Source organism: Sylvia atricapilla, chromosome 21 (genome assembly GCF_009819655.1).
Source record: "Sylvia atricapilla isolate bSylAtr1 chromosome 21, bSylAtr1.pri, whole genome shotgun sequence".
Classification (NCBI taxonomy): Eukaryota; Metazoa; Chordata; class Aves; order Passeriformes; family Sylviidae; genus Sylvia; species Sylvia atricapilla.
The window spans coordinates 4,899,121-4,960,068 of NC_089160.1; the positions used below are offsets into that span (position 1 = coordinate 4,899,121).

At 49.8% G+C, this 60,948-nt stretch overlaps 2 protein-coding genes across 2 annotated transcripts; both read right to left on the minus strand.

Moving 5' to 3' along the window:
• Positions 1–9,134: 9,134 nt before the first annotated feature.
• Positions 9,135–9,911, minus strand: LOC136370578 (melatonin receptor type 1C-like). The gene is made up of 2 exons (XM_066334066.1): positions 9,653–9,911; positions 9,135–9,262 (listed from the first exon to the last, which is right to left on the minus strand). The coding sequence occupies exons 1-2, from the start codon at positions 9,825–9,827 to the stop codon at positions 9,213–9,215; spliced, it is 225 nt and encodes a 74-aa protein (XP_066190163.1). The 5' UTR covers positions 9,828–9,911; the 3' UTR covers positions 9,135–9,212.
• A 24,118-nt stretch (positions 9,912–34,029) lies between these two features.
• HMGB3 (high mobility group box 3) lies at positions 34,030–40,323 on the minus strand. The gene is made up of 5 exons (XM_066334050.1): positions 40,227–40,323; positions 37,311–37,467; positions 36,664–36,803; positions 35,991–36,165; positions 34,030–35,533 (listed from the first exon to the last, which is right to left on the minus strand). The coding sequence occupies exons 2-5, from the start codon at positions 37,458–37,460 to the stop codon at positions 35,390–35,392; spliced, it is 609 nt and encodes a 202-aa protein (XP_066190147.1). The 5' UTR covers positions 37,461–37,467; positions 40,227–40,323; the 3' UTR covers positions 34,030–35,389.
• Positions 40,324–60,948: the final 20,625 nt, after the last annotated feature.

Sequence of the window (60,948 nt, forward strand, 5' to 3'; positions counted from 1 at the left end):
CTGCAGGTAGGGAATGACACAAAGCACAGCCCTTGTCCTCAGACAGCACGGGGCCAGGCTAATGACACAGGCCATTGTTCTCCCATTCTGTTTAAAAAAGCAGTGATTTGCGTGGATGTTGGCTTTGGAGTACGTGCTTGGCAATGCCAGCAGATAAACAGAGAGGGTTTCCACGGAATACCATTTCTGAAAGAAACACATGTCAGTTATTTTTGAAATATTAATAAATCCGGTAGTGAATATTTTGAACGTGGTATAATCCATTTTCCTAGAAACAGGCCAAGACAAACTGACAGCAGGACAAGGGAAGTGCCACCACGCTGCCATCCCTGTCCCACCGCTCCCTCAGGGACACGAGCAGGAGCCTCACACGCCTCCCTCCTCCATCAGTGTGCCTCAAAACCACAGCTCCCATCAGCTCTGCCCTCACCAGGCAAACCTGGAGCCTTCCTGCTGATGCCAACCCTGCTCTCCTATGAGCCAGGGGTGCTCCAGCAGCCCAGGGGAGCCCCAAAGCTGACAAATGCATTGGGAGGGCCAATGCAAGCCACTGGAAAGGGGTATTTTAGCAGCCTGCAGGTGGGACTGAGGGCCAAAGACCTGGCACAGTGAGGTTTGGATGGCTGCTGCCATTGAAACTGGCCTGCAGATGCAGGCAGGAGACAAGCAGGTGCATTGGGTGGGTGCAGAAGAATCAGTCCTGAGCACAAATCAGCATCTCTCAGTCCCCAGTAGTTCTACCCTAAAAGCAGAGCCCAAATCCATACCCAGGCACCAGGACTCCAGTCTTCTACTCCCTCTTCTCTACCTGCTGCTCACTCCACAGACCCTCCTATGCCACGTTTGTGTGCAAGTCCAGGCACAGCTCAAGCTGCAGTGATCACCTAAGGGAATAGGGTCTCACCCTGCAGCACATAGGACAGGAAGTTAGTTACTGTGCACGAGTCACTGGAGAATCCTGCACCACCTGCAAAACATCTCCTTTTCTTAAATTGCCCCTTCTGAATATCCTCAGAAGCAGGACAGAGCTAAAGCCACCAGAGGAGCCCTGTGCCCCCATCCTGGCTCATGCAGGGAGGCTGCTCCTTCCCTCCTGCCTGTCAGGCAGCATCCCCTGGGGCACCACAGGCCAGGGCTCCATTTCCTAATGCAGCCAAATGCAACTCTGCTGTGGATTTCACCCATCCCATTAAGATAAAATGTGATCTATTTTCTGCTGCAGTATCTGCAGAAATAAAGCTCACAGCTGAGATCTGAAGGCCAGACAACGGGCCAAGAGCAAGGTAAAATATGTTAAACTCCATTTAAGCTACAGCTCAGCGAGCCCACGGGAACTGCAGGCTGTGTGCCTGCTCAGCACCACAGGGCTGGGGTTTGCTCCTAGAAACCACCAGGAGCCACCTTCCCTCACTGCAAAACATGAATGTCTGAACAGGAGGGGCTGCCAGCTCTCCCCACCTTTTCTCAGGGTGGGGAAGAGGTGCAGCTCAGTCTGAGCATCCCACCACGGGCTGCTTTTGCTGTGCTTGCTCCTTCCCATCACCACTCCTGCTCGGATTCCCACCAGCCCATCAGCATTCCCACCTCTCCCCCTCCTCCCTCACCCTCTGGGTACACTCCTGCCCCAGGCCCAGAAGCATCATCCATGCCAAAGGACAAGCAGGGCTTCAGGGCAGGTGGGACTCTGGGCTGCTGCACCTCAGTCCCCTACAGCATTTGTCAACACCACATCTGAAGGTTTTTTCAACAAAGCAAGATCTGAGGTCTCTCCATAAAGCATCCAGGGGATGGTGAGACAGGGAGTCCCTGATCCTCATCCCAGCTCTCAGCAATGAGGAGAGTTAACCATGTGAAAGCTACACCACAGATGTAGATGTTCCTTCTACATCTTCCAGAAAAAGCAGTCCCATCAGACTGGGGCTGTTGCAGACATGACTGTCACAGGACCATGGCACAGCCTTCTCCTAAGGACTGTCCTGTCCTCCTGCACTCCTGCTCTCTGCTGTGCGACAGACTTGGGAGGGATTAAACATCCTGCACAGAGAGACAAAAGCAAACAAAATGCAAACAACAAAATGCAAACAAAATGAGAGAAAAAAAAAAAAAAAAAAGAGAAAAGCCTACAAAACCCATCTCTGAATTAATTTCCATCTTATTTACAGGCCATGGCATGACAGTTGTCTTTCTAAGCCTTTTAATTAATCACAGGGAACAGTTCCTTGGAGCACGTATGCCCACCTTCCCTCTTCCTGAAACACGTTCCAGCTCCTATTGAAGGACTGTCTGCGAGGTAATTAATTATTTACCATTATCTATGCCAGCACTTGGCTCTCCAGATCATTTAGGAACATCAAGTCCTTGGGCAGCAATTCTCTTCGGGGCTGAAAAGGAAAGAGCCTTTGCTAGAGAGACAGGGAGGGCACTGGGGCTTGGAGGGATTGAGAACAGGAACTCAGAGCTGTGCTGAACTCTCCTGTCCATAGGGTGGTCATCTGGGGAGGCAGGGTGTTATTTTACATGGTACAAGACACAAATCTTCCTAATAATGGGATTTTTGTTTCGACTAGTTTGTAGGGAACTGTCCAGAGACCTACATGTGTAACAGAACTTTTGTCAAACACTGCAGAGACAAATATTCCTCAGCTCAGAAACGCCAGAATTACTGTTTCTAGTGGAAACCTGATTCATTGCCGTACTGGTTTTGCACAGACTGGTTGTTGGTAGCAGGGGATCCATGGGAGACAGAGATCCACCAACAGGGGATTTGCCCAGGCTGGAAGAAGTGATGCCTGGATGCCCATGGGGCAGTTCACACTGCAGCAGCTGTGCTGGGGCTGCTGCCCCTGAGGGTGGACCAGGCTGGAGAAGGTCACAGAGAACTGTCCCCTGTGTGGGGACAGCCTCACAGGGCAGGGACCCCTCTCCCAGAGCAGCAGAAGAAAATCTTGGTGATGATCTGACCCAAACCCCTCTGCCCTGTCAGTGAGGAGAGAAGGAGGGGCTGCTGGGGAAAAGGTGTTTTAAGGGCTTATTTTACTTCTCATTATCCTCCTCTGACTCTGTTAGTAATAAATTCACTTTGCAACCATAAGTTGAGCCTGTTTTGTCCTTGAAGTGTTTCTCCCGCTGCTTATCTCACTCATTAAGTGTTCATTAATTTATTTTTTCTCTCTCTCTGCTGCCCAGCTGTAGCAGGGGAGGGTGAGCAAAAGACTCTCGTGGGTGCCTGGCATTGGGCCAGCATCAAACCACAACAATTCCTCTCCAATCACGTATTTATCACTTGACCACATACCATCTGGCTCCCAAACCACTGGTACACCTGAAGTGCACGCTGAGCACTGCTGACTTACTGAGTGACTAATGGATTTGTGGCTTCAAATCCCTTCCCCAGCCACACACCCATGACTTACAGTGTTGTGTTCAAGCCCTGCTCCAAACTGAGGTTTGGGAGTGGGAGGAGCAAAAATTTCTGCTGGGAGTTACACAGAGTTTTTCACAAAGGGGCTCCTGAGGTCCAGCGTTCCTAAAAATACTCACATCTACATAAAGACTTTTTTTCCCTAGAAAAAAAAAATATGCAAACCCAAATATTGGAAGCTTTGACCTCACAGAGTTGATGGGATGGAATCCCCTTGGGAACCCCAATGAAGCTGCATGAAGGACCAATTTAGAACTATTTCTGAAGCTAGTGTGCTACAAAGCAACTTAGGAGCTGCTCAATGCCTGAGTGAGCTGCTGCTTCCTCCAGAGCTCTGGGAGCACAGCATGGGAGCAGCACAGCATGAGGCCACAAATGCCACCACTTGGAGCAGGACAGTGGCTGACACAGCCCAGGAGGAGCCCAGAGCAGCACTGCTGGAAGTTGGGATGTGCCAGCACCTGGATGGGAATCCAGCCTGAGCCCTCACCTAGGCAGGAGCAGTGGAATGTGAAGGTGATGCCATCAGAGACCTCTTCAAATAGTTTCCCCATGGGGCTCAAACACAGCCTGAACAAATGCCTTGTTTCTGTGTCTCATTGTGCAAAACATCTTCCAGGAAAAGACAGGTCAAGACTGTTCTCCACTTCATGCTCCTATTACACTTTAAAGTTCACACTTCACCTTAATCCAAATTGATTTTCTCCCAGGTGTCATCCCACTGCCACTCCTGCTTCTCCCACCTCCTGCAGCCCCACTTCAGCCCCCACCTGCAGAGCCACAGGAGCAGGGGCTGCAGCAGAGGGACAGGTCCATCCCCTCCTGCTTTGCTGCTCCCAGAGCCCACCACACCCCACGAGAGACCATTTCCAACAACTCTGCAGCAGCCCTGGAGCCCACGTCCTCGCTGTGCTGAGCCCCAGCCCCAGCCAGGCTCCTCCAGAGCAGCACTAACCCTGCAGGCACCATTCCCATCCCTGGGGGCACACGAGGGGAGCACTGGCAGTCACCTGGGCATGGCAAACTCATCCCCCACCAGCTGCTGCACCAGTGACAACGCCAAAAGCAACCCCTGGCACGGATTGCCCCTCTCAAGAGCACAGACACTCGTCAGCAGCTCAGCCCTCTGCTGTCACCAGCCCTGCTCAAGGGGGTGCTGGGTGCCACCCTTTCACCTCAGAGCACCCAGAGGTGGGGAAGGGGAGACCCTGGAGTGCCAGCAACCTTCTCACTGTTTAACCACCACCCAGGGCCCCCCAGAAAGCCCAGCCACCTGCAGCAGGGCCCCCCTCATTTCAGAGAGCCTCGGTACATCAGCAGCACTGGTGGGAGTTTGCCGTAGACAAGTGAATCAGTGGAACAGATGAGCAGCTCCTGAAGCATCTACCCACAATGTACAGCAAGAAGAGGTGTCATTTCAGGCTTATGGCAGATGCTGGAGGGTTTGTGGTGCTAAAAAAAAAAAAATTTAAAAAATAAATCTCAACACCTACATATAATAGATAGCTTTCTAGGACAAGGAAATCCTGCAGTAGCTGGAAGAAAACCAATCACAGTTCCCAGCTACATTTGAGGACAGAACATGGTCCAAAACAACATCTCCTAAAGGTCACTTTCACAAAACTAGAAAGAAGCAGACACAAAAATAACTGAGAGAAAACAGCTAAATATAAGTAAGTGTGACAATGCTTATTGGAGGATGCTTAAAGATGCCTTAGCAGAGCCCTCTTTCCCACCAAGAAAAGCAACAGTACATCTAAAAAAAACCATTTGGTTTAAAATAGGAATTTTTTAAGACAAGAGCCAAATTTAAAAAAAAAAAAAAGGTAAAAATACCCAGAATTCCATTATAAAATTAGAGCAAATTTTATAGAATTTGACACATTTTATAAAGAAAGCTAAAGATATTAAAAAAAAACCCGCCTAGAGTCAATAGGTCTATCAGGGAAAAAAAGCAACAATCTCTCAATACATTAGGCTTGATGCTAAAAAAGCACAAAGTACCCTGATATAGAGGATGCAGAAAGTATAATCATTATCTTTGCAAATAAGGAAGACTTAAATCTCAGCCATAGCAAAATCCTCTCTGAGAAGTGAGTTGGGAGGATCCCCAACACCATCTGCAAACCATCCTTCACATCTGTAACCAGAAAACCTGGACTCAGAGCCTAAGGAGGAGCTCACCCAAATTCCTAACATTGACTTTAAAAAAAAAAAAACAACCAACAAACCAGAAGCACGTCCCAGGCCAGCCAGGAAGTTCCAGAGGTCTTGAAATAATAAATAAAAAGCCCTGCTCAAGCAAACAAAAACCTCAGCACGGTGCCAGCATTTCCAGAGGGCAAACGGCTGACCCAAGGAAGTGCAGGCTGAGCACCCTGCCCGTGCTCAGGGATTGGAAACACAACTCCTGTTCATCAACACGCTTTTCTGTCGGCAGGCCTTGTCAAATGGATCCAGTATTTCTCCTCGGAGTTTGCGTTTGGCTGACAAAGGTGAGCGTGTTGACATAACACAGACGGACTTGTGTGTGACGCCTCACTTTGGGGGGACAGTGCAAGAACAAAAATCCCTCCTGCTATGCAAACAGCCGTGTGGAGTGTACCTCCAGAGGATTAAAAGGTTGAGCCCAGTGACCTCGTTAGAGCTCTACCTGTGCTGCCTGCCCCTAGAGAGGTTTGGGATTGTCTAGCAGAGTGTCCATCCAGAGGATTAAAAAGTTGAGCCCTTGTTGGAGTTGTACCTGTGCTGCCTGCCCCTACAGAGGTTTCGGATCCCCAAGATGATGCTCTCAAGGGTGAAAAGGGCCTGTGAGGCAGCAGAAATTGCTCTCTGCACACAAAGCTCCGGGCAGCCCTGCTGGGAGACGTGGGTTTCCAGGGAATGTGTGTTTGGGCTCTGTGCCTGAGTTTGCAGCGAGTTCAGAAGAAGTAGAGAAGGGTATTGCCAGAGGCTCTGCCTAGGGAGCAGGCTAACTCATTGAAAAATATTGGCTGGTTTTAGAGCTGATTTTCACACTTGCAGAGTTGGCCAGAGCCAGAATGGAAAGCTGTAAACTCAGCCATGCCAGCAGCCTTGGCTGGTCCTGATCCTGCACGTGCCACATTATACACGGCTCACTACCATTGTTCCTTACTTGGGTCCTGATCTCAGCACTCTGAGCACCTCCCAGTAACAACACTGGACACATCAACTCACATTGTACCTCCCCAGGGGGAAAGAGAGGTGGTGTGATTCCTCCTGAAAGAGCAAGTTCTCCCCAACTCCCCCAGTGCAAAAGTAGGATGGTCGGGTTTGTCAAATTTCTCAGCTGCCAAAAAATTTCACCCCTCCCATAAAGATATAAAAACACCTTTCCTGTGAGAGGAGCAGGGTTAATTCCTCACACCCTTCCCCCTCAATCATGTCACTGCCCTGCACTGTGGACACACAGACCAAAGCCTTTTTCCTGAACCTCTCTGACCACACAGATATCTCCAAGTGTCCAGGCAGCTGGCTGTAGGAAAGTTTAACACCAGAAGTTCTCCAGCTGGATGAACAGTCAGCTGTGGATGTGAACTGTCTACCACAAAGGACACCCTGGGGCTTTCAGTGAATCCCAGCTTCCTCTATCCACGGGCACCACTCACCTCCTTGCCTTTGTTCAGTTCCAGGCAAATGCTGATGTGAGATGCTGCCCAACAGTCACACTCCTGTAGCTGTGGGCAGTGCTGGAGTGTCAAGTGCCAGGTTCTTCAGAAATGTCCAGGGGAATGGCCCAAAAACTCCATCCTCACAAGAGTCATCACCCATTACAGCTACTGAAGCAGTGCCAGTGACACATCCCAGCCTGAATCCAGCTTATCCTGACAACACAGTTTTAGCTCCAGCTGGGTGACCTCACGTGAGCTTGCTCCAGAAGCACAGGACTTGTCCTTCCAGGGTTTGGCAAGAGCTGACACAGCCATCACAGGTGCCCTTTTCAGTTATTGAACTGGCTTAGGGTATATTTGCACATGAGCAGATAAACTCTTTGTCCAAAGGACTTCAATCTGGCTGCTGGGCTCCAGATGAGCCCCTCATTCACGTGGCTGCTCACATGTCAGGAGGAGCCTGAACTGAGCTGAGATCCCTGACTTCTTGTCCTGCATCCAGGGAGGCTGACAGACTGCTTACCTCCCAGCACAGAGAGATGCAGTACTGCCTGGACACCCCAAGCACACACGATCTTTTCAGCAACACGAGGTGACCACACTTAGATGCAGGTTAGACATTTTACTGAGTCAGACCACCCCCACTGGCCTGACCACCTCACCCTCCTGCTGCTGAACCCCTTCGTGATTTAGCACAGGGATTCCCAGTTTAGCTGTCACTGAAGGGGGAACAGTGCTCAGGTGAACAAAACAAATGGGTCTTGGGACTTAGCACTGCTTCAAAGTCTGTCACACTGAGCTCCCCACTAGTCACCCTCAATTCTGTGTGCAACAAGAGCCACGTCCCCTCAAATCAGGAAGGTTAGCACTGTTTGCACTTGTCTTGACTTTATTTGTACACGCTGACATCTTGTACAGAGAGCAGACAACAGGCTACTGACAAGGACTAAGATCTGGAAAATATCTCCGTGATCACTTCAACACCAAGCTGTTCTTTTTCACTTTCACGGGAGCTTTAACTCAACTCACAGTGGAGGCAGTCTTAAAACATGAAATGCATTCAAGTGATCAATGATTTGAAAGGTTATAAAAGCAGTTAATAGCTTCAAATCTGCTTGCAGCCAGATGTAAACAGCTAGTTAACTTGGGGAGAAGGGTCAGGGGCTTCTTTTTCTTCCCCAGAACCATTGATGACAAGCTTGCAGCACCCACATTTTAAAGCAAAGCTGAAGAGAAGAGCAAATACCTTTTCCAAGTATACTGCAGTTGCTCATAAACCCAGTACAGCCTGTCTGTACTGTGGGTGCTATGGGCAGCATTTTATGTACCAGTTAAAAAGCAACTCACTCTTTGAGGTCACTGAATCCAGCTCCTGCCCAAGCCAATGGCCATTTCTGTGCTTTCTATCATTAATAAATCAATCAAATGTTAGAGGTACTGGAGGGAAATTGTCCCGTCAGCCTCATCCATCAGGTACTTTCACTGAACCCTCTTGAGTTACTGCTTATTTACAGAAGACTGAGAGAGACAGTGAGACATCTGCATCTCAAAATACTTCCAACTTGAACATCATAAACACCACAGATATTTCATTAAAGCCATTTTACAAGCTATAAAACTGAAGGTCATTTTATGTCTCTCTCTATAAAAGCAGACAGTGATGTAGTCCTCAGCAAAACATACTCTACAGTACAATTTAAGCAGTACTACACAGACTACTTGAAAGTCATTACAGAGCAACTTATATCCAGAATAAGTTCTCTGTTAATACTGTTACTCGTTACTATTTCTTTGCTAAAATAACAAGACTTTGAAGGAAAGAAATTTACACCCTCAAATAACACAGTCTTCTTAAAAATGCTGAATAGCATCAGTTTAACGATTTTCCTGGATGGATTCATCAGAGAGGTCCATACATCAGGCTACAAAAGCAGACTTCCAAATTACCCGCGATGATAAAACCATGTAAATTCTTCTCCGTGCTTTCAGCATAGCAGATTTACGATAAAAATACCGACAGGCTGGACCACGAAAGCAAGCGTACAGCGTTGTAATGGACTCGTCTGAAAAAGCCGAGCGGCTCCCGCTCAGCACCTGACGCGGCACTCGGGCTCGTCCTCACCTGCGCCTCTGCCCCGCTCCTCCCAGCGCGGCTCGGCTCAGGGGACGTGGGCTTTACCTGAGCTGGCTCCTCCGTCTGCAGCTGCCTCTGGGGGACAAAAGTTTCGAAAAGTCGGAGGACAGCAGCAGCAGCAGCAGCGGGACGGGCTGGGCAGAGAGCGAGCCGGCAGCCCGCTCAGCGGAGAGCGCGGGCACTGCTCCGGCACCGCGGAGCCCCGGCCGGGGCACACCGCACCCGGGGCTCCCCCCGGAGATGCCGCCCCCAGCCCGGCACCGCGCCTCTGCTCTGGCCGCTCCCCGCGGCTTCCAGCCCGGCCAGCGGTGGGACCGTGCGGGGCCGGGATGCGGTGCGGGGCCGGGATGCGGGGCCGGGATGCGGGGCCGGGATGCGGGGCCGGGATGCGGGGCCGGGATGCGGTGCGGGGCCGCTCCGCTCCGCCCGCCCCCCGCGCCCGCCCCGCGCCCGCCTGGCGCTCACCGGCGTTGCGGAGCTTCTTGTTCCGCAGCACTGACAGGATGACCAGCGCGTTGCCCAGCACGTCCACCACGATGGTGAAGATAAGCACGGCGGCCAAGCCGGTGGCCGCTCCCGCCGCCGGGCCCCCCTCCAGCCGGCAGCCCGGGCAGCTCCCGTTGCTCCCCGGCCGCTCCATGCGCGCCTCTGCCCGCCACCGCCGGGGCCCCTCCTCCTCCTCCCGCCCCGACGGCGGCTCTCACCGCCGGGCCCCGGCCCGTCCCGGGGCGAGCCCGCCGCCCCCCGCCCCGCCCTGCCCTGCCCTGCCCTGCCCTGCCCTCCCCGGCGGTGCCGCCGCCCTGCCCGGGGCGGAGCGGGCCCGGGGGGTGCCCGGTGCGCACCGGGGGCACCGAGCCGCTCTCCGGGCCGAGGGCGCCACCGCGCGGCGCCGCCGGGAACCGCGGGGAGGGAAACCCGCCTCGGAGCCGTCGGGCCCGCAGCCCCCGGGGCCACCGGCACCGGCACCGGGAGCGGGACTGGCACCGAGACTGGCACCGGGAGCGGGACTGGCACTGACACCGGGACTGACACTGACACCGGGACTGGCACCGAGACTGGCACCGAGACCGGGACTGGCACTGACACCGGGACTGGCACCGACACTGGGACCGAGACCGGGACTGGCACTGACACCGGGACCGGCACCGGGACCGGCACCGGGACCGGGACTGGCACTGACACCGGGACTGGCACTGACACCGGGACCGGCACCGGGACCGGCACCGGGACTGGGACTGGCACTGACATCGAGACTGGCACCGAGACCGGCACCGAGACCGGGACTGGCACTGACACTGGCACCGAGACCGGGACCGGCACCGAAACCGGGACAGGCACTGACACCGTGACCGGCACCGACACCGAGACCGAGACCGACACCGGCACCGAGACCGGGACCGGCACTGACACAGGGACCGAGACCGGGACCGCAGTAGCCCCGACACCTGGACTGGCACCCAAATCGGTACCGGGACCCGCACCGGCACTGACACTGGGACCGGCACTGGCACCGGCACCGGGACCGACACCGGCACCGGGACTGACAGCGGCACCCGCCCCCGTCCCGCCTCCGCTGCCCGGTCCCGCCCGGGGCACGGCAGGATTGCCAGGCGGAGTTTCGCCCCTCGAGTCGCCGAAGCCTTTGCTCCCCGCCGCCCCTCAGGGCACGCTCGTCCCCGCAGGGAGTTTTTCAGCTAATTACCAGCGAGGATAAGACCATTCGCTTTCGGTTTCGTACTTTTCACGCGGTGTAATGTGTGCACTGCAGAAGCGCCAGAAGTAACGTAAGCTCAGCGGGCCCCTTGCTCAGTGGCTTCTCAGCCGCAGGAAAGTCGCACTCAGCCGGGATTCCCAGCTCCATCAATCGGGATTCCCAGCTCCATCAATCGGGATTCCCAGCTCCATCAATCGGGATTCCCAGCTCCTTCAGTCGGGATACCCAGCTCCTTCAGTCGGGATACACAGCTCCATCAACCGGGATTCCCAGCTCCTTCAGTAGGGATATCCAGCTCCCTCAATTAGGTTACTCAGCTCTCTCCATCAGGATACACCCAGCTCCTCAGTCGGGATTCCCAGCTCTCCCAGTCAGGATTACCAGCTCCTTCAGTCGGGACACCCAGCTCCATCAATCGGGATTCCCAGGTCCTCAATCGGGATATACCCAGCTCCCCCAGTCGGGATATACCCAGCTCCCCCAGTCGGGATTCCCAGCTCCTGCAGCCCAGTCCCATGGCTGGGGGTTTCCCGGCACATTCTGTGCTTCATTCCACACCAGCACGAGCAAGAAGACACCAAACCAGTGGTCAGACTGTGGCTGCAATACCACAACCACAGGAGCTCTCAGCTTCTTTTAGAAAACAACATCGGAAAAGAGAAAATAGGGATACTATAGAACCAGTTTGAGCTGGAAAGGACGTTAAAGATCGTTCAGTTCCAGTTCCCTATGCCGTGCGCAGGGACACTTTCAGGAACACCAGGTTGCTCAGAGCCCCATCTAACGTGGCCTGGAGCATTTCAAACGATGGGACATCCACGGCTGCTCTGGGCAACCTGTGGCAGGGCCCTCATCAACCTCAACAGTCAAAAATTTCTTCCTTATTTCCAGCCTAAACCCACCCTCTGCCAGTTTAAAGCCATTCCCTCTTGTTCTATCTCTCCATGCCCTTGCCTAAAGTCCTTCTCCAGCTCTCCTGTGGCCCCTTTAGGGACTGGAAGGTGCTATGAGGTGTCCCTGAAAGTTTCTCTTCTCCAGGCTGAGCAGCCCCAGCTCTGTCAGCCTGTGGTCATAGCAGAGGTGCTCAGCATCAGACAGGACAGGACAGAGGGCAGGGGCATTCTGAGGCTGAACCACCTCCTCTGGCTTCTGCCCAAAGCCAGCCCCTCTGTGTGCGGGTCAAAGTGTCCAAGCAAATATTAAGGCTGTGTCACAACCCGTCATGGGGGTTTTACAGCTGCCTGGTCAGTAACAAAGCAAAAAAGCCAAGTCTTTGATGGCTCGTTCCCTGCCAGCAGAGGACAGGCAGCACCAAACAGGGTCTGCCCTGGCCTGGTGGCCTAGGGTCAGAGCCAGCCCTGCATCTGTGTTCAGAACCTTGATGAGCCAATCTGCTTTAAATGTCTTTTTACCTTTTCTCCATGACTGGAGAGCACTCAATTTTTTGGGGAAAAATAAGTTTTTAAAGAAAATTATCAAACCCCTGCATTCTCTAATTGTTAAATCTAGCATTTTGGCTTGATACACAGCTTCTTTTTGACACACTGCGCTGAATTCTGCAGAGTTTTGGAAGTATTTTCTGTGTGTAAACCAAATAATTTTGTTCATGGACTTTCAGCTGCTCTGTTCAGGACATACCTGCAGACAGGAGCAAGGTCAACTCTCATGGCCATTTCTTCTCAGCACCTTTCACTTTCACTCTGCTGTTCTCTGTTAGTTTTGCACCATTTATAAGATGCTCTCAGGTGTGTTTCAGCTGTGGAGAACTGGGATGTGACTTTCAAGGACCTGAACTTTACATACAAATGTCCTGGCAAGAGCACCAAAGCTACCCCAAAAATATTTTGGCTGCACATTAAAAAAAAAAAAACAACCCTTGCTCACACAGCAGTGTGAGGTACAGGGGGTGTAACATTTCATGGAATGAATGCAACTGGAAAAACAAAGTGCTTTTTTTATGGCCACTTTTTTTTTTTTTTTCTGGGTAATTTATACCTGCAAAAAGCAGTCTTTTTCCCCAGCCTGGAGTTACTGCCCTAGAAGGGAAAGTTTGCAGAGGTCTACCAGGCATGTGAGCATCTGCATAGCTGCAGCAACTAATCTTTCATAAGAAACTTAGAAGAAATTATGATAGATGTAGTGAGCAACAGTTTTCATCACTGGAGTGATTTAGATGAATGATCTTCAGGCTGTTTCCTCCTACCTTCCTGCTAAATGGACTCTTCACTGCTTCAATTAAGACAAGGCAAGCACTCTAGGAAGCATTGGTGAGGGGAAAAGAAAAATGAAAGTGGAGGTACCAATGAGACCTTTTTAATTACACTTTACCAGAACTGCTGACATAAGTCAAGCTGAAATAAGAGTATTTCCAATGTGATAGAAGAATTTAGGCTCATTTGGTTGTGCAAGGATCATGAATGTGATGGCAGGAGAAGGCACCTGAATTAGGGTCAGAATCCAGAACCCTTCAGTACCTGGGAGAGCAGGCACATGCAAACAGGAAGACCAAGTAGAATGTAATCAGTGCAAAATATTCAAACCCCATAAATGCAGAAAGCTGCTAACAGGGAGGCTGAGAGGGGCAGTGCCTGGCACCCTCCTGCCCTGCCCCTCACACCAGCCCAGGGCAGAGCATCTCTCATCCCCCACTCAGTGTGTCCAGCGGCACAAAACTCCCCCATTTCCCAACCCTACCTACCAGGGAACACAGCCCAGTAAGAGTTAATCCAGGTGTACTGTAATAAATGGAAGCTTACATAATTGAAAAATAGCTGAGGCATTAATCTTCCTCCTCGCTACCTCGAGTCCTCTTTAAAAAGATTATTTTGTCTTCAGAGACAGCTTTAATGCTACTTAATGAATCGCTTATAAATGAAGAATTTTCTTCCCTCCTATACAGGGACAGGCTGACTGCTACACTGATTGTCACAGAGACAATTAACTTTTGTCAAATATACAAAGATAATAGCTGTTCTCTACAAATACTACTGTACTGAATTTGGCGTGTTTAAGGCCAGTTTTTCTTGCTGTTTTGGCTAAGCATGCCTAGTGACAGTGACACACCCGTGCCATTCAGCCAGACCTGGGGAACTCATCGTGCTTACCAAAATGATTAGTGGTCCCCTGGGCACCCACTGGAACAGGGAGGTTAGCACTGGATCAGGAATACCAAGTTGGAAATTTCAGAGTTCCAGCGTGAGCTCATTCAGAGGTGTCTTGGTGTCCCACTTCAAAGGAGGGAGGAGACATGAAAAGAAAGGAGGGAGATACAAAAATCAGAGCCTCAACTTCCATGCTGCCTGTCTCAGTCGCAGGCAGGGTGCAGACAAGCAATCTTTGATCTGTAACTCCCTCCTTGCAAAAGCAGGCACCAGGAGCACAGGAATCACCAGGACCATGGGGCAGGTTAGTGATTTCCTCACTGAAAACGACTCCCAGTGAGCTGCAAGGGCAATTTTATTGTCACTCCTGACACCGAGGTCCCCAGGCAGTAACACTCAGTGGTCTCCCTTGCCTGTGTCCCACCAAACCCCTGCTCTGCTCCCCAGACCCACACACACAGGGCAAAGATGCTGAGTGAAGCTGAGCCCCTCTTCTCCCACCTCTCCAGCCCAGCCAATACTCCTATTTATTTCTAGCAGAAATGAAAGCTGTCATTTGTCAACTCGTGGGCATTTTGACTCAAGCAATGGCCTTTGGGACACACACATAAGCAGAAGCAGGGATGAGGCTGGTAAATCCTTTGCCACACGGACTGCTTCCACACTCTTCAGGCCCTGCAGGGCTGCTCCTGGTGATGGGCAGAGCAGGTTTCCTCCACCCCTGAGCAGCCTGGGTGAGAATTTGGAGGTCTCTGCTCTCTCCCGTATTTCTACCAGCAGCCTGCAGGTGTGGAATGCCACAAGGATGAAGTGCTCAGCCAGTGGAGAGCTTCAGCACGTGCCTCTCCAGCACAGTCTGGTTTTATTTGTTTAGAGAACTGCTATTGTATTTGTTTAAGATTCCTATTTAGAGCCCAGACAGTGGAAGTTGGTGCGGTCTAAGGCTTACTGAGCTGACAAATACTAAAATAAGTCATTTAATCCTGCCACACATCGTGACTATTAGCATAAAAATCAGGGCAAACACCTTCCCTGCCCCCTTTACCTCAATTCTGCCCTTAAATCCAGCATTTTTGGAAACAGCTCTCCCGGAGGCAGAGCTGTTTCCAAACCATTCCCTACAGGGGAATCACCACTATCCACCTGCAGTTCTCCAGCCAAACACAGACAGCAGTCTTTACTCTCTCCCAAACTTTCCTCTCATCCATTTGGGTTGTGCAGAGGCACCACAGCTGTGCTGTGCACGGAGCGAGAGCATCCCAGCCCTGGGAAAAACAGCACACTGGCTGCTCCAGCAATAAATAGCTGGATTCAGCAGCTTGCCCTGAGCTGCCATCGCAGAGCAGATCAGCAAACAAGCGGCTCTATTTACGCCCTGCTGCTTGCCCAGGAACTGCAGACAAACTAATAACCTTGTGTGCAGCCACTTCCCCTCTTTGTCCCCAGAGCAGCAGCCTGACAGCCACCCAGAACAGGCCTTGTTGTTAATCACTGCCTGCTCATTCAGCCCAACTGCTGAACGCTGCCATCCAAATAAAGACGGCAAAGAAGGGAAACTCCGTGTTCCTTTTGCACCCTGAATAATAAGTGACACCCTCAATGTTGCCTCGGGATGCAGCATCAAACAACTTCCTCTGCTCCAAGATGAGATTTGAAGAAGGATGACTTCGAGGCTGACTTGCCTTTTCAAATATCCCATTTTTTTTCCCCCCACCCCGTCTCAAAGTCGACGATGCAACATGAATGAGATCAGAATTAGCCTGGTTACAAACCAGCAAGGGCTGGGGGCTGACCTAGATTCACTCTGCCTCTCGGAGGGAAATGACTGCTAAAGTTCCAAACCTGTCGTAGGGGGCTGCAGCACATTTGGGTCAAAGTTGGTTGCAATCAAATCCTGCTCTCTGGAAAGGCTTTTACTGGCGAGATGATTCGTGTGGCAGCAGCTGAATTATGCATGGGATTTGTACAGTCTCTGCTGGCAAATAAATACGTGTGAAGAAACTCAGGCTTCTCCCTGCAGCATCATCAGAGCCTGGAGCCCAGCTCTGCAGCCCTGGGGACACGTGGGCTGGGGTTTGTGGTAGCTCTCACCACCAGCTACATCCCATGGCTGGAACCAGCCTTGCTGCAGGTCTGAAGGTGCCAGGACAGAATGTGGGAATTTTCAGACAATTTACTTAGTCCTACCCCCTCAAAAAAGCCAAATAAGAGAGCCTGCTCCCAGCAAAGACAGCCTGGGTGCTGTGCAGGCTGCTCAGGGAGGATGCTCAGATGACAATTGAGAGGAGTCTGCCCAGGTGACAATCACAGCTGAAGGAAAGATATGGAAATAGGCCAGCTGGTGGGGTTTGTTGGGGAAAAAAAAAAAAAAAAAACCTCGGGGAAGGATTTAATTGATATATTTAATAGCTAACATAACCTAAAGAATTAAGTGGTTTAGTATCCAAGTAAGAAACTCCTGCAAATCAAAGCCATGCAAAGAGACGAAAGCTTGTTCATGACACACCAGTCCCCCCACCCCATTTGTGTTCAGGATCTGCCTTTGACTCAAGCAGAAGAAGGGCCACTCATTCTCCTCACACTCCATGTGTGTGCTCAGGTGAGGCTGGGGCAGGTTTTCCCTTCCACAGAAACCTCTTGGGACAGCAGGAGAAAAAGAGGGAGAAAAAAGGGAGCACTTCATACCTCTCCTCATTGAGATTCCCCACCCAGTCCTTTTTCCGACCATTAGAAACCAAACCCAAACCCATTCCTGCTCCTTCCAGGTCTCCACCATTCCCCTTCCAGCCCATCCCTTTTGCCCCAGCAGGCTGTGCACACCAAAGCCTTGCTGTACTCTCACATCAGCACCCACAGGGATGCTGGCTGAGTTGCTCTCAGTTTTCCTAGTGCAGCTCTCACAGCATGTCTCACCTCACTTTCTCTCCCCTTACTCCCCTCCCCTCCAGCCTGCTCTTCATCCCAGTTAGAGATCTGCTGCAGGGATCAGGCCAAACTTTTGGAAACATCAGGGTGTTACCCAGTTCAGCACCACCTGTTTGTGGAGAAGGGCCCTAAGTTTATCCTCTGGCTGTGCAGGGGGAACAGTGTGAGATGGAAACTGCTGAGGTGCTCTGGGGACTCTCCCCTTCACATTCCCTGCCTCCCCAGGCCCCATTTGCATTTGAGGATGCGCACCCACCTGAAAAAGCTCTGCCCACACCACATCCAAGCTGCTTTTCCAGCTGAGGATGGCACAAGCCATTGCCACTGGCAGTTGATTTCCAGTGCTAAGGGTGAAATTCCCATGGTTGTCCTCTGCAAGGAGAGAAACAACGGTCTTAAGGAAGAAGACAAGGAGCTTTCCCTTTGCTGGAGCAGCTCCTCCTGCAGCCTGGATGGTGACTTGAGCAAACTTCAACTGCCCTTGCTATAGTGCAGTGGTGTAGGACAGACAGTGCCACACACGGTACTCCAAATATCAAGCTCTTAATTATGTCCCAAGCAGCACCTCTGTGCCTGCAGTAATGAGGGCTCAGCTACATCCAGGGCTGTTAGTGAGAGCCTGTTTTACTTCAGCCTCATTATGGGAAGCAGCCAGCTCAGATGAGGGAGATGTTTCCTCTCGTGAAGCAGATTGCCTTCCCCTGTCAGAGAATTACAGCAGAGAGTTCAGCAGCCCTGTAAATTGCTGGGTGAGAGCACAAACAGGAGGACATGAGAACCCATTACAGCCCTGGTGGCAGGCTGGCTTAAAAACACCTGATGGGAACGGGAAGGACAAGAGGAATAAAGGGCAGAGAGGGGCTGGTGGCTGGGACAGCAGTGCTGTGGAGCAGGGGGGATGTGTGGAACCCAGCTGGCTGAGGGGCAGCCACCCACAGTGGCAGCGTGGTGGGGGTTAACAGAGGGCCAGGGGACTCCACAACCAAAAGATTTTTCTCCAGTGAAGAGATTCACTCTCCTCAGGTTATCACTTGGGTACATATCAGCAGTGTGCAGCCCACAGATGGGAAACTCCATCTCTTTGAGATGGAAATGATTGTTTTCTCTTGCTGTACTCCCACTAAAAGCTCTGATTTCACTGGACAGTCCAGCATTCCCCAGAGGTGAGCAGCCAGGTCTCTGGGTGAGGAACACAAACCTTCACAGCAGCTCACACTGCAGCTGCTCTTACCTGAGGAAGCCCAGGGATGACTTCCATCACCAGCAGACTCTTGTCCTGCTGGGCTCCCATTCCAGAGGGTAGGATGAGAGAGTGTGTGTGGATTGTAAGCAATGGTCCTGAAGATGGTTTGTTCAGCCCTACAGACCTGGCTGTCTCCTCCTGGGCCTAATTCTCAGTCCCATTGTTGGACCCCTGGAGCCTGCCTTTACTCCTTCCTTTGGGCAGGGAGATGGCAATGTCCCCTCTGCCTATGGCCCAGCCCAGGGACAGGGACAATTCAGCAAAGGAGCAACTTTCCTGCAGCAAACAGCTGAGTGCCCATCTCACAGAAATCACTTTGCTCTGCCCTATAACACATCACTGCTCATGAACTTCTACTGGTCTCCAACCCACTGCCCATGGCCTGCTCTGATCTTCAGCTGCCCCTGTCAGGTCCACACCAACCCCCAGTGTGTGTGTGAAGTGTCACTCGTGTTTGCTCTGCCCTCCCACCTCTTCAACAGCTCCAGAAACCTCATCTGGGCATCTCAGCTCTGCACACTTACCCTCATCAGTGTTTTTGCAGGCTCTGCAGGAGGGCATTGATCCCTGCTCATGGAGCAGTCCTGCCTGAAGGAAAGTTATTGCATTTGCCTGGGTGGGCTTTGAAACTGGGCCTCTTTGTGCCCTGCAGATCCATTCTTCCCCTTCCCACTCCTGCCATCCCCACTGGGGTTACCCAGCCACCTCACCCCAGCCCCTTTGCTTTCCCTCTAGACCCTGCAGGCTGAGCTGCCTGTCATTTATTTCCTTGTATTTAATTCTGCTAACTCACAGGCACCAGAAATCTGCAGCTGGCAGCTCCAGGCTGCTTTCCAGCCTCTCCATCCAGACCTGCCAGCAGACGTTTTCAGTTTTGGTTCTCAGAGCTCCATTAAATCTGGTCTCAAAACAGTGCATGCACCAGCCCTCCAACTGTGCATGTTCAACTCCACAGCCTTAAAGCTGCTGCACACGAGCTGCAGACTCCTCCTGCTCCTCCAGAGAAGAGGCTGTCCCTCCAGTGTGTCTTTCTTTGGCAGAGTGGTATCCCTCAGACCTCCCCAGCACACTTTGGTGCCTGGTTTTTTCCCCTCCACCCCAACTGCAGGCTCACAAGCAAAGACAAAGCTCTCCTCAGACTTGGTGATGTTAAAACTCTTCTTTATCAGGAGCTCCACTTACCTCTGCAGCGGGGTGAAAACAGGGCGTGAATTTCTGCTGCTTTCCTGGAGAATTTCAGTGACACTGAGCTGTAGGAGCATCCATCCTCCTGCTGCCTTTCCCTCAGCTCCTCACTGCTGGTTGTGCTCTGCCCTTCCTGCAGGCATTGCTGGGCCCAGGTTTTATTCAGTCACGGGGAAGAAATGGGAGCTGTGCCTCAGACCCCACAGGAAATTCACTGAAAGTTGAACTAATAACTTAAGAGAAGAGAGATGGGAATAAAAAAAGGAAGGATTTTCATGTCTCACTTACCTAAAATCTGATTGAAGGAAGCAAATTTGGAGATGTTAAGTCAGTTAGAAGGTTTAACAGGGTTGAATACATTTAAAATGAAGCCCCCAGTAAATGGGATTACCTCTCTCAGTCAGAGAGAGGTGTGTGCATGTCCCTGCTCCCAGCAGGGACTCAGAGCTCTCCCCTGGCAGTGGCCACTCGAGCCTGGCATGCAGTGTGCACAAAAGAGCCTGAAGGGAAAGGCAAGGCTGCTGAAGGAGAGCTGGATGCAAATTAGATCTGTGATAGAGAGGGCTTGAAATTTAATATAAATTCAGCTACAGAAAAGGTTGCCAGAGATATTTAGGATTTCTATGTGTACATCACATATATATACACATACACACGCTCAGATATATTTATAGAGACCAACAAATCCTATCTGTGTTCAAAGTGGGCAAGATGTTGCTATAGTAATCTTAATTTCACATTCCTTACATTAAAAAGAAGATTGCAAGTTGTTTGGCACTCAGACTGTCTTTTTGTTATAACATGTGCTGCATTTAACCCAGTGGGACTCTGTTCTCTACCTCTTGAAACTATGGAAATAGAAATAACTCCTAACAATCATGTCATCATCATTACATGGCAGCCTTGGAATCAGTTTCCTTTAAAATAAGGGGGGAAAAAAACAAAAACAAAAGAGGCAGACAGATAAAGAAACAGCCTGTGCATGTTAGCACTGAATTTAGGCTTGGACATGAACCCAGGGAGGACAGGGAGCCACACTGGGAGCTGCAGGGGGAACAGGAGAGTCCTGGGTGGGAGGGGGGCAGAAGGAGAGCACCCGCTTCAGATTTCATGTGACACCAGCTGTGAATCAGAAGTGACCCCACCAAAGCCAGGACAGGCACCAAAGGGGGACCCAAAAGGGGAGAAAACCAAAAGTGAGGTACCTGTGCTGCAAACACACTGCAGAGAGCGATGAGATGGAAGCTTCCAGAAGATGAGATGGGATGGGAAGCTTCTCCAGAAGCTGGAGCTTCTTCAGATGCTGGTGTGGGACAAGGGGCTCTGTGCCCACACTGAGGGTCTCTGCCTGTGAGTGGGGAGCTAAAAACAAAACTCCAACACCTCTCCCAAACCAGCCTCCCTCCCTAAGAGCCCTGCAGGAGGGCAGAGGGCACCTGGCAGGAATGGGGCTGCACCCACAGCAGCCTGGGCAGCCTCAAGACCACCCCACAGCAGCTAACCCCTGCCTTGGACCCCTTCTGCAAGGGGCTGGGGGCTGCAGGGGGGCTCCAGCCTCCAAAATCTGGGGACCCAACTCTCCCAGGGAAGAGCACCAACAGCACTTTGTCTCCCTGGGTTGGCTGGAGCTTCAGCTGGTACCAGACGTGGGAAGTGTGAGGGTGGGGATCCATAGAGCCCATCCCGTGCTCTGCAGAGACAAGAGCTGACTTGGAACATCCCCATGTGACATCAGCTCCCCGGAGTGTTTGTTTTCTCCAGATTGATGGTGTTTACAGCTCCAGGCATCTTCTCAGTCATCTGTGATCTCTGGCCGTGAGTGGGTCTCTCTGGGACATTGAATGACAAGTGTTGCTACGGTGCCAAGGAGATGGGACTCTCAGCTGTCTGTGGCTGTGAAATCATGATTTATCTGGAGTTGGATTAAGTTATGTGTCTCTTTCCTGCCTGCCCTGGCAGTGGCTGCACACAGGTATGCTGTATTTCTTCCTCTAAACAGGAGAACTCAGGGCCATTTACCAGCAGCCAGAGGTCAGGAGGTGCCCAAATGGAAACTCCAGGACAGAGTTTGTCTGAGCATATTTGAGGGACGGAGCTGACAAGTGACAAATGGCCAGAGCTGAGTTTGCTCTATTTTGGCTCATGCCATTGCTTGGGAAAACACAGGAAGGGAAAACAGGTGAATTATTGTCACCTTCCGACTTAAACAAATGGAGGCTTCAAACAAAATTGCATTGCTTAGACGTTCCGAGGGGGAAATATTTACCTCGCGTGCAGAAATAAATGTTAGAGTTTATGAGTCACATAAACCGTGCTCATGCTGAAAATCCCTTCTGGATGAGAATGGGGATATTTCTCGTTGGGGTCTTGAGCCGTCCAATTTATTTGTGGATCAAAAGGATCAGTGAGGGCCTTTTTCTCCTGAAGATCTGGCAGTGGGGAAAGTTACTCCAGTGGGGGCTGGGTGCTCACCTGTTTCTCCCCATCCTGACTCACACAGGCACCTTTCCCCACCCAGACAGGTCCCTGCCAGGAGATGCTCTGGCTGCCTCTTTGCACTGAGGGGTTTTGGCTGCAATAACAGGTCTGCTCTGTCTTTTTAGTTGCTCCCCAAGGCCAGGGGATGGAGTGGGGCTTCTCCAAAACCCGAGCTGTTCACAGGCAAAGCCAGGCTGGGGAGGAACACGAGGAGCAGAGCAAGGTGGAGCACAGGAACCAGCAGGCAGGCAGGAGGAGAGTGTTCTCTCTCTCTCTCTCACACTTCTTGCAGCCCTGAGCACCACCTTGCCAGGACACAGGATGCCAAACACTGGCATCCACTCTTTTTCCCTCAGCATGTGAGAGGCACCAATTCATGGGATAATGGATGGGATAAAGAGGGCCAACCCCAGCCCATGGGTGCCCTATTCCCGAGCTGCTGGCACCACATCCCAGGGAGACAGAGAGCAGCAGGTCCTGGGAGAGGCAAAGGCAGGGAAAACTCATTCATATGCAAAGGGTTTAGGTCTTGGGGAGACTGGCAGTGAGCTCATGCAGCACAGAATGAGCCTGCCCAGAGTTCTCTGCCTTTTGGAAAAAAGACACTGCTACTGCTGGAGCCTCAGGCCTCGTGGAAAAACCACCATTTCCTTCATTGGTGATGATTTATTTGGGAAGAAGCCTCATTTTTCACTGATGGTATTAGAGGCACAGAATGGATTACGGCACGGAGTAACCCTGATAGCTGAGAAATTCAGTGTATGCAAATGTGAGCCTTAAACAGCTCTTTCTGCGAAAGGCTGCCTGCAGCTGGGATGTGCTGGGGACGTGGCACCAACGAACAGGCTGGTATTTAAAAGCACAAGGTGCAGCACAAGGTCCACTGACATTTACAGATGCAGCTGCTCCCTGTGAGCACAACTTGCACCTCTGCTCTGCAAACCCTGTGCCTGGTACACACACACACAGAGGCACCAAAAGACTGCTAAAAAAGCAAACTACCAAACCATCTGCAGCATCCACCAGCTCCCAAGGCTTCCCAAACTGTTCCCTTGTACCTCAGCTGCAGCCCAAGAGTGGCAGCACCAAGAGCTTGGGGCTGTTCCACCCTCTCCCACCTCCTCCAGCCCCTCAGAGCATTAGAGGGGAACAAGCTCAGGGGTGAGAAGGAATGAGGTGAAACTTGTGTTTTGCCTGGGCTGATGCTGCCCTTTGCCTGGGTCACCTGCATCCCCCCTTGGGATGTCCCTCGTGGACCCTCCAAGCAGCACAGGGCTGGGCAAGGATGCACAGGGATGCTGTGCAGTGTGTGGCAGCTGCCTGAAGATGGCAAGCCAGCACTGCAGTTTATAATACATGCAAATAACCCCGCTGGAGGAAGAAGGGGGCTCCCTACAAATAAGAGGGCGATATTTTCTTGGCAGCCCATGTAATGCCAGAGCAGAATTTTAATTGCGGTGTTTATCAAACAAATCTGAGCCTTTTTTTCCTTTTTTTTTTTTTTGTTTTTGTTTTTCCCCCTTCTTCTTTGTGAAATGCTGCCCGTCTTGCAGAATTTTGAGCAGCACTCCTGGTACTGCATCAGTCCTCAAGCCCAAATGCAAAGTCTGAGGAAGAAATTGCAATGCATCCTTTGGCACCAGGGAGCCATAGAGCTGGTGTGTGCATGCAATAATTTATCCTAAGCCTTCTAGTGGCATTTTATGTCTTTTTGCTGTAGTGCTATTACAGCTTTGATTACTCCATTTTTATGTTTGTCAGCACAGCATATGGGCAAGATAATTTGTATTCAAAGTATTAAACTGGTAATGTAAATTATTAAAGACCCAATTCATAAACGCATTACACACCATATGCAGATTTCTTCCCCTGAACTCCCCCCTTCTCCTCCTCCTCCCCATTTTGCAGACCTGGCTTCACTCAGCTGGAGCAGGAGCAGGGCCACTACCAGCTCCCACCCCATGGGCACCAGGTTCTTCAGGTGAAGTGTCAGGTGAAGACCCAGCCTCCTCTTCTTCTTCTTCTTCTTCTTCCTGCTGCCCCCTGCACAACTCATTCATCTGCACTCATTCATCCCCAGGCGCCTGTTGCTGTCAGCTCATCTCATTTTGGCACCTCCAAAGACAAGAGAAGAAGCTGTTTCTCATTTTGACTCCAAGCCCTGTGTGAGTGCCCTCCAAAGGGTGAAGGTGTCCCAGCAGAGCCATGGCAGGGAGGCACTGGAGTGGGCACGGGAGGAGCAGACCATCGCTGTGCCAGTCCCATCTCCAGTCCCACACCTGCAGGACTCTGCTCTGCTTTTGTGGCAGGGGCAGCAAGCACTCAGCCTCGTGGGCAACAGGTCACCTCAGCCCGTGGAATCCCAACAGGATTCCAGCAGCCACCCCGAGGGGGCTGGGGGCAGTGGAACCCACCAACCCTGCACGGAAATTCAGCTGTAACCCCTGGCACAACAGGCATCTCCTTTCAATAGCTGTTTACCAGACCATGCACAGCGCCATTGTGTGAGGCAGATGCCGTCTTCTGTTTTTCTCATTACCAAGATTTACTGTCTTATAAGCTTATTATTGACCCGGGCTTTAGGCTTCCTCCAGGGCTGAGGCCGAGGGGAAGGCAAACTCCCAGCCCTCCTGTTGGCAGGAGCATCTCCCCCTGAGCCCAGGGCACTGACACTCCTCCTCCAAACCTGCATTATTCCCCCACCTCACAGACAGCCCACGAGAGTATCGGGGTGTCCTGGCCCTTCCCTTGGGGGTCCCAAAGCCCCTCAGGCTCTCCCCATAGCACAGAGGACTTTCAGTGTTTTGTGCTGCCAGCACTTGTGAACATTTCCATGACAGTGGAGGAAGAATGGGGACTGAGATGCTTAACTGTATTTAGCAGTGTAAAATCAGGCAGGTCTCCTAACCTAGAGTGCCTCCCAGCGCACTTAAAAAAACCCTTATGGCCCTGCTTTTCAGGCAAAATACATGCCTCCTCCCACCCTGGGACAAAAATGAGTATTTTGAATCCAGCTTTTCCAGAGGTTTGGCTTCCAGGGTGCCCAGAGGTGACCACAGCAGTGTTGTTCCAGTTCTCCAGACCTCCATTTCCCCTGCCAAAAGGCGCTGCTGGCACAGACCAAGAGGGGCAGGATCCCTGGTACACCGACCCTGGCAAAGGAGCTGTTTTACCTGTGTGCCCACACTGCACCCAGAGAAATCACCCTCAGCAGCAGCTCCCTAAGCTTCTACCCAAAAAAACACATCCAGCAACATTTCAACCCAGCAGGACACAGAAGTACACAAAAAGTAAAAATGCTGCCAGTGCCTGGGACCCAGCTTTGCTCCCCCAAGCAAAACAAAAGCAGTTTTGCCAGAAAAAAAATGAGAAAAAAAAACCAGCAGAGCAGAAGTCGCCTGCCATTGGTGCTGTACCCAGAGCCTCGTGGGTCACATTAGTGTGTGTGTGTAGCTGACAGGTAAAACAAGAACATCCCCCACAAATGATGGATTTTGCAGGGGCTTTCACACAACCTGGCCACATACTGCTGAGTCAGAACTTTCATCTAGCTCACTCCTCAGTCCTGCTTTAATTCCCTGGGATGTCATGTCCAGCAGCGATGGCATGGCCAGAAACAGAGCATCACACTGCTCCCCTGAACAAAATCACACTGCTCCCCTGAACAAAATCACACTGCTCCCCTGAACAAAATCACACTGCTCCCCTGAACAAAATCACACTGCTCCCCTGAACAAAATCACACTGCTCCCCTGAACAAAATCACACTGCTCCCCTGAACAAAATCACACTGCTCCCCTGAACAGAAATCCTGCAGTGCTGCCTGGCTCGGTGTGAGGCTCCCCACCTGAGGCACACACAGTGCTGCTGGGAGCACTGTGAGGCTCCAGCTGTGTGCAGCCACGTTTGGGGACGTCACAGCTGGGGCCAAAATTTGAAGCTGCCAAGGCAGGGCATGCAGGAAAAAGGATGGAAACGTGAGCAGAGTGGTGGAGATGGAGGAGCAGAACGGGAGCACATGCAGAGAGGCTGGGGGAAAAAAAAAAATTACTTTTTGGGGGAAAAAACCCCAAAGCAAACTGCTATTCAGTTATTTCTGTTGACAACATATTTGTAATTCCTTCTCCAATATTGTTTTCGAAAAGGATTTTTCAACTTCACCATCCAGTGAAGAAGAGCCTGCTCCATCCACACTGATGACCAAACCACCACCCTCCTGCCTGCAGGGATGAAGGGTGGGAGTGAGAGAGGGATGGAGCAAGGGGAGCTGGCCCCGGGCAGAGGGAGAGAAGGATGGAACAAGGATTGAGAAGGATGGAGACAGTGCTCAGAGCTCCAGAGCAGACGCTGCTGGTGGCAGAGACAGCCCAGCACTGCAACAACGAGCTCAACCCCGGGACAACTGAGCTCTGCACATGGGAAAGGCTCAGAAACCCCGAGCTGGGGTTCCTCCTCCTCCTCCCCAATGCATTTGCTTTTCTCTTGGGCTCTGCAGAGCTGCGCCCGGCCGAAATCACGGGGAGAACTGTGCAAGCAAGAGCCTGAGCATCTGCTCTGTGTCACCAGCATGAAGTTTTCCCCCAAAAAATAACCAGTGCCATGAAATCAGAGGGGAGAAGGACAGCCAGGGGGAGAAGAGCTCTGCCGGCCAGGGTGGGCTCCTGCCCAGATGACACCAGCAATTGTTCTTTTGGAGCACGTCCACGGAGAGGCACCGTGACTGTGGCAGCGTGCTGTTCATTTTCTAACCTCTCTAACCCACACGGGGAAGGCACGGAGCCGGGCCGGCAGACGAGCTAAACAGCAGGCTTCCAGATGTCCACCCGCTCGCCCATCTCAGACTCCTAATCCCCGACTTTGTCTGAGCTCTAGCTCATTTCTGATGCGTTCAGATTATCCAGCGAGCATCACTGCTAGTGAACATCTGAATGCTTCCCCCTGCATCTCACATTTCACCTTGGAGGAGAAGCACTCCGCAGAGCCCCGGCTCTTCTTTAGCGAGCCAATTAGTGGCACACAAAAGCGGTGAATAGGACCAGGCAAAGCTCAATGGCCTGTAAAATCCCCAATATTTCCAGGCTGGCTTAGGCCAAATATGACTGTTTAGGAAAAAAAAAATAAATAACCACACAGTCACAAAAAAACCCCAAACCAAACACCCAAAAAACCCACCAAAAAACTCCAAAAAGCCAACCAAGAACTAAAAAAATAAAATCCTCCAAAAAACACCCAACACCAAAAAATCCCATGAATAAAAACAAACAAAACAAAACCACCAAAAAACCCAACAAAAACCAAACAAAACACAAACAAAAAACCACCAACCAAAAAACCCCAAAAAACCCCCAACTAATAACCAAAAAAATAAAACCTTCCAAAAAACACCCAACACCAAAAAAACCCAAAAAACCCAACGAATAACAAAAACCAACCCACAAAAACCCCAAAAAACCCAACCAAAACCAAACCAACAACAAAAAACCACAAACAAAAATAACCACCACCAAAAACCCCACACATACACACGAAAAGGGAAAAGCCTGGGATGAGTAAACCAGAGTGCTGGCTTTTCCAACCACATGAATAAAAAGAAAACCCAGCAAATCCGTGCGACACACAAGGCAGTTGGTGGATCATAAGGAAAAGTTTACAAACAGAGTGGCTGTAATTCCTTCTGTAACATTGGAGGACCCAAGTTTGCAAGGAACAAAAGGAAATGATTAACAGGGGAAATATGCATGGTACAAAAAGACTTTTTAGTCCAAAAAAGGATGTCCATATTTAGAAACACTTGATTCCTGTTGTCAGGGCCCTGCTTTTCCTGAATGTGTTTCTCTCCCCTGAAAGAAAGGAGCCACAAAGGGAGTTTGTGCACAGCCATGTCACATGCACTCAGGGCACCGCCGATTTTTCCTCCAGGATTAAGGGAAAAAAATCCAAAGGATTCCAGAGCAAGCAAATAAAACATTAAAAATAATCCTGTCCATATTTAGGAGAAGGTTTCTAGCAAAGCAGCAGCTCCTCGGGCAGGATCCCCTCTCCCACCATGGGCACCCTGAGCCCCTGTCAGGGTGGGCTGCCCCCTGAACCCTCCTTGGGGAGGTTGCCCATGGCAAGAGGGTGGTTGTCACTCCCCCGGGGCTGTGGGAATCCTGCTCCTGATCACAGGGATCTGCAGCTCTGCTCTGGGATGGGCTCTTGCTGCAGGGCTCTGCCACCTGCCCTGACAGCCCCACCAGCCAAGCGTGGGGTAAATGGACAAAGAGACCCTGCCAGAGCACCTCTGATGGGCAGGAATCTGATGTTTGGCAGGATGAGAACATATCTGGAGGTGCTTCCCACCTGCTCTTCCACTGACACCTTATCTCCCCCCACAGCAGCCCGTTTGTGTCCCTGCCAGGAGAAGATGTGCCCAGCACAGCCCAAGGAGTTTCACTGGCAAAAACCAGCGAAAAACCCCCACGAGAGACCCCAGCACAAACAGCAGCAAACATTTCTGACATCACCCCTTCCCTTCCATGGCCAGGCTCACTGCAGTGAAATACAGCACCATATGGTGAGACCCTGTGGGCTGCAGGCTGTCTGCTCTGGACCTGGAGCCCTGCATCTCCCTCCTGCTCCTGTGTCCCACCTCCATCACAACTGCTCAGCCCCACACGGGTCAGCTGGGAGAGCTCACTCCCAGCCAGCAGCAGCTCCTGCACATCCCCATAACCTCCATCCTCGTCCTGATGCTGCTGTGGGCACAAAAAAAATCCCAGGGGAATAGCAGCAGTGGGTGTCTGAGCTGGCACAGAGCAACAGCCCCATCACCTGACTGCTGGGAAAACACAGTCCAGGCTGCTCACAAAACTGAAATGCAAATCACATCACCTCAAGGAACACTTTGGGTCAGATGTGCCCACCACAGCTGCTGTGCTGCACTGAGAGGGATCAAGGCAGGGGACAGGAGAGGGTGGCTCAGCCACAGCTTCTCATGGGCAACCCGTGCCACTGCCTCACCACTTCTTCCTAACTGCTAAACCTACTCTCTTCAGTTTAAAATCAGTTCCTCCTTGTCCTGTCACTATCTGAGTGGAAAATGTCACTCTCCCTCTTTTTCATAAGCCCCCTTTAAGTAAAGTTAATGGAAAACCAAAGGGCTGAGCTTTACAATCTCCTCAGAGCACTGAAAGGGTCCATTTGTTCCCTTTTAGCAGAGATGCACAGGGAAGAGCAGAAAACAACCAAGGCCAAGTCCTTCTATTTTCAAAACCACTGAAAGAGTCACCAGCAAGGTTGAAAATATGTGGTCTAGTGGATGTTTTTTTCTGCTGGACAGCTCTGGCGGGAATCACCAACAAATGGAACACAAGTGACAGTCTAACACTAACCTCATCTAGGGAGGGTGGCCTGTGGCAGGGGGGTTTGAACAACATGATCTTTCCTACCTAAACAATTCAAAGGTTCTATGGTTCTCTTAGGTCAGCTTCTATTCCACTTTCAGACACTTTTCCTTTGAAGAAAGAGTTCTCTTCAAGAGTTTCGCTGACATCTTGATCTTTGAGCTTGGTCTGAAAAACCTCCCAGCAGCTTACAAAAATTAAATTAGTGTAGGAAGGAACAAATAAAGCAAGAGAAGACCCAGCATATTTCCTTGTGCTCTCCCTGCTACTGGGGAGAAATCCTGGCCAGGACCTACAGGTAGTAATGCCTTAAGCAACTGCAGAAGCCAAACCCAGGGAAAATCCCCAGTCTGAGCTTTAAAACGAAAGAGAACAAAACTCAGCCAACATATTTTGTAAGAAAATGGGAGACCAAATTGACCCTGCTTACAGCTTTCTCCAGCCTCTTTTACAGGACCATGTATTACTGCTGGCACAGCCAGGTAACACACAGTAAAAGAGCAATCACAGAGTCATTAGCAGCAGACAAGAGGCATTTGTCTCAAGCAATCCCTCAAAATCACTTCATCCTGCTACGGGTATTAATTTTCTAAACTAAATAAAGCAAATTTTAAGCTTCACAAAGAAGCAGTTAAAAACACTTACAAGCTATAAGCTCTTACAACAACAAAGCCAGGCCACGTTTGATTAATATTTTTTTAAAAAGAGCATTTTTCTGACATGAAATACCTGAGGGAGCTTTCCAAGTGGAAGGGCTGGGAAGAAAAAACAACTCCATCACTCAGAGCATCCTACCTGCCCTCTCCTCACACGGGTTTGGCTGCAGAGGAGTGTGACACCAGTGCAGAGGGGCTGCTCTGGCTCCTCAGGTGTCCCACAGGGAGCTCTGAGCCAGGAGGTGGCAGATGGAGGCAGAGCAGCCCCACTCTGCACTCACGGGCTCAAAAGTCAACCACAAGCACCATCAAAACAGCCAGCCCCACATCAAGGCTGGGCTGTGGTTTGCCTGGCTGCTGAATTCAGCACAGACATGACATCAACCCTGTCAGGGGACACAGTGACAGGACAGGCAGCCCTGTACCACAGCTAATGCATCTTCAGCTCAGCAAATGTCTGCTTTTCTGCATCCCAAAGGTCTCAGCCCCACCACAGCACCAGTCTGCTGCTCTCACAGTGTGCAGGGTCCCCACTCCAGGGGAAGTCACCTGCCACCTCTGCTCTAGCTCAGCACAAAGCCTCGGCTCAGCCGCTTCACTGTGTCTCTGTGAGGACACGCCACATCCAGGAGCACAGAAGGAGTTACTCACCACCCAGGATACAGAGCTGTCAGCTCCAGCGTGGTTCTGCTGCTTCCTCCTGCCTAATTTAGGGATCCAGGTGCAAGGAGGCCACTCAGGGAAGAGCTCTTAGCAGCAGACAACTCCAATCAAGAGCATCAGCACAGGCAAGGAGACATCCTCCCCACCCACACGTCGCTTTAGCAATAGAGATCAGATCTACTGGAAGGATGAGATGTTTGCAGAGTGCTTTAAACACAGGTGACCAAATGCTGCCCAGGCAGGGGCAGGCACAGAGCAGAGCCCAGCCTGGAGGAGTGGATGAAGACACTTCCCAGGGCACAAATGCCCCTGGCAGGGTGCTGGTTCTCCAGTCCCTTCCCCACTGCAAGCTGACACATTTAGAGAGCAACTGTTCACTTCCAGGGTCCCCAGCACTTTTTCCTTGCAGCACTGCTGTGATTTGCAATTCAGCTTATTGCATTCAAATGTGCTGCAGCCTTAGCCCTAGAAAGAAATAAACATGCCACTTGTCACAGTTCCTCCCATTCTCTTTTAGAGGAAAGGGAGCTTGGGTGAACATTCATAAGGGGAGTCTGGGGCTTGTCACAAAGCCCTGCCAGAAATGCAGCATCCTGCTGCTCAACCCCACTGGAAACATCCTATTTCCTCATTCAGGCTCCCCAAATCCTGCAGCAGAAGAGGGCTTGACTTGGGAGATGTTCCTCTGCTTGTGGAACAAGAGCCTGAGTGAGCCCGAGGAAAACATAAACTCGAGGTGGCTGCCAGAATAAAAAGCCATTCACCTGCCACCTGCTGAGCCAGGACCAACAGCACCTTGCTGCTGCTCCTGCAGGGTTTCAGAGGAGTGAGTAAAACCTCCCAAAAATGAGCTGTCCAAAGGGAGAAAGTGTGAGAGATGCTTTGACTGTGTATCCTCAGTCCTGTCCCCAAAGCAGACTCTCCCTATCCTAGGGAGAGATTAATTTGTACTAGGATTTTTAATTAATTTTATTAATAGAAAATTAACACACTCCTTCCCCACAGGTGTGTTGGGGCCCTGACACAGCAGGAGGAAACCATCCTGCAGTGTATTTTCTCTTGTGACTGCCACACTGATGGTGGGACTCCCCTGCTGCAACCCCTCCCTCCCAGTCTAAATGCTCAGATTTGGCTCACACAGAGTATTTACCCCATCTCACCTGAATTTGGGAATAGCCAGCCTACAGAGCAGTGGGTCTGCAGCCTCTGACTCTCTGGGTGCTGCTAAGGACTCCCAGGCTCATTTTCAGCAGAGGCAGGCTCTGCTCTGCACAGAGCAGCCTCCTTCACCCCTTTGCCCCCTAGAAACTGATTTCAGAGCAATGTGATGGTGCATTTTGGCACCAACTGTGCTCTCAGGAGTCTGGACAATCCTGAGGGCAAACTAAACATCAGTAACCACGGGAAATGACCTGCATGACATGGGTCAGTGCTGTCTCTGCCCCACATCACCAACAGACACTTTCTCTTGAGGAAAAGTTCTCAGACCTCTGACACCCATTTAGGCATCCAGAGGGACCAAAGCCCCCAGCAGTAAGAGGGTTTTAACAGCTGCAGAACCAACACCATCCCTGTTTCTTAGCTGAGCCCTGGTCCCTCAGCCCAGCTTCAGCAGGGACAGCAGCCTCCCCACCTCACATTTTGGAAACATAAGCAGCCTCACAGTCAGTTCTGTCAAACTCCTGCAAGGAAAAGTCTCTTCCTCCATCCCCTCCCTTTGCCCAGTCTATTTTAGCCTTACCCTTCTCTATGTATCATGGAGTTATTAAGAGACATATTTACTTTGCCCGGCTTGGGACTGAAGTTGAACTAGAAGTTTAGAGTTGTGCAGCAGCACAAAGCAGAAATGCCTTCTCTGGAACACCACAAGCATTTCAAAGCAGAGAAAAAGAGCATTTGGAGGGTGTTTTATGAAAATAATGGAGCTGGGTGAAATTAAGCAGTTCCCAATATTTGAGATGACATGTCAGAACACAAAACCGTGGAGGGGGAAATGATGTGTTATTTATATGCATTCACACTAGGGCATTTATCATCAAGAGCAGAGTATTCGGGGAAGAAACATCACCACTACACCTGCAACACCCAAATGTGAGTCCTTCCCATTTGAACAGCATCCCCAAGGAATGCCAGATTTTAGGGGTGTGCAGAGCAGCAAGAGGCAGTGCACTGTAAGGTCCAAGACCTTGATCAAGCTCTGCAACTTCAATTGATTTCCAATAGAATGAAGACAAAGAGGTGTCAGCTCCAGTCCTCATTTGCTGATACTATCAATAGGGGCTCAGCTCACTAGCAGTTAATTCAAAGCCAAGCTTGATTTGCACAACAGTGATCCACACTAAGTCCCATATGTGGTTAAGGAGAGATTTTGCCAACTAGACAATAGAAACAACATTAGAGCTCTTGAACTGATGCCATCACTTTTTTTTTTTCTGCTCCACCACTTCCCCAAATTTCCATGGGATCTCCAGCTGCCTACCCCCTTGCATCAGAAGACATGCAGAAAGGGTAGCAAATACAGAAGTACCTGTTTCTTTTCCAGATGCAGCTTTATTGAGGCTTTTAAAATGCAACTGCCCATAAAATAGGGGCAAATATCACTTTTTTTTTTTGTGCAATAAAGATACTAAAAATTACCATAATTAAGCAACTATAAAAGTCTGAGTGATTCAATTGTCCCTTTGCCTTAAAAACCCAAGTTGCTACATGTTGCTGTTTCAAGAAAGTTCTTTAGCTTGCTCCATTCCAAAATTTTTACTTTTTAGTCCACCTCTAGATCAGACTTTTGCCAAGCTGTTGTTGGTGAGGAGTTGTCATGGCTGTTGAGAAGACAGAGGAAGGCAGAAGTGCCACCCAATTAGGCAACTGAGTTGTTTTAACCACATTCTGAAGTTACTGCCTGTAAGCCTTGGGACCCCATTTATCCCCAACTTGGCTGAAAAGCAGAGGTGGCAGCCCACACCCCGAGTTTGCACCTGTGAGTTACTGTGTCTTCTGGAACCAGCTGAACACAAAAGCCCACAGCTTTGCCTTGCTATCAGTGCAAGCATCCTCACACCCTCATCTACTCTCCACCAAGCAAGCAGAGATTCCCAGAGCCAGCACAGGGAAGGAATTCAGGGGTAGCCTGGGGGTGCTGTGGGTTTCCCAGCTCATGGTGTTATTGCCATGGTCAGGAAAAACAAGGTTATAGTCACCAGTTAGAGACAAGGTGTTACCTTTCTCTTTCAAGGGCTGCAAAACATCCCCAGCTTGGATTTTGGAAAGCAAGCAAGGCTTTTTGCCACAGCCAGCTGCTGACCAGAGGGGAAAAGAGACCTGTTGCTCCCCCACCCCACCTCACAGCCCCAAATTCCTACTGAAACTTGTGTCATCAGAGAAAGGACACAGACCAAGTACCTGTGCCACACTCCTACTTTGGCAGAGTTAGACTGAGGCGCCTGGCTCCTGCCATGAAACAAGAGGCTAGAAAAAACCACAAGTCTGAAACAGTTTAACACAGGACAAAAAAGGCACATTTTAATATGTACAGCAATGCATTTGGGCTATAAATTTACCCAACACAACTGAAAAAAAAAATCCAAACTATGCTTTTATACTTATTCCATGGTGTCAGCCTCATTCCTAGCCACCTACCTTTCTCTGCATCTCTGAATGCTGCTATATACACACACAAACAAACAATTACGTCATGAATGTTCATTTAGGCTCCCAAGTTCAAGTAATAAAGTTCAAACTTGCATAGCATCTTATGCCACTCAGCCATAAACAGTTACGATTGCATATTAGCTGGAGCAGCCATCTCTTTCAATTCAGCCAGTTTTGGCTGGCCACCATTTTTTTTAATTTTTTTTTTTTTTTTTAATCCTTGAGTCAGAATGTTTCCTAAGTCACCAGCCCTGAGGGATGCCACAGACTTCAAAATGAACCTCTTGCTGTTGTTAAAGATCCTTTTAAACCAGAAAATTTAGAGTGTTGTCAAGAACAGTTTTAAAAATGTAATACTGTTTATTTTGCTTCAAAAACATTTCAGCATTCTAAACATACAAAAAAAACAGAACGTTGCAAATTTGTTTAAGTACAGAGTGTTTTTGAACTTCAGTTGCTGCACTGGCTCTTCACTTAGTTGACGATGAAGAGATGTCTACAGTTTTCAGTTTAAAAACTACCGCACTTAACTAAAAAAACCCATACACTTCTCATGCCAGCTGAACCCCCTTCCACAACTAAGAATGGCAGCAGAATGCTATTTCACTATATACAGAAAGACAACTTTAAGCTAAATGGACGCCCACTGTAGTGTAAATAGATCTACCCTCACAGTGCATGCTTTGGGCCATGGCACCCCGGGGAACGTACAGCCTTTCCAAGTAATCACTGCTCCTCTAAGGCATCATCACTCTAAGCATGTACCACAAGAAATCTGTCTAGTTTTTACAAACTATAGATATGTACAGTTTATAACCCAGGATTTTCTAGCCAATAACCATATAGTAACACCACCTTACAAATTAAAAAAATGCTTGAAACATTTTTAAATGCTTTGTTACACCAACAGCAAAGTGCACAGAGTTAGGAGAACACTAGAGCGCCTTTTCATTTTAAAAATGTTTGGAAATATGTACAACTTTGATACAGTTTCAGGGTGCTCACTACACCCATGGCCACTTCATGTAAACCAGTTACAATTTCTAGAGCACTTTTAGAAACTACAACGCGATCGGAATCCAATTTTTTTTTCTTTTAATTAAGCCTAATAAGGGCAAGAGACACCATCTCAAATAAGAGGTGCTTCATTTAAGGTGTTTCCCCTACTCTATGGTATTCACATGGAGACAAGTATTGTACAGTTTTATTCATCATCATCATCTTCATCCTCCTCTTCTTCATCCTCCTCCTCCTCTTCGTCTTCTTCCTCTACCTTTTTCCGAGCAGCTTTGGTTGCTGCTCCCTTTGCGCCATCAAACTTTCCTTTAGACTTGTAGTCTGCAACATCCTGCAAAGTCAAGGGGATGTCTTAATTTGCTCTAAGCAGCAAACACACACAGCATTTGTACAGCAGCAGCGGGCTTTAAGGTGAAAGGGACTGGCCTTCCCTGGCTGCACACCCTAAGGGGACACAGCAGACACCTAAGCACGCTCATGAATCACAGAGGTCTTGAACCCTGCTGTATTCATGGCTGTTTCTCTGAGGAGGAGAAGAGAACCCAGCCTCTCCAAGTTTCCTGAGAAGGGCACAAAGCTCCTGTAAGGGCACAGCAAACCCTCTGTGAAGCAGCAGGAGCAGCCCCTGCTGCACAGCACTGGGGAAAGCTCTCCCTCCTCGCTGAAATCTGCCTGTGATCTCTGTCCTGCTCTGCCCCAGCCTGTGTCACTGAGCTGGGCAGGTGTTACAAAAGCACATCAACAAAAGAGCTGGTACCAGAGGAGGCACAAGTGACAACTCTCCTTACCTTCTCGTACTTCTCCTTCAGCTTAGCTGCCTTGTTGTTGTAAGGCTGCTTTTCCCCATCACTGAGGTTGTTCCACATTTCGCCCAGTTTCTTCGCTACATCCCCAATGGAGATGCCAGGGTTTGTGGACTTGATCTTGGGGCGAAACTCTGAACAGAAGAGGAAGAAGCCAGACCTTGGGAAGAAACACCAGAGGACAGTCAGCATTTGAAACAGCACACCCATGGAGCACCCCTTCCTCCATCCCTCCCCCACAACACTCACACATGCACCACCACATGGCAACTTTTTTTTTTAAACTTACAAAATCAAACACAAGCTTAAACGTGTCCTGATTTTACTGAGGCCCAGACCCACAGCCTTCACTCCAAGCTCTTTTTAAATTAAGTGTTCTGTATCCCGTCACCCAACTTCATCTTAGATACACAAGTCTCACTGTGACTCACCACTTCAACCACTAAGAGTTTAAAAGTACCAAGTATTGACAATTTGTGTCAGTGCCCTCCACACTCCAGACCACAAGCTGCCCAGGAGGTTTACAAGGCAATATCACTACCAATCCTGCTGTAACAAAACTGTGTCCCCATCTACCTCCTCCCTGGAAACTCATGTTACATGCAGGGTGTAAGGTGAACCAAAACACTTTTGCATTTAATGCCTCAAAGGTACTTACGGTGGTCGTTTTGGGGCATTGGGGTCCTTCTTCTTCTTGCCACCCTTAGCTGGTCCATAGTCCTTCATTTCTCTATCATATCGTACCTTATCAGCCTTTGCCATTTCATCAAACTTAGCCTTTTCCTTGCTCGACATGGTCTAAAAAACACCAAAACATGAGACATCAGACTTGTGATTACTCAACTGTTCAATAGCTGGCAAACTTTGTGTAAACAAGCTGACACATATCAACTCGATACGGGAGTTTCAGGATTTGTTTGTTTTCTGACTGGACCACCTTGAGGACGAAGGTCCTGTGCGGGAAACCACAGTCACCACGGACACACTCAGCAACAGGGAAGCAACAGAAATGAGATAAGCACAGCCAGAGCCCTCCTTTGGACACACACCTGAGAGGAAGTAGCTGCTAAAGGGCATTGCTTGAAAGGCCAGACTCTAGCAGAAGTATCTAAATGGGCAGATACACAAGGCTAAAATGGTCAGTATTGCCACAGCTTCAGCAGCACCTAACCAACGGCCAGGACAGCTTGCCAAAAACAGCACACAGACCAAAACAGCACCGGCTCCCTTCGTGTTCAGACACACAGACCATCCTAGCAGATACTACAAGAAGTTATCCCTTCAGGAAGTCACAAATTAAGGTACCTTCCACCTCTCTGAGCACTTCTTGGAAAACTCTGCAAAGTTGACTGGAACCTCTGGGTTCTTTTTCTTATGTTCCTCACGGCACGTCTGCACAAAGAAGGCATAGGCAGACATCTTGCCCTTGGGCTTCTTCGGGTCACCTTTAGCCATCTTGACTCTGGAGGGACAGAGGAAAAAATATAAATGAATGATACACAGATGAATGCATACACCTATGTACATATACATACACAGTGTGCATATATTTATACACACACACCCCCTGACCATCTTCTGACCATATGTCCCATCAGTAACACACCTCTTTCTATCCCCTGACACCTCTTACCATCCCCAATACAGAGACTTCAATTATTCTCCCTTGATACTTGGGTTGCAGACAAGCCAAAAGAAACCAGTCACTGGATTTAAGTGTTACATTAATATGTATTTACATCATGTCCAAAGACTGGAGACAGCCTATTAAATATACATACTTCTGCCTATTAAGCATTATATATGAACTAATATAAAGTATCTGTTTTAGTTGGCTACCACACTGGGGCTGGAGTGGCATGCACAGCGCCAGACAGTAACTTATCCCTTCAGGAGTTGGAGAATACATGTTAGCAGCTGCTGCCCAGCTAAGAAGGCAGGATAAATTAGTTGCCTCGAAAAAGTGAAATGACCTTTTATATATAAAAAGGGCAAAAATAAAGGCTGACTTTAACCACAATAGGACCCGTGGAGCCCTGCGAGGTGAGTTGTGCTTGCTCTTGCTCCACCAAGTGACACATGTTTGAGGCATAGTGGTCAGTGCAAAGATGCAATCGGCAAGTTACCGAAACGATCGTGCTAACTTTCGGGCTGTTTCTTTTCCTGCTTCCGTATTAAATTTTCCCCGCTTAATAAAAAAAAAAAAAAAATCATAAAGCCCGCAACATTATTTTCTATTTACAGCTTCTAAGCCACTTAAAAATTTAATTTTTATTAACGCGACGTTAATATTTAATCGCAGCCCATTAACCCGCCAGGTGCAGCACAAGCGGCCGTGAGCCGCCCTGCCCGGTCCGGCCGCTGCCGGGACAGCGCTGCCTCCGCGGGGGCGGAAAACCCGCGGTCCCGGGGCCGGGGCGCGGAGCCGGCCCCGCTCCGAAGTTGGGGGCGAGCGGCCCGCGGCGGCCGGTGCTGCCCTGCCCGGCCCAGCCCAGCCCGGCCCGGCCCGGCTCCGCGCCCCTCCGCATCTGCGCCCCCCCAAGGTCACAGCGCCGGCCGCGCTCCGCGGCGCGGGCACCTGCGGCGGGGCCGGGGCCGGCGGGGGCAGCGGCGGCTCCGCCAGACGCCAATAATTCATCTTCCATTTTGTGAAACGCCTCCTGATGAAAGAAAGTGCCCCTGAAATGCGGCGGGGCGCCGGGCGGGGGGCGCCGGGGGGCCGGGCGGCGGCCGGGGGCGCGGGGCTCGGGGCCGGCCCCGGGCGGCCGGGGCGAGCGGCAGCGGGAGCGGCGGCCGCGCTCCGCGCCCAGGGCCGGCCCCGCTCGCTAAGATGGCTTCTCCCGGCGCCGCCGCCGCCGCCGCGCCGCCGAACAAAGCCGCGCTCCCCCTCCGCCGCGCTCGGCCCCCCGCGCCCGCCGCCCCCGGCCGCCGGCCCCGCCAAAACGCCGCCCCCGCCGCCAAAGGGGCTCCCCGCTGGCCCCCCGGCGGGCGGCGGGGGCGGCGGGGCCGGGGCGCGGGCGGGAGGCCCCCCCCCGGCCCCAGCCTAGCGCAGCGCTCTCTAACAAAGGCTCCCGTGCAGCCATTACCGCCGCCGCTACGCTCCTCCGCGCTGCCAGAAAAAGAGTGCGGGGAGCCCCGGGGCGGCCCCCCGGCGCCCGTCCGAGGACACGGGAAGGTGGGGGGAGAGGAGCCGGGGCGAAAGCGAAAGGTTTCAGCCCCCGGCGGGGCGCCGGGAAGGAGATTTTCCTCGCCGCGACCCCCCTCCCCATCCCTGTGCCGCTCGCACGTCTTTCTTCCCTTCGCCGGGGCTCTCCAGCGCCAGCCATATTAATGCCCACAGCACGGGCGGCGCGGCGCGGGGAAAAGGCGATGCGGGGCTCCGCCGCGGGCGCAGCCCCACCGGAGACACCTTCTCGGGCAGGGGAAGAGCGGCGGAGGCAGAAGCGAAGGGATCGGTGGAGTTTAGAGGCGGCGGCGGCGAGAAAAAAACTGCTTGGCCGGGACCGCCGGGCGCAGCGCGCAGGGTTTATCCCTGTCAGATGCTAAAGCGACAGCCATATTAATGCAGAATAAACAGCGGGCACGGCACTGCGCACGGCCGACAACTTTCCCACCGCCACCAGCCCCACCGAGCCCACCCTGAGAAGGGGGCACATAAAAGCCGAGGGCGCCGCGCGTTTTGCCGTGCGACATTAGGAGGCGGCAGAGAAAAATCCCTGCCCATGCGGGGGAGAAGAGGAGTTAGTCCCGGTGTAGTTGCTGCACCAGCCATATTACTCTCGGCGGCACGGGAGCCCAGCGCGGAGCTCCGGGGCTGCACCGGGGGCAGGTGGCCCCTCGGCGGCGGGGGGAGCTCCCGGCGGGGCAGGGCAGGAGGACGGGGCACAAACGCTGCGCCTCGCCCGCTGCCCACCGCCCCGCCAGCTGCGCACAGCATCTGCCCCGGCACCGCCGATCCCCGCGAGAGAGAGGGGGGAGAAACAAAGTTTTGGGTGAATTCCCCGATTTTTTTTTTTCCTAATTAAAAAAAAAAAAATCAAAATCAAAAACTCGGAGGAAGGAAGAAACGGAACACAACGTTTTAAAAAAAAAAAAAAAAAAAAAAAGGAAAAAAAAATTAAAAAGCATGCTGGGCCAGGCGGGGCACAGGGACGAAGGCGCGGGGGCAGGGCGGGGAGGGGGCAGCCGCCCCCCGAAAAGTTGCGGCGGGGCTGCACGTACCTGTATTGTTCGCGGTAGTGTGGACAGGAGCGGAGCGCAGGGCACGACGCGGGGCTCGGCGCGGCTCAGCCTCGCGTTGGCTGCCTACGAGAGCGGCCTGATTGGCTGCGGGGCTCTGCCGTTTAAAACAACCTCCTCGCCCGCTGATTGGCGCCGCGCCTCATGAATATTAAGCAGGGCCGCGCGGCGGTTGGCCGGCGCGGGTGAGGTCATTCATTCAAAAAGAGCGCCCGCCGGGGGGGACGCGGCGCCGCGCGGCCCGTGCGCGCCCCCGCCACGTGCGGCAGCGCGGGACCCCCGCCGCCCCTCGGGGACAGCCCGGCACCGAGCCCGCCGCCGATCCGGGCAGCCCCGCCGCGTTCCGGGAACCCCCGGCACGCAGTAGCCCCTTATTATTATTGCCGCTTTCTGCCCCAAAGCCCGTAAGGGGCGGTTCCAGTTGTAGCGCGTTTGTTTGCGGAGCCGGCTACTACCGCGCGTAGTGGAACCGAGCCCAAAATAAACTCTGCTGACAGTCCCGCCACACGACGGGGTGGAGAAGGAGCTGCGGAGCGAGAAACGGCGGGTTTGTGTGGGAAGGGACGGAGTTTTACCGCTCGTTCGTCAAATAAAGAATCCACTCGAGTTACTTACTAGTTTTTACACACTTCTACAATTTGTTTGGTACTAACTTTCCGGGATTTGCTTGCTACTAAAGAGGCTGGTTGCATGCAAGGAAATCTGTGAAGTGTGCCCTGCTGACTGAAACCAGCCCCAGTGTGGCTCTAGGGCTCCTTTGGCTCTCTGGGAAGAGCTGTTTCCTACAGGGCAGCTGCCAAATGGTTAAACTGGTATTCGTGGCTGACCACAATTGTTGGTTGGCTGGGAAGAAAGAGCTGTTATTTTTAAGGCTGGAGCGGTAGGACTCCGAAACCACGCCGTACTGTTACGGGCTGTTGGTAACTGCCGCCCCGTTACGATAGCCAGAAGAAACAGTTGCCTTCTTTAAGGAGCAGATAGGGAAAAGAAGCCTCCACCCTGGGCTGAGGCGCTGTCAGGCAGCAGGGTTTTCCAGATACTGCCCTGTGGAAAGGCTTGTGGCTGTAACAACATATGGTCACAGGTTGCCTTTGCCGAAAGAGATCAAAACCAACGCGACTGACGAGACGCAGAAGAGTGCCAACCTCCTGCTGACAGATCCGCTGGGAAGCACGCAGAATTTCACCCGGGATTTTAGCCAAGGTCCTGCCTGGATTTCCCCCTTAGGGTACATCTCAGGCAGTCTAGCGAACAGCCAATAATCCAGTTGTTGGCCCGTGTACATCACATGCTTATAGAGACCTTAAAGCCATGTCTTTGGGCTTTTCAAAGCAGATATGATAAAAACAGGCTTACTAGCCTCTTGCCCTATTTCTACCTTCTCAAACCGAAAGTATAAAACAAGGGGTTCGTTTATAAACATTAATGAGGTTACCTGAGGGACTGTATTCTGTAGCATCATCATAAAATAAGACAAGCACTACTACTGCAGGATAATCTCTTTGTAGCTGACAAACATCCCTTTCACCTATTTTTAGGGATACTTTCAAGTGTTCCAAACTAGTTGAATAATTAAGGCTTTTTTTTTTTTTTTTTCAGCTCTTGAGTTGCACTTTTTTTTTTTTTTTATTCTGGAGCACTTTCTTCCTCTAAAGCACAATGTCACCCTCCAGAGCACACCAAGCAGAGAGAGCATTACTAAGAGGATGGACAGGCTGTTCAGGAGCTGGCTTAGGGTTAGGAGAGGCACCTGGCATTGAACATGCTGTGCCATAGTCATCTCCAGAGCATCCCCTGAGTTCTCCTCAGCCAAAGGAAACATTCCCTAAGACTCTTGTTCTAGGAAGGCCAGGAAAGTTTTGACAGCTGGCCAAGGGGCAAAGGAGATATTTTGGTAGCTGAGAGACAGCTGGGTTTTATCCTAGCACTTGCAGCATGCTTTTGAAAGCAGAGCAGGGCTGAGCAGCAAATGGGTGAACATAACCCCCAGAGGGAAAGCTTCACCCCTAGAACTAGCAGTGCTGCAATTCTCCTGGAGTGCCCTCAGCCCCACACATTGCACCTGGTGTCTGGGCCTTTTCCTGCTGTGCACCAACAAAACAACCCAGAAAGTTGGCTGAGCAAATCCAACCCTTTACTGCAACCTCTTGCAGCCCATGCAGTCCCCCTTCCTCATGCAGCTCACCTGTCCTCTCCTGGCCGCTCTTGGACACAAGGCAACTCACTAACCCAGCAAGAAGTATACAAAGCCCAAAATTCTACCTCCTTTTGTGCTGGGTTAGTTTTCTGCTGGATTAATGGACTGAAGGAGTCTACCAAAGAGCCAGGTGACTCCCAGAGCCAAGGCAAAGACAGGAGTCTTTGAAGGATACAGCCAGCGGGGGAGACACTCCCAAGTGTGGGTTTGGTAAATTTTAGGGAGTTTGGGGGCTGTTATTATTATTTTTTTTTAATATTACATATTACCATGTATTTAACTATAGTCTCCTATTTTGGAGGGGCAGCTCAAATACACAGTACTTTGTCAAAGCAGTTCCCTACTGAGGGGCTTCTTGGACTCAGATTTGGCAGCATTTCTGGGAAAGCTATGCAAAGCTCCTCTGGTCTGTAGCACACACACTTGGATATGTGCTATTTCACCCCATCAGCCTTCATTTTTCAATGGTGATACCTGAATTTCCACTTTTTGTTATCTACCAGCTGATGCAGGTATCAGAAAGCCAAGAAAGTTTGCAGGGGCAAACAGCTGCAATGGGGTATTGAATACCAACACACCATCAGTCCATTTGCTCTCTGCCCACCTTTGGAATATGCTGAGCCCACGTCTGTGATGTTAAATCAGAAGCACCTATGCTGTTGTGCTCCTGACCATGGCACTGGGGAGCTTATTCAAGGCAAGGAGTACAGGAGCTCTCAAGAAATCTCAGAGGAAAGCTCTTTGCAGTCCTCCTGAGATAAAAAATAATTTCCTGAGGCCTCCTAGGCCACAGAATGCCATGGGTCACAGAAAAACAGAAGTGTCCCAAGAAGAAACAAGCTTGCTGTTCACAGGGTGAGGAAGTTCAGGAAAACATTTGTGAAAAATATTCAGCTCTCTCAGGTATGCAGCTTGGTTGCCATGAGATGTTGACTTCAAGCAACCTGGACATCCAACATCAGCACTCTAAAACACACCAAACCCTGGCAGAAACGTCACATCAGGGACATCTCCTCTGCCACCAGGGTTTAGCTGCAAGGTGCCTCCACTAGCCCCACTCACAGCACTTGGATGGTTCACAGACAGCTGAGCTCCCTCTCAGCAGCCCAGTGAAACTGTCCCAGCACATCATCAGAGCTATCAAACCATCCTGCCCTCAGCCAGTCATTCCGTTGTGGTCACTGAGCTGCAGCTCCAGCAGGATAATTACGGCTGCATTTGGCCCTCCCACGCCTATCTTCATTGCATCTCTTCGACACACTGGCAAGATTCTCTAGTGGGGCCTTGAGCTGAATGAAAAGGCTGATATAAATACATCCGTGGGGTTCTGCCAGCAATTAGGAGTAAGGATGGTGGGGAAATCCCTCCTAGGAACCTAACAAAGCCAGGAAACCTTTTTAAGCAGAACCAGCCTATCAGAGTGACAGAGTTGACATTTAAGGTTAGATGGACAATAGCGACATGAAAAGTGTTAAATGACCTGTTCATCTCACCAGCATATTCATTAGGCTAGTTAGGGGGCTGTTTCAAAAGCCTTCAGTGTGGACCTGGCTTCTCCCACCACTGACCTTCTGTGCTAACATGCAATGGAGATGAAGAGGCTCAATTAACCCTTCTCTAACTGGTGTAGTCAAAAGCTGATTGCAGAGGTTTCATTTACAAGTCCAAGGTGGGGTTTTTTAACTTTATTTTTAAACTAAGAGTTTAACTTTAGTAAAATGAGAAAGAATCCCTCTATATAAAACCCTCCTCGTCTTACAACACTTGGGATTTCCACACATGGATTTTCTGATGCCCACAGCCTGAGGCTGAATTCCAAGTCCTGTAACTATAATAAAATGTTTGTAATTGCTCGCTGGGATCTCAGCCAGTTAGAATATTTCCTCTTTAACCTATGAAACAAAAAGAATTATTTTAAATGCATGCTGAAAGTAGAAAATAAAATTAGCAATGGTGTTTAAGGAGCTTGGCAGCATGCAAGTTCAGAGAGACAGAGGTTAATCTGTTCCCAATTCAACTATGAGAAACCTTATGTTCCAACAATTAAAATATTAGTCTAAATGACCAGGTGACCCCCCAAATTCCCTAATGGGGTGGCACAGCCTGTTATCCCCTGTAGTCATATCCCATTAAGCTGATACCTCTGCAGGAGTAGGATACACTCTCAGTTGCACACACAAAATTAATTATTGTCAAATGCACTTCATGGGGACTGAGGTGAGAAATACAAGTTAAAATAATTGACAGTCATGCTAGGCAGCAGTTCAAAACCTCCTTGCAGTGTAACCACAGGCAAGATAAACAGAAACTCACAGTTACCTTCACAGGTGGGCTCCCCCCCTGTGTCTTGTCATATTGTCCACATTCCTCTTGGGGCTTTCCCCTTCCTTTTCTTTCTCCTCTCCCTGTTTTTGCTTCTCTTCACACCTTGGCCCTGGCTCTGTCCCAGCACATGCTGCCAGGATGCCCAGGGAGTGGAAGGCAGGCAATTTGCCCCTGCACACCTGCTCCACGAGATTTGCCACCGCAGTGCAGCACCTCCTACGCTTCCAGACTCCTGGAAATTGTGTGCCCCCTGCATGCTGCCTCCTCACATGCCTGGCTCGTCTCTCTTCCCTCATCTAACACATCCCTCCTGCCACAACACACTTTCTTCAGGCGTCTCCTTCCATGCTCAGCTACCACAGGGCCATCTGCTTTCATGGGTTTTCCTTTTAAAGATGCGCTATCCCAAACCTTGCAAACTCTAAGCGACCTGGCGTGAGAGCAATGAGCAGCACTCAGCTGCAAGAGGGGCCTTTCTGCTTCACATGCACAGAACTACACCAAAAAAAAAGAGAGTCATTTAATAAATTCAAAACAACAACAACAACCCCACCTCCAAAAAAAAAAAAAAAAAAAAAAAAAAAAAAAAAAAAAAAAAAAACAGCCCCCAAAACCACAACAACCCCCAAAAAAATCCAACCACAAAAAAGCCCCCCCATGTTTATCTACCTACCCCACCAGGACTAAATGTAGAATGACAGGACAACTGGAAACAATCTCTGCAAGTTTCCCACAGCCTGCAGACGAGGTGGAATCTAGATGCAATTTTAAAGGAGAAGATTGTAAGTGTTTCCCTTGCACTTTAATTGGCAAGTAATCAAGACCACATTCAATGCAACACAAGTTCTTGCAATCACGCTGTGACAGCAGACCAAGAAACTCTATTAAGGATCCAATGCAATTACAATCCAACAGCAGTCCAGCAAAGGGCTGGGTATAAAGGGAGGCATGACCCCACATTAGAAAGAAGTCGGTGATGATACAGCTGAGGTGTAGTTCAGACACCACGGATGTGACACTAAACGAAGCAATCAGAATGTCTGACACTGGGACAAGAAACTGGGTACTTATTTCACAGTCCTGAAACGTTGCTAGAAGGAGAGCTGCTTTCAGATCACTAAATAACTGCTCCCAAAGCCAGGAACACCTGCTCCCACCTCACAGCCAGCACCTGCATTCAGCAGAATCTGAACTCCAGTGTGCATCCTTTCCTCTCTGGCCATCCTGCCACTGCTCACACTTCAAACCAGGACCATGGCAGCACACAGCACACCGAGGAAATGATGCACCAAACCCACCCACTTTCAGATGAATGAAAGAGGAGAATGTTCTCCAGTGAGCATGATCTTGGTGCTACTCTATGTTACAGCACGTGTCTGAATGAAGCTTTGAGTCTGACCATGGTTTGTAACTTATGAAGACGGGCTGCCTGTCTCCAGTGTCACAAGGACTTCACAGTGACAAAATCCTTGGCTAGAGAGAAGGAAAGATGAGTTCTCTCCACAGGAACTGTGAACTCGTGCTTGGTCTCTTCCCCACCCAGTCAGGCTGCTGGACAATCAGCTGTGGGGTTGCTTTGCACAGTCCAGCTTCTCCAGCTGGCATCTGAAGTAGGCTGAAGGTCTGGGTGTGGGAAGACACAGAGAGCACTGGGTGATTCCAGCTGGATGGAGAAACACATTGCCAACACAACAGGGCCTTAGGAAGGGTTAAAAATGCAATTGTCACAAAAGACAGAAACAGCACTGATGCTGCAAAGGTGGAGAGGAAAGCAGCATTTCTTGATCTATGACCTGCACTACACTGCTGGGACTTTAGATCTCCAAAACTGACTGTAAAGCTAGGAAAATATATTGCACATCTGCATGTAGATGCAGGAGAAGTAAAGGAAAAAACGTGAATTGAAGTTGTAAGTGTTTACAGTTTAGGGGAATATTTAATTAGTTGTAAAAAAACCCTTTGGGTTGACACTTCACAGGACGAGTCTTGCCTTCAAAGGGTCAAGTGGACCTTCAGTTAAAAAGGGAAGGCAAGAAACTGGCTCAGGAAAGCTCTCAAAGCCCCTTAAGCTTTCCCCACTCTTCCCCGTGACGTCTCTGTCCCCTATTTTTTATTTTTTTTTTCTTCTCCTTCTTCTTCTTATAAATCTGTTCAGGAAAGATTGTTTCCTTTTTGGTATCAGTTTTGTGCCATCACTTCACCATAGCAACAGACAGCAAACAGCAGTTTGAACAACTGGAAGTTGCTGGCTTACTCAGGTAAGCTCTCCTGCTGCAGCAGCCTTGAGTGACTCCCTGCTTTTGGAAAATAAATTAGTTGCATAATTCCAGGTTTATTTCCACTAAAAGAGAACACCCACAATTAACTAAATGCCACCAATTAAGCTATCAATAAGGCAGGGATATTTTCAGTACTGCACTTGTGTACAGCTACACTGTTATGGCAGCAGCTACAGCAGCACAGCAGGCTGATTTTAGAGTAACTGCCTCAAATCCTGGAGGCACACATGGGCCACAAACCCCCAGGGGCAGCTGGTCCATCCTGGGCAGTTCCCCTGCACACACCTCTGTGCTGGCACAGGCCAAGCAAGGCCTGAGGTACCAGAGTCTGGGGGTGAGAGTTTTGGGAAAGATCAGAAGTTCAGGTGCGCCCCAAGCAATGCCCAGCAGTGAGAATGGAGCTGGGCTAAGATACCAGAGCAAAAACTGAAGCACTGAGGCTCAGATTTGATACTGGACCGTGCAGGTGTCTTGGCAGATCAGCAGGAAGATAAAGAGGCCAACAGGATGATGAAGCAGAGAAGGAGAGGAAGGCAAGTTTTGTGATGCACAGTTGTGACTTAAATGAATAACTTTACATCAGTGAAAAGCACAGGCAAGTCATAAACTGAGACAAGGTGTCTAACTCAGCTTGCTACCAACAAGTCCTTACATTGATCCTTGATGGACCCTTTTCCTTGAAGGAACAATTGTTTTGGGGAGAATTTTTATAACAAAGGGTGTAGATTTCTGCTGAGTGCTCCTGAATTTTTCTTGCTTTACATTAACTGGACATCATGTTTTGTTAACATATTTGATTCCTGTTTTGCTTACGCGTGTAGGAACATTACAGTGAATGAATAGAAAGTATATTTACGGTGAAAATGGTTTTTAAATTGTTTCATTTATGCACATTCATTTTAGAGATGTACATATGTATCCAAGATACATTAAGAGTCACTTTAAAGGAAGATGAACTCCCCCTCAAAAATTGTGCTATTTAAATTTTCCTTTAGGTTTGTTAACCCATTTTAGGTTTATAAGACATTGTCTATTGAGATTGGGAGGTCTGTTGTATATCTATAATTAACTTTTTTATTAATTATGACTTCTCATTTGAAGACAAGTGTTTGATAAAATTCCTCCAAATGTCTCAGCTTTCTGCTTTTCCCCAACTAAAAGTAGATGCTTTTCAAAGAAAAACCATCTTCAATGACAGAAGAAAGACAAGCATAATGAAAATATTAAAGCAAAATAAAAATAAAAAATCTGCCAGACTTCCTTCACAGTATCATCAGTGACAACAGACTTTCAGGATAGCAGCAGCAGCCTAGAGTGGCATTTAAGAATATCCAAATAGCTTAGACCCTGCACAGCCCCTGCTGTTCTTTGAGTTATAAACTAGTGTCCAAATCCTGACCTCTGCTTACAAAACCCCACTGAATTCACTAGAATTTCACAGATGAAGTTCAGGACAGAATTCGGCTTTGAGTTGCTTAATTTTAATTGGCCCATATTGTTTGTTGTCGAGAGATGATTTTTTCCCACCGCTACACAAACTCCGAAGATAAAAATTTAGAAACTAAAAATGTTTTCCAGGATTCAACTTTCCTGAGGAAAAAAAAAAAAATGTCATGATATGTGAAGGGCAGAGTTATTTGATCTTACTGTGAACATGGCAACTGTGGTGTCTGGGTTGTCTTGTGTTCTTTCTGTCCATCAGCTCATTTGTTTTCCATGTGGCTGCTTGAGTAGTTACAATTGTGTCTGGTTATCATATGCTGAACATGATTGTTTTGCAGTCAGATTTATTCCCAGCATGAAAATTATTTGAAAACGGGCGGAACAAGGGGGAGAAACACAGCCATCATTCGAGAAACTCACACAGCAGAGTGCTCAAGGGCTTCCTTTCAGATTTGCCTTCCCTGCCAAGAAAAGGCATTGTTACAGTGACAACCCAGAGGCGTGTGTTACAACAGGAAAATCATATGGGATGCAAAATTAAAATCTCAGTCACAGGTGAAGAATCAAGGCAGCAGAGGAGTGCACATACACAGAACTGCTCTTTTCTCTCCTAGAGAAAGTTGGCAATGCCTTGTCCCTGCAGAGGTGATGCTGTGAGATGTCCAGTGCCTGTGGCAGGGTGGTGAGGCACCCTCCCAGCACCGTGTCCTTCCTTGGCTCTGCTCAGAGCAGTGACTCCCCAGTCACCACTCAGCCTCAGTGCCCCAAATTCCCCCAGCCTGGGTCCTGCTCCTCTCTAGCTAAACCATCTCCCATCTGACCCTCTGCTCCTGGAATTGCTCAGGAGGGGAGACTGCACCCATAGCAGGGGCAGAAAGCAGGACAAGTCATCCCTTCCACCAAGCCACAACTCCTTCCAGCCCCAACTCAGAGCACAGCTCTGCCAGCACCTGCTGACCCCAACCAAAGGAAGATTTGGGGTTTTTTTGTGATGCCCCAAGGCAGTGTGAGGTTCTGCAGCATGGCAGGGTGTCAGCAGGACTCATAGCTGTGTCAGGGTGTTTCAGGGGAGCACAGGGCTGGCACCTGCACTCAGCCAAGGCTTTGCACCGTGCCTGGTGACAATTTAAGTCAAACTCTAAGATCCAGATAGAATTCAGGTGGGATTTCTCCAGGCACAGAACATTGTATTTCTGAATGGCAGATTACGCTCCTGAAGTTCCTCTACTTCCAGCTACTAAGCACTTCTTCCCTCTTGTAGCAATTGTGGCCAGCAACCCCCACTACTGCTTACCCTCTTTGGATAATCACACCCTTACAGTACCTCTCACAGCCTAATGTTTTACAATGAAATCTGAGAAGCTCTGAATAATCCTAATAGCAGTTAGGCAGCGGCACTCGCACAATTATGATATAAAAGGTAAGTGTGCTCCCACCAGCTCTCCATTTAAATTTATAGTGATTGGTTCCATACAGTAACATGGCAAATGAAAAACATCCCCCAGCCTTCATTTAAGAGGTTTATAGTAAATAAAAAAGATGCCGAGGGTTGTGTGTTGGCATCCAGCCTGGCAGCTCTCCTGCAGGAAGGGGATTCAGGCTCCTTTTCCCAGGCACACATAAAATGCCGGGTGAAATACGGCTCTGCTCTGCCAGGAGTGTTGCTGCAGCAAAAGCCTCAGGAAGTCAGGCTGCTGGTCCGAAGGAAACCTTCTCTGCAAGCCTAGGCTGGGAGGACTGAGGCAGAAATCACCTGTGTTGTCCTGTGACCTGCTTTCCAGAGACACTCCAGCATTTTTCCAGGGTTTGGTGATGTGCCCTTTCCCAGCTACAAGGCAGAATGAAATTCCCTAATAAATTCAGTGCCCTGATCACATTGAACAAGGGCTGGCAATTGTTAGATGTGTCAAGTGCTGACTAAATTTTTTACAAGGAGCACAGACCTGATTTTTAAACCTCCTCCAGAGACTAAAGGCTGCTCTGTTGTTCTGAGTTTAGACTGCAGGGAAAACACGTCTTCACTCATGAGAATTTGATTTCAGGACCTGCACTAGTACCTTTAGAAAATGCAACTTGGGTCTGACCTTGACTCTTACAATTAACTTGCACAAGATCCTGTGGAAGTTAATTAGAAGAAAGGTGTGATTCTGCTACACAAAGCCAAGCATCTGGGGGATACTCAACCCTATCCTGCTGCAAAGTACATCACTCCTGGGTGAAAACACCAAGGTACCTGCTCCTCTGTGCTCCTTGTGTCTGAGGCCACCCTGGTAGCCTGCAGGTCCCCCTCTGCCCCTCACCACCAGACCCCACACCACAGCTTTGGAATAAGAACAGCCAGTACAAGCCAGACAGTGAGATTTTCCCATGGCTGCTCTCCTCAGATCAGCTCCAAGAAGGGTCCTGCAGCCCAGTCAACCAGTACAGCACCAGAGAGGTTTTCATCATCTTTACACTCCCAGCATCACCTGTGCATTGATTCGATGGTGCCCAAAGCTTCCTTCCTTCCCATCAGCCTGCATTGCTTCCCCTGCTGAGCAAGGGCAGATCCTTCAGGATTTCACACCTTCATCAAGCTGTTTCTCCAACAGCACTGAGCACCCTTGCACTGCTGCAGTGTCCTGACATTGTGGTCCTCATGTTCCTCTCTTTTCTTAAGATAAAGAAATGAAAGAAGGCATTGCTGGCTGAGCCTCAGCCCTGCACAGCCCATACTGCTGTGAGACTCCTCTCCCCCAGAGCTGCTGGACACAGCACACCCTGACCTGCCTCCATCACCTCCTTCAGCCTTCTCCATTGCACACCCACATCAGGGATATTGTCTGCCTCTAATTTGCTGGGATTTCACACCAAGAAATGAACGCCAGTGTTCCTATGAAGGGGGAAAGTCACAAGTCGTGCAACATCCATTGTCAGGATGTCAGGAGATTGCAGCTCCTGGCCTGGCTGGTTGTGACTGGCACCTACCTGGCAATCCCTTCATGATTACATCTCAAGGCTCGCCCCATACTTAGGAAACTCTCCCCTCCCTCCAAGAGGACACAAAGCAGAACAGACCAGTCTGTGTTTCTCAAGGCACACAGGGAAGCCAGCAGTGAGCCCAGGAAGGGTTGTGCACAAGTGCCTTTGTAAATCCCTCAGGAGGAGAAGTTATGGTTCCCCCCTCCCCCTGCTCCAAGGCTTCACACTCCAGCAGCACGTTCCCTTGCACATCTGCTGAACTAGGGTAAAACTGGACACTGCAGAGCTGTGATTGATGGCACAGGGTAAGGCACTGCTGGAAAGGTCCCTCCCTGAAGCAGGAGAAACACACATTTATCTCTCTCTCTGCTCACACATCCTGCCCCTGTGATCACGGCACAGTCAGAGGCCTGTTAAGAGATTGTCACCTCTCCTCCTCCTCCTCTGGCTGTGGCCAGAAGTCCCAAGGCTTGTGGCTACTGTGCCACCCCATAAAGGCCGAGAAAGGGCTTGGGCATCCCTGGTAGAGTACCTTCACACTGTACCCCCAGTCGTGCTTTGGAGCAGCACAGGCAGCTTTACCTTCCACAAGCACTGACTGAAGAGCTCCAGCAGAGCTGGCAGCCAGCTTGGCTGCGAGAAGAGTTAACTCAGTGGAAGGAGGCAGAGGAATAAAAGGCCTTCCTTTCTCTGTTTGTCAGGCAACAGGTCACACATGCTTGCAGACAGATCCCAAAGCCTGTCTCTACTCTCACATTTCCTCTCTTCCTTTCTCTGACGCTTTCCTGACATATCTTCTTGTGCACTTTGCTCAGCTTTTGAAGTAACACTCCTCCCTGCTTGTTCTCCTTCCCACTCCTTGTCACTGAAGTCCTGCTGCTGTCATCACACTCCCATCAGACTTCTCCTTTCAACTGTGCGTTTCCACGCTGTCTCTCCCAACTGTCACATATGCTTCTGGTTCAAACATCTGTTCCTCCCCCTCCCAGGGAAGTTGCTCCAAAACAAGCTGCTTTCTGTCTCAATGGCAGGGAGGATAGATTTGGTTGTACATGTGGCACTACACAACCATCACATTGCCAAGTGAAAGGCTCCTCTTCTGTGATTTGGTCACACCAATTCCCAGGGCTGCAGGCTTAGGACTTCCTTATTCTGCCAGGAGGAAGAGTGAGAAGCCTTCTCTTCTTGCACCTCACAGCCTGGTCACTCAGGGCTGAGCCTCTGCTCTGCAGGGAAGCAAAGGAAGGGGATACTCGCTGCCCTGCACAGAGGGAAGGTCTGCATGATCATTCTCTGTCACAGGTAAAGGGATGCCTGACCAAGAATGGCTCAGCCCAGTGGAGAGCCAAAAGGCCAGCAAGGAACTGATTCATTACAGGAGCTTTGTGGCAGTGCCCAGTAGCTGATGGTTCCTGGTGTGCTCAGAGGCCTTGTGTCATTTCAGGGGAGTCTCAAGCCGGCTCCAAACTCCAAGTGGGGTTAAGGCAGGCAGCATGGCCAGCAAGGTGTCCTGCACAGCCTCCCATGGGGCTCAGAGGCAGAGCACAGCTCCAGCTCTGTGCAGAGGCCACAGCAGCCCCACTGCCTGCACACCCAGCCCTGCCTGCAGCCTTGCACTGCCCAGCCTCACTGACACCAGCAGGAAAGAGAACAAGTGGTTTCTGGCCTGCTGCTTGCTCTGTCCCCATGTGCTGGCTGGAGGCAAGGCCCCAGAACAGGTGTCAGAACTTAGGGAAGGAGGTTCAGACAGGTTTTATCAGCATTGCTAAGTTCTGCCCATTGTGAAGAAACAGAAATGTGGTTTCTATTCTATTCCCTTTTCAGCTGCTTGTAAGTTTCTCAAACAGCCTATTCAGGGTGAAATGTTCAGTGCTTGGTCTCAGATCAGAGATGATTTCTTTTATTTTCCCCTACAGGAACTGTGAGCAAAATACTAAATGGAGTAGATTCGGAGTTTGGGGAGCATGAGCAATCAGATATTTCCCCCTTGTTCCCTCTGATACCATATGTTCCAGTTGGAAATTTTACACTTGCAGACTGGTAACTCGTAAATGGTGGAGATGATAGACTTCAAATGTTCTCATTGAGAGGCAGAAAACAAACCCAGATTTAACAAAATAATTGGTTCAATACTGTTAAGATGAGTTTAAAGAATTCTGATAATGCTTTCCCCTTCCATCGTGTCCCAGGAGAGACAAGTACACACATTTTATTTCAATCTCTGTGATATAATTTTAAGGATAGTTGACGTGAGGTGGTCTTTGTTAAGATGTATCTATTTGCTTTGAAATCCAAAGAGGTTCAGCACTTGCAGGCTGCCAGAAATCACAGACTTATTATTCAAGGAACTTTTGAGCTGCGCTGTCAAAGCCATCAGAAGTCTGTACACTGAACAGCTCCCATTCAATGCATTTTTGTGCTCATTTACAAACTCTGTAGTGGAATTGCTTGACTCTTTATTCCCCTCAACTCGAAAATCACTTAAAACTAAAGCCAGAGAACCCCAGCATTCTTGTAAAAGCACGTTTGGAGAAGCAACGGCAGCCTCATCATCCTCACCTGTAGAGCCAGCTACACTTAAAACATCACAGTCTAGCTGTTTTGTTAACTTCAAAGTCAGTCCTGCAAAGTTCAGGCAAGCTTTGGGTAACCTGTTAATACCCTGTATGTTGGTATAAATACAGAAGTTATAACCACAGACAAGGAGCTTTAAGCACTGATAGTTCCTGATCACAAGTGCTCCATCATGAGCAGATCCGTGTATGCACCATAACCATAGATGGTTCTGTACATTATCTTTTCCAGGTTTCCTAAGGGAGGCAATATCCCTATTTCCTTCTCCCCTTCCCACTGCACAGCACAGATGTCCTTTTGTAGTGGCTGGGGAGACACTGAACAGCTGCCCAGCCCATCCTGCTGCCCCCACTCCATCCCTGCTCCCATTCACAGCCGAGAGAGGCACTGCTGACAGCTCACATGTATTTAACAACTTGGGCAGCAGGTGACTACCAAAACAGCCCAGCACATTGTGGCGTAGTAAAACAGCACACAAAAATCACCCTGCTCGGGCAAAGAAGTCTCCTGACCTGGAACTCACCACACACCAGGGCTGGCAGACCATCCAGGAGGCAGATGATGGCTCTCTTCCAATCCCACTGACCAAAGTGACCCAGCAGCCACCTGGAACACAGCAAGAGATGAAATCTCTGGCAAGCAGCTCCCAGCCTGTTCTCGGCCTCCATAGCATCTGGCACGAGCTAACTTTCACCTCCAGCTCCTGAGCTCTTTGATCTCCCAGATAGTTATGTACCTTAATGATTCATGATTGTTACTCGAGTCCCACCTGCAAGCAGGCAAGCCTCCACACTGGCCTACAAAGGTTATGGGATAGCTGTGGGCTCACTTCCCCAGCCCCTCCTGGGAGCTACTTCCTTTCACCAGCCTCACAGCAAGGTTGTTCCATTAAGTGCTGTGGAATTAATCATGATTTATGCCAGTTGAAAGGAGAGAATAGCCAAGTCCTGTATCCTCACCTCCTGAACTACTGGTACTGCTCTAATCTTGTTCATACTTCAAAGTGCTTTATTCCAGCCAGGTTGTTAGAATTACTTTGAGCCTGTACCCTTAAGCTCTGGTCATTCTTTGCTGTAATTCCTTGCTGTGGCTTCTGGAAAGGTGTTTTTCTCCCTCCACTCCCCACAATAAATGAGTTTGTCACTTGAGATATACTGCCAATGTGTTACATGTCCCACAGTGTTTGTGGTTATATCAGAAGTGTTTGTTTATAGCACCATAATTCAGCAATATCTTGATTACAGGAGAGATGGTGTTGTAACTCACTGTGGCTCCAGAGAATATTATTTTTCTTTTCCTTTAATATAAAATGTTGATTTTCAGTCAATACACTGAAAGAAAAGGGTGCAGTTTTTGCCCTAGTAACCAGCTGCCTTGTAAACCGTGAGAAGGTGTTAATTGTTCCAAGTGCTGCTTGTGGTCAGGGGTAAAAGCTGGAACGGGAGAGATGATAAGAAACATCTGGAAAGATAAAGTCAGCTGGTGTCTGGTTGGAGAAAGCCTGGCAAGTAGAGCTGAAGTGAGAAGTACCACTGCCACCAGAGGCGCAGCATGAGCGGAATTGTGGCCACATGTGAGAAGCCCTGAGTGAAACCTGCAAGAGCACAGCACACCCCGGGAGCTTGATGTGTTTTTACCAGCACACTGAGGGCTCAGCACTCCACCACCACAGGCAGCAGCTCTTCCTGACAGCGCTCATTCCCTTCTCCTGACCCATTTACCCTTCTGCTCTGTGTCCTGGTGGCTTGGCGTGCTCTGCTCCAGAAGGTTCCTTCCTCCAGCATGAATTTAGACTTGTCCTTCCCATCAGACACCTACCTGGGCTGCACCACACCTTCACTGCCCTGCTGAGCAGGTCCTGCTCTCAGGCTCTTTGCATGGCACAGCACCAGCATCTTCCTGGCTGATCCTGCTGTGCTCCTCCTGGCTCGGGGAGGGCAGACAGAGCACGAAGCATCTGTGCCTCTGCCCCAGCCTTCTGTGAGGCACAGCCCCCCCAAAACCCAGTGGGTTTCGTGCTGGGGCTGGGAGGCAGCACCAGGAGGACTCTGAAAGGGGCCTCAGAGGGAGAAAAGCTGCATGTCAGGGCTCCTCTCCCATCTCTCCTCCCTCAGACGAAAGCAAGCTGCCAAGACAGCAGCCTCATGCTCCACAGCATCTGCCACCTCTCCCCTCTCTCCCCCTGCCCAGTCCTTGCCACCTGGAGAGCAAACAGGAATACTGTTAGGTCTGGGGGAAGGTTTTGTGCTTTGTAGCAATGTACCATATCTGAATGCCCACTGAACCTGCCAGTGTGTGCATTCCCTAAGGACAGAAAGGCAAGGAGCACAGAAAAGGCAGTATATTTGCAAGACAAGCCCCTCCCAGGGGCAGGGTTACGCTAAGCAGCAGCCTCTGCCCCAGCATGGGACATGGATTACATCTACACGACAGTAACATATGGTGAGGAGGGCTCATGTCCTGCAGAGAAAAAGGATGGGACACCAGTATTATTTTCCCCTTGGACTCCATTGTCCAGGGCTGTATTCCTGATATCCCATTAACTTCTGGGGGGCAGCTCTTTCCCCCTGTTGTTTTTATTTACTAACTCTTGGTGTTTATCCTTTACCAATAAAGACATCGCAGTGAGCCATGCCACAAAGCCCTGAGTGCAATCCAATGACACTTCACACTGGGGAGGAAGCCTACATTTAAATAAGGCTTGTTTTCTTTCTCTTGCTTCCCCTGGTACAGTTACCCATGATAATGCAGCCACCTTCATCTCAGCACAGCCTGATGTAGACCTCTGCTGCTGACCAGGGCTGGGATTTCTGCCATTCATCCTTTACACTAAGAAAACACAGTTTGAGTGAATAAAGCTGAGAAACCATGAATTTTTCCAAGCAGAGTGTGCCTGGGCAGCACTTCAGATAGCAAAGCTGCATTTTAACTGGGATCTGTGGGAAAGACTGAAAAATAAAGATGAATGAGTTTGGTTGGGTAATTAGATAATAAAATTGAAGGGTTTGGAGTTTAGCCCAGAAATATAACCCAGTATATGTGGCTGCCTAGCCTGCTCACTCTCCTACTGCTGGCAGCACTGTCTTAACCCAGCAAAGAGACCTGTCCTTCAGAGTCCAAACACAGAAATGCATTTGTGTAGCACAGCATCAGTGCCACAGGATCAATCCTGCCCTCTGCCAGTCTCCCAGCAGCTGAATTTATTCTCCACAGGTGAGGCAGGGCTGCAGAGGTGCTGCAGGACTCAAAGTGGGCTTCCCAAAACCAGAGAGGGGCTGAGCACTGGAACAGGCTCCCCAGGAAAATGGTCACAGCATCAAGCCTGACAGAGCTCAAGCAGCATTTGAATAATGCTCTCAGGAACACGGTGTGATTTTGGGGCTGTCCTGTGAAAGGTCAGGGGTTGGACTTGATGATCCTTGTGGGTCCCTTCCAGCTCAGGAGATTCTATGATTCTGTGAACTCCCATGCATAAATTGTGCCAGCAAGTACTACTGTGGCTCTGTAGAGGGTGGTGTTTCAGGGTAAAAAGGGCAGCAGAGCCAGTCTGAAAAGAAAACTGGGGGTGGTTTTGCTTTCTAAAGTGTTTTCCTAAATTCAGTTTTTAAATTGCTTCAGAGCTGAAAAGCAAAGCAAAGGCAAGTTCTCTTTGACTTGGGAAATCCTTCAAAAATAAAGCAAATTCATTTTGAAAGGCACTTTGTCAGCTGCCCTATTTTTAGGATTGACTCCTACAGGTCCTTCCTTCAATGATAACAGTTTTGCCTGAGCAATGACTAGGGACTGCAGGATTTAGGCTTTTAATAAAGCAATTGTGTAATTAAAAATAAATGGGTCTCTAGTGTCACTATTTAAAAGAAAAGAAAACTTAGATCAAATAAGGCATTTCTTTCTTTTTGGTTTAGTCTGCTTGGATCATGCAGAGCTTTAATGACGCAGTCACAAATGTTGTATTTAAAAGGCCTCTTAGTTGCTGAGAGGAGCCCCAGGAGAGGGCTATTAACTGGCCAAATTAGGCTATTTATTTTTGTGAGTTTTGCAAGTTTGAAAAAGAGAGGCACATTTTCACTTAGGAGAGTGATATTTCAAATAGGTCACAGGAAACTCTGGCAGGCGGGGAGCAAAGCACAGCGTCAGTAGGAAAACATTAACCAGAGACATTTTGCAAGTGTAAGTCGACATTTGGGTTCCTAATGGCTTCTGAAGTCCATTCAAAAATCTTCCAGTGAACATAAAATAGGGGCAAGGCACTGCAGCTGTGCAGGAGCCCCAGCCTGATCCTGAATCCCTTAAAAATGGCAGAGCCATGCCCAAGGTGCTGCTGTGAGAGAGCCCAGGGCTGCCAGCACAGCCAGTGGGATGTGTTTGGTGGAGATGGACTCTGCCTTTGGTCAGCAGAGAGCTGGGGCTTGCACACACAGTCCTAAAATCTCACTGCACCTTTCCTGCCTTTAGCTTTTATTTTGATTCTCAGGACAAACCATGGACATCATTTTCCTCTCACATAATCACAGCCTGGAGCAAATCAGGAGTAACTTCAGTAAATCCTGTAAAGCAAGCTGCATGTACATCTTCAGCATCAGGCACAATATAGTTTCAATACAGGTTGGAAAAGGTACCTCCACACCAATTCTGCAGGCACAGCACATGCTCACCCAACAGTACACCTTTTCCTTCTTTTCACCTCTGCAAACAGAATCAATTACCTTAAAGCCCACTCAGGAATGATTCAGGTGAAATGACTTTGAAGGACTGGTCCACCTCCCATAACCTTCAGCAGCAGAGGATGAAGTCACTCAGGAGTTAAGAAGCCTCTGGGTCAATGTCAGGCTATCACTGGGTCCTGTCCTGCTCCAGGGCTGGGGTCCCTTGAGCTGCTGCCACAAAAGCAACAAGAGCACCACAGATGTAAAAGGTTTTCAGGATCAGGATGAGAAAAGAAATGATATAGTAAGATAATAAAAAGCAGTGTTCCTAGAAAGTGAGGTCTAATGGGTTCCACTTGGTGGATTATAAATCCAGCAGCCATACATGTCATAAAACAAAACCAAAGTTAAAGTAACTACATGCCAGAGCAATCTTCCTCAAGTCCTTTTCCTACATGAGCTGGGTAATTGAGGACTCAAAGTACCGGCATGTCTGAAGCTGTGACTGTCACATCAGTGCTTCCATCAGCAAAGAACAAATCTTTATGAAAACACATTTCTGTGACTGAGGTGGGACAGGCTCTCAGTACCACATCTTCTCCTCTGTCTGGGTGACCAAGAGGAGCTGTGAGTGCTTTCTGCCCAGCATTCTCACAGGACTTCAGGTTTTTTACAACAGACAAACCAGTGCTTCATTGGATCAGAATGTGGGAGCTAGCACTGGTATAAAAGGGAGCTGAAAGGGAAATTTGGAACACACAGCTTCACCAAAAACCTTGTCAGTCGATGCACACAGCTTTACTCCTCTCATAATCATTGTACTCTGTCATATTAACATAAAACAGCCCATCCCACCTGAACCAACCCAAACCAGGAGGAGTTTCTGTCGTGGTGAGGTTTTGTCCTGAGCTGTGAACAACACTGTGCACTCAGCAAGAGGAAAGCAGAGGTAGAGAGAGTCCCTCCAGCTGTGCCACAGAAGAAACCCCTGCTCTGACCCATGTGGCAAGTGACAGGGTGGGCATATTTTTCAGAAGTGAGGAGGGAATTTATAGGTACAGGGAAATCACAAACCTATTGCTTGTCTGTTTGGCATGAAAGAAGCTATAAATAGTGTGACAATTGTCTCCAGAAACCCAGGCCAACCTCTGCCCTGATTAGCAGCCACACACTGTCCCTTTGGACTTTACTGATGCAGGTTGCAGTCACCAGCTCAGCTGGCTCAGTTGTCTGTTATTGCCTTTAAAACTGCCCTAGCACAAGCTGCCTTTTCCAAGGGGAGACAGAGGCTGGTTCTCTGCCTCAGACAAACCTGCTGTAGCTCCAGTGTTGATCATCACCCAGTTGAACAGCAGAGTTCTCCAGCTGGACCCTGTGCCTGCTTCATGGTGGTCATTTTTCCAGACCTACTCTGTGTATTAGCTTAGCCTGGCAATATTTATTTAGCAGATAAAACTTTGATGCTGCCCCTGTAGAAATAGTTTGCAATATATTAACAAGGTCGTAATATTAGTCAAAAGCAGTTTTCATGTGCCCCCAAATGTTTGGTGTAAAGGAATGAGCAGATACCAAAGGTCATAGGGCAAATTCAGCCCTTATGACAAGTTAACCAGTAGGCAAAACATAAGGATGAGGGTGACTGGGGGCTCCATAAACCACTCTCTCCTCCAAGACCTTGCAGCTCACAGCAGGCAGGGTATAATGCATGCAAGGTAATTGCTTAAAACAATTTAATATGATCCAAGTCCATCCAGACACAAAGAAATAATTCCTCCTTTTCCCATGGATGGGCACAAACCCCCCATGCCATAGTGCCATGCAGGGACAAATAGGTGCTTCTTGTTCAATGCATCTGTATGAACTCACACTGCCTGCCTGGCTGAAGTGGGACTTTGGGTCACTCTTGCTTTCCCTAAATCACCTCATCCCATTGCTCCCTTCCCAGGCACAGCCACAGGCATCAGAGCCCATCCAGCACCAGTCACAAACCAGCTCCTGCTGGTCCTCCTTGCATCAATGGGGGCATCTCCAGCCTCTTCACCTTCCCCAGAGAAGGGCAAAGTGATGGGGGGCTGGCAGTGCCCACTGCAGAAACCTCCCCCTGGCCTGTTTTCTTTCTTTCTCTGTTTCCCCATTCAGGAAAAAAGCTTCTGTCACAACAGCTGCTGATTCATTTTCTGACTTGGTGCCGAGCATGCCAGACATAACATTTGTTTGCTGCCAAAGTGGTAAAAACAATGACTTACCAGCTCATTTTTCTTCAGTTGATTATGTGGTGG

Bases quoted from the DNA above. Each gene is read 5' to 3' on its own strand.
- LOC136370578 (XM_066334066.1), bottom strand. From the start codon at position 9,827: ATGGAGCGGCCGGGGAGCAACGGGAGCTGCCCGGGCTGCCGGCTGGAG. The intron at 9,263-9,652 runs GTGAGCGCCAGG...TTTGTCCCCCAG, and splicing joins CAAGAAGCTCCGCAACGCCG to AGGCAGCTGCAGACGGAGGA.
- HMGB3 (XM_066334050.1), bottom strand. From the start codon at position 37,460: ATGGCTAAAGGTGACCCGAAGAAGCCCAAGGGCAAGATGTCTGCCTAT. The intron at 36,166-36,663 runs GTAAGTACCTTT...TTTCTTCCCAAG, and splicing joins AATGCCCCAAAACGACCACC to GTCTGGCTTCTTCCTCTTCT. The intron at 35,534-35,990 runs GTAAGGAGAGTT...TTGACTTTGCAG, and splicing joins TGAAGGAGAAGTACGAGAAG to GATGTTGCAGACTACAAGTC.